General features: G+C 33.2%; 3 protein-coding genes across 5 annotated transcripts in view; all 3 read left to right on the top strand.

Annotated features, from left to right (window-relative positions):
• LOC123542780 (cytochrome P450 3A25-like) overlaps positions 1-7,098 on the top strand; it is a 10,472-nt gene extending 3,374 nt beyond the window's left edge. The window contains exons 3-13 of one of the 2 annotated variants that reach the window (XM_045328777.2): positions 460-512; positions 768-864; positions 1,188-1,310; positions 1,711-1,802; positions 2,428-2,579; positions 2,863-2,978; positions 3,251-3,511; positions 3,854-3,945; positions 4,273-4,410; positions 4,941-5,103; positions 5,331-7,098. In XM_045328777.2, the coding sequence (XP_045184712.2) occupies positions 460-512; positions 768-864; positions 1,188-1,310; positions 1,711-1,802; positions 2,428-2,579; positions 2,863-2,978; positions 3,251-3,511; positions 3,854-3,945; positions 4,273-4,410; positions 4,941-5,103; positions 5,331-5,408 (1,365 nt within the window). In that variant the 3' untranslated portion in view covers positions 5,409-7,098. The remainder of the gene's footprint in view (positions 1-459; positions 513-767; positions 865-1,187; positions 1,311-1,710; positions 1,803-2,427; positions 2,580-2,862; positions 2,979-3,250; positions 3,512-3,853; positions 3,946-4,272; positions 4,411-4,940; positions 5,104-5,330) is intronic. The other variant, XM_045328778.2, reaches the window with a different exon arrangement.
• Positions 7,099-11,408: 4,310 nt separating this feature from the next.
• LOC123542298 (cytochrome P450 3A43-like) lies at positions 11,409-25,858 on the top strand. The gene is made up of 14 exons (XM_053530867.1): positions 11,409-11,754; positions 15,311-15,667; positions 16,744-16,840; positions 17,458-17,510; positions 17,720-17,816; positions 18,058-18,180; positions 18,871-18,962; positions 19,380-19,531; positions 20,868-20,983; positions 22,407-22,667; positions 22,840-22,931; positions 23,765-23,902; positions 24,222-24,384; positions 24,688-25,858. The coding sequence occupies exons 2-14, from the start codon at positions 15,594-15,596 to the stop codon at positions 24,763-24,765; spliced, it is 1,536 nt and encodes a 511-aa protein (XP_053386842.1). The 5' UTR covers positions 11,409-11,754; positions 15,311-15,593; the 3' UTR covers positions 24,766-25,858.
• Positions 25,859-34,300: 8,442 nt separating this feature from the next.
• On the top strand, positions 34,301-66,829 carry LOC123542611 (cytochrome P450 3A18-like). 2 transcript variants are annotated; one of them, XM_045328537.2, is made up of 14 exons: positions 34,301-34,762; positions 51,491-51,647; positions 53,111-53,207; positions 59,286-59,338; positions 60,225-60,321; positions 60,726-60,848; positions 61,779-61,870; positions 62,329-62,480; positions 63,081-63,196; positions 63,752-64,012; positions 64,234-64,325; positions 64,899-65,036; positions 65,294-65,459; positions 65,784-66,828. In XM_045328537.2, the coding sequence occupies exons 2-14, from the start codon at positions 51,574-51,576 to the stop codon at positions 65,859-65,861; spliced, it is 1,539 nt and encodes a 512-aa protein (XP_045184472.2). In that variant the 5' UTR covers positions 34,301-34,762; positions 51,491-51,573; the 3' UTR covers positions 65,862-66,828. The 2 variants fall into 2 exon arrangements, with proteins under 2 accessions (XP_045184472.2, XP_045184473.2); XM_045328538.2 differs by lacking the exon at positions 34,301-34,762 and adding an exon at positions 49,955-50,073 and having other exon boundaries at positions 65,784-66,829.
• The last annotated feature ends 1,441 nt before the right edge of the window (positions 66,830-68,270 follow it).

The following is a 68,270-nucleotide window of genomic DNA, read 5'->3' as shown; positions in this document are numbered from 1 at the left end:
TTAAAGAAAGTACATTTTTTTATGTTTCGACAGGAAAAGCTGGCATGTAATAAAAAGAATATTACGTTTGTGATTTTCCACATTGAATGAATTAAAGTCGTTGAATAAATTGATAAAATGCTCGGCAGAGCAACGCATTTATTATTTTATTCAACTTGTTTAATAAATTCAGTATGAAAAGACACTCATGTAATATCCTTTATTTAAGTCTGGCTCTTACCAAGCCTCTAATAACAAGTTAAGTTTCTAGACAAGGGGCTTTTAAGTTAAGTACTGACTGTTCAGGTGACATGTGGTTAAACACATCAAAATATAATAACTTCCACCCTCTTTTTACATAATTTAATCCTTGCTTTCATGAAGTAGCATGCATTGTCGATTATATCATTATAATGGAGCAGAACGAAGTAAGTTCTTATCCACGAAAAGAAAACAACAACAATTGTTTTGACATTTCAGAATGTATTACAAGTGTTTGATGATTGGAAAAAGAAATTCGGAAGCGTATATGGGTAAGAAAAATTGATTAAAGGGGAGTGAATATAGGAGAATTCACTTTTTAGTATAACTTATCCAATAGAAAGTGAAACAAAATTGGTAGTGTATATTTATTTGAAGAGTACCTACGATAGTTTTAATAAAGAAACATATACATGTTAATTCGCTTACATCTGAAGAGAAAATCAATGTAAATTTTGTCAATGTTCCTTTTTGTAATTTTATTTACGTTTACTAATATCTCCATGAGCTATGTCTTTCATTTATAGATTTTACGAAGGCTTTCGACCAGGTATTGTTGTGAATGATGTTGATTTTGCAAAGGATGTTCTCAGCAGACATTTTGAACTATTTAATGTCCGCACTGTAAGTTGACATTGCATCTTGTCAGTTGAATCTGCACAATAAATTGGAATATCCTGGTTTGATTGAACATATGTCTACAAGCTTGATTGACTACATGTGGTTTATGAACCTTACTGATGACGTTTACAACAAAAGGAAAACACGTTCGCACCGTAATCTGAGATATTATTTTAATACTTATATAATGATAAAATGGTGATACACTTAAACTGCTCAAACATTCTGCGAAAACTCCTTGCTTATCAAGAAAATAACACAGTGGATACGTCGACAGAACAAATAAATTTAGCAATTCTGATTCAACTTTTATTTCCAATTTTTAGAGTTATCGCCCCTTCGTGTATTACCCAGATAACATTCGCCTTATCGAAATAGACGGAGAACATTGGAAAAACCAACGTACTGTTATAAATAAAATGTTGAATTGTACAGGTACTTTACAACGGGTAAGCTAATAATGTATTTGAATGCATCTGAACTTGCTCAGACATATTTTCTTATATATGTCTGCAAATCGGATAACATGTTCATTTGTTGTCCGTTTGAGAACGGTAACGCCATTGTCCTGTTATTTTATCACATTTAATGTACCGATTTGATTAATCTACATACAATATACATGTTATTGTTAATGGAAAAATGCCGAAACTGATAGAAGGAAATTGTCTCCAGCCTTGCAAATGTCTATGGTTTAATATTTAAACGCTTGTATCTTTCTACCCAGTGGACAACAAGTATTTGTAACAATTCTCACCCGAACGCCTCCATAAATAGGTTTTTTTTTTAAAATGTCAATTGAGTTTTCGATGAACTTCAAGTAAAATATTCGTTACAATTTTTACACAGGCTTTTGAAAAAACGAGAATTGCTTCAAGCAGAATGCTACATCAACTATCTGATGACCTGAAAATAGCGACAGAAGGAATGAACATTTCAAAGTAAATATTACATCTCACTTTAACCGTTTTGTGAGAAATGGCAATATCTTTTAAATTTAGAATTAAATTTCAAATTTACGTTAAACATCTAAATTGTAACATGACTGTTTTAGTTTTACTTTTCTTCCGTATAAGACAGCTGCAAGTCCATTTAGACCTTAAAATGGGAATGGTTGTATCAGCAATCATAATATTACGTAGCTTGACGTCTATATCAAACTAACCTATCAGATAGTGGACAATTATGACAATCGGGAAATTACTTTTTCTCCGTCTACCATTTTGGTAAATTTTAGTTTTCGCGCCTTAGAGCTATATTAAGAATACCGAATCAATCAACAAGAAGACATTGCGGGGTTTCGTAACAGCTCCCCTACCTTAGTCTGTTTCATATGCTCTGTATTTTGATCAAGAACTCTTTTTACAAATATTACAACTGCTGCCGTTCTGTAGCCACCTAAATGGTAACAAGGAACATTGTTTATTACGAAAATGTTACTGAAAAGATTATTAGTTTTTACAGGTAATAATTACATGTCAACGTACAATTTTTTATGACATAACTAATGACGTTGACAACTATTCTTGTTTTATTATTTGATACATGGTTATTTTCCTGATCTAGGGTAATAGATAGTTACGTGTCAGAAGGTGTCATGCGTATTGTATTGGACATGGATGACGAAAAGCTTGCAAAATATAACGATTCTATATATGACTACGAGATAGCCAGTAATTGGTCAGCATCAGCGGAAAATGAAGCTGCTGGGTTAGCTCGTATGTATTATTGTATTATCAATTATGTTTATACTGCCGGCAAATTAGTCTTATATGAAATAATGGACTGAAAAATACTTAACAATATAACGAAGTTCAAACACATTTTAGCGTATTTAAGTAGTTGAAGCTTTACTTCAGTTGTTTAAGGACTTGAAGTCATTATCTGTACAGGATTTAATCTATAATTTTACATTTAAATGCTAGACAATGAATGTAAACTGAATTTATCCCAAGAGACAAGGTAAAGGGATACCCTAATTGATCAGTAATATCACTTCAGGTTTATTTCCAAGTCTGACACCTCTCCTTAAACTCGCCGACAGGAAGCATAAAACATCGCATAATACAGTAGTAGATATTCTCAGAGAACACATTGATACAACTTTAACTGGTCAGGTATGCAAATACTTTAAAATCTCTTAATATATCGCTTTAAATTATGCAGATTAAAGAGTACAGGGTTTTCAACGTAAGCCAGTGGCATATGTCAGTGTCCGGTACTGATTCAGTTTGATTTTAACATCTGTTTTCCGTCTTGCCAGATTCTTCTGTTTTAGTGGCCAAAGATTTGCAGTGTTTATGATTAAAAACAACATTATATACATCTATTTACTCCAGGTAAGTTACATGAATGAAAAACTTAAGGTTTCATTAACTTTTATTTACAGAACAACAACAAAAAGGTAGACGATGATAATGTCAGCTTTCTATCATTCCTCCTGTCCTCCAAGGTGCTCTGTCGGGAACTAGACGGCAGTCTTACCCGTCGGGGCTTGACGTCGGATGAGACAATCGCTCATATATTGTCATTATTGAGCGAGATGTATTCAACGACTACGGCAATGATACAGTTCATTCTGTATGAGCTTGCGTGTAACCAAAATTGCCAGACTAAACTATACGACGAAATGTGCCGCATTTGTGGAAAGGTAAACATTCTTGTTGCGCAGTAATTAAAATCAACATGCAAGTTTTCTTGCAATTTCTGATAGAAAATCGAGCGTAATAAAAAGGTTGCAAACTTAAAATTCTTTTTAACACTGTGGATGTATTTTGTTCCTCCTGTTGTTACATACCATGCATTTATCTGGAGGTTTTACATTTATTATTTAAAATTACTATTATTGTTTTATTATCCTTTTTATAATAATTACTTTTTACCATTTTTTATTACTTCCTATATTGATTTTATCTTGCCAGACGTTTGCTGACGGTTTTACATTTATTTCATAATCTATTTCATGTTATTGATATTTACTTTATTTTTGAAGGATGGCGAAATCTCATTAGCGGAGTTACAAACATTGGAATACTTGGACATGCTCTTCAACGAGACATACCGTCATCATCCTATAGCACCTGGGTAAGTCACGTAACTGACAAATGACGCGGGAGTCACGTTACGTTTTCCGTATAATGTGTACATGATAAATTATACAAATAGCCAACAAATCCATGGTTTTAACAAGAAAGTGACGACAGAACGTTCAGTTTATATTCTATTAATGTGCTCAAGTGATGAGTAGTGTATTGAATTATCTACGTCTGTCATATTACAGGCTGATTCTATTTTCAGCTTGTGGTTCAGCTGACGTTCGCTTCTTGCTACCAGAGATTTCAATTACTTTTTATTTCTCACGTAAATTTATTTGTAAACCATGTATTACATACAGTATCAATTTCCTTTCAGTATCTCACGTGTTTGTACTGAAACCTGTAAAATTAGAGGTGTGACATTTAAGAAAGGAATGGTTGTCCGGGTCATGACAAGTCCTTTGTATAAGGACGCAAATTTATTTTATAATCCGGAAAGGTTCATGCCGGAAAGGTATGTGATTCATTATGTATATTTATTTCAACCAGTACTTTCGTAACTAAAATTCATTCAATATCATTCTTAACAATACAATGTAACCTCCTTAACATTTTAATTTACTGAACATTAATTTTATTATGATTCATTGTCAGCATTACAGCTTAAATATAAGTGGTCTGTAACATGTAGCTCGAAATATTGCCAAACATATTGCCGCGCTAAGGATCTTCCACTGCATTAACTTAAGTAGGTTGATGGTCTACCAAATGCAAGAAAAACAGCGACTTCCGACGTTATCTTTTGTGTGTGTGTGTGCGCGTGTGTGTGTGTGTGTGTGTGTGTGTGTGTGTGTGTGTGTACGTGCGTTCTTACGGGGGTCCGTGCGTGCGTGCGTCTGTGTGTGTGCGTGCGTGCGTCCTTGCGGGGGTCCGTCCGTGTGTGCGTGCGTCCGTGTGTGCGTTTTGCAGAATGATACGTTTTCTGTATGATATTCAAGTTTCTGAGTTAATATAATAATATGTAAACTTACGTATTTTTTGCAGGTTTTCAAAACGTAAGAGACTAGAAAGTCACCAATACAGTTTTCTTCCATTTGGACGAGGTCCAAGAATGTGTCCAGGACAAAAACTTGCAATGATACAAGTGAAAATGGCAATTATAGACATTATAAGGAACTACATGTTAACAACGTGCAAACATACTGAGGTAATATTTTTTAAAACTCAGTTGATAGTTAGTATTGTGTCCTGTTCTTAAACCTTTCATTTTACCTTGTATTTCTCGTTTTGTAAATTTTATGATAAGTACTTTATTTAAAGCTACATCTTAATCAGATGCTTGGGTAAAATCTGATGTAAAGTTTAATAACATATTAAACAACATGTGCTTATATTCTCTGAAATACTTGATTTCAACCGCTTCTTTATTTGCAGATTCCACTAAAAGAAGGGTTACGCCCATCTCTTACACCTGCAAATGGAGTTTGCATTTCAATGTGTAGACGATTTTGAGGACAGTTTGCCTTGCATTCCAATTGTTAGCCACATACATGTGTCTGACTCGCATACTGGATATGAACGCAGTTAGTTATATTGGCATGTGTCGACTCAGTGCTCTTTTTCCGCAAATAGTGAACACTGCAACAAAGCTGTGAATAGTATATTTCAATATAATTGATATGTTATATCTCGCTTGTGCAATATTTGAAATAAACGAATCAGTGTGTTTGCGATGAAAATTGGAAGAGAGATAATAGTTACCTGTATGATTATGTTGAATACTGTATGAAAACTGATCATAACTAAAATAAATGATGACATTTTTGCAAAGAGGTGCCTTGATTGCAAAATCGTTGACAAATCTTAAACTTATCGCAAATATGTTATTCTGAACCCAGTTGTTCGAAATATTAACAGGTGATTAAGAAAACAGTCGATTAACTTTCAGAGTTATCTTAACATTTTAGAAATTTTTTAACATTTTATTACTCGAAAGCATTATCTAAATAAAATAAAAGGGCATTTATCATACATTTTATAAATGTTAGTTTTTATTTTTGATCTGAATACCCGCTCTTAATATTTACACACAAAGAAAAAACTAAACTAAACAAAATAGCCCTAGTTTAAGCCTAGCAAGAGGATTTGGATGAAACTTTTAATAAATTTTTCCATAAAATTAATATCGTTACAAGAGCTTTCAGAGATATACAAAGTATAATAAATAGCCATCATATCTGCCCCTTTCAACGAAATAAATGTGACTCATGAATGAAATAATCGTTATTGATTTGTTAAAAGAAATAAAACAGATCAATATCGATTCCATTGTCTAAATCTAATTGGACCCTCTTATAACTTACGTTCAGGATTACTGGGGTCCACGTGGACCACACAGTAGTTTAACATGATGTTTTGAACACAGATTATGGCTGGAGTAGTAACTTGACTTTTAATGATACAGAGGATGAGGATAATCTTATTCAACTTCATACATAGAAACGGGTTAATAGTATTCTTGGTTGCCATGGTGACTGGCCGGAACGGTATATAAAAATTGTCACATTTGACAATATCGATGTTCAATACTTACTTCATTATATTATTTTTATGTTTTTGATGACACAGGATGGAATAAGCACGTGGGATCGAAGAATACAGATTTCATTACAATAAATTATCATGTCTAATTTGGAGCTATATAAATAAAATTTATGCATTTTCATGTAAACCACTTGTTCTCTACTAACAGTGTTTCTAAAAGAGAATTGACCAATTTCTACTATCATGCTAGAACTACAATAATTTTATCTGTGGTGTGTTTGTTACCTTATCAGGCCAAGGTACATTGTTTTTAACATTTTATTACTCGAAAGCATTATCTAAATAAAATTAAAGGGCATTTATCATACATTTTATAAATGTTAGTTTTTATTTTTGATCTGAATACCCGCTTTTTATATTTACACACAAAGAAAAAACTAAACTAAACAAAATAGCCCTAGTTTAAGCCTAGCAAGAGGTTTTGGATGAAACTTTTAATAAATTTTTCCATAAAATTAATGTCGTTACAAGAGCTTTCAGAGTATAACTAATAGCCATTATATTTGCCCCTTTCAACTAAAAGTGACTTATGAATGACATAATCGTTATTGATTTGTTAAAAAAAGAAAACAGATCAATAACGATTCCATTTTATAACTCTAATTGGACCTTAAAACTTACGTTTAGGATCACTTGGGTCCACATGATGTTTTAAACACATATTACGGCTGGAGTTAGTTTTTTTTTCTTTCTTTTCTTTTTGTTGGATTTAACGTCGCACCGACACATGATAGGTCATATGGCGACTTTCCAGCTTTAATGTGGAGGAAGACCCCAGGTGCCCCTTCGTGCATTATCTCATCACGAGCGTAAGCCAGCTGGATGGATTCCTCACATGAAGAATTCAACGCCCTGAGTGAGGCTCGAACCCACATCGATGAGGGGCAAGTGATTTGAAGTCAGCGACCTTAACCACTCAGCCACGGAGGCCCCCGGCTGGAGTTAGTAATTAGACTTTTAATGATATAGAGGACGAGGATAATCTTATTCAACTTCATACAAAGAAACGCGTTCTTGGTTGCCATAGTGACTGGCCGGAACTGTATATAAAAATTGTCACATTTGACAATATTCAATATCGATGATCAATCATTTTTGTATTTTAGAAATTCATTATGGAAAAAATAAAAAAAACAACACTGTGTTTCCATTATATGATTATATCATTAAAACATATCTGACATAATATAGAAATGGGAAACTCGGTCTGGTCCCCTCCGCCCAACACCCCTCCCACCCCATTGAACGAAATACTGGAATACTCACCGTCATACAATTGAAGCGGCGCTATACGTACTTTGAATGGAATCTGTTATTCTGAAAATGATTCATGAACAAATCTTATTGTATCGGCTACTTTTACTTTTATTAAAGTCTGTATGTTTGGTATCTTGTCTTTCATTTAGATTTTATTAATAAGACGAAATTTTCTGTTAGTATCTATGTTTAAACAAAGCTGTAACAGTTTTATCGTACATTTTATATTGGCTATTTCTACTTTTATTTTTGACTCCCCTTTAAAGTCTGTATGGTTGGTATCTTGTCTGTGATTTAACTTTTATGAACAAGACTAAACTACTAACTTTTCTGTTAGTAGCTATGTTTAAAGAAAACTGTAACAGTTTTAATAACGTGTGGGAAATGTCCATGTCCGAAAGTAGTTCAATTTAGTATTATATTAGTCAATGTACTAACCATGTGTGCCTATGCATTTAAATAATGTAAAACGAGTTAAAGGCTGATAAATACCACATAGAACTTAAACTGCAATATATGCAGACGTAAAAATATCGCCCGTTGGATATCTTATACTAAAACAGTTTAAAACAAGAGCAATTACTAGATGCTTTTGCTGGTGTAAACGATAATGATAATAATCACAACTAATTATAGAGTATATTGCATTGTATGGAAAATCAAAACTGTATATAAACTATTTGAATAATTACACAGTTTTGACTGAGTCTGTTTGCGGAAAGTAATGGAAAGTGCAATATCCCCTAGCACCGCCTTGAAGGAAATTTATCACAAATATATTGAATGTATTAAACCACGTTCATAGAAAAAAAAAATAAAAACATACCAACTGAGATATCATTATCTTATGCAAAGCAATATATATTTTCAATGCCAGAAGAACAAAAGGAGAGTTTAATCTATCAATGGTTTGATTTACAACGATTATTGTTTTAGACTTGGATATCCCCTCAGCTAAAATAAATTATTCTAGCTTTCTGTTCGAAAGAACAAAATGTACTGTAATCGTAATGTAACTAGGCCTAAAGTTATTAATATCTGCAGCTTATAAAGTACACAAAAAACATGCTCGATTTATGTCGGAACAGAAAAGTAGGCAAACGTAGATTAATATGTTTTAGCATTAGCTTTGCTATTTTCGTAAAGTACTTTTTATTGAACAGTACAGCGTTTAAATTAGAGAGAAGCCTTGTTTCGTATTTGTTAATTATAAAGTCGCTTCTTCAAATTTTATAAATCTCCTACATGATTCTCTTGTCAGAACGTAGTTATTACTGACTTTTCCAGCTTGTTAATGAGATACATAAAACATGACAGGCCCTATCATAAATGTCTCTAATATTCTTATCTTAACAGATTCTACAGTGCAACCTCTGTAGAACAACACCCTTTGGGAGATACACATATTCACTGTTATGCAGAGGTTGTTGTTCTGGAGAGGTAAATTTGATGGTTTATTTCAGCTAAGGGAACTTTTGATGATGTTGTTATAAAGAGGTTTTTGCTTAAAAAATGGGCCGCTCAGAAGAGGTTGTACTGTACTTTCCAATTTTGATTCCGATCTAAAAATGAAATAAGCTTTTAATCCCGCCTTATCAAAAAGTAGGTCGTTACATTTCGATTTAAATGCATTACCACTCACTATACCTCCAAGCAAAAATACTGATCCTATGTTTTTTGTGAATGTGTCTTTTCCTGTTGTATCTCCAAGCAAAAATGCTGATCCTATGTTTTTTGTGAATGTGTCTTTTCCTGTTGTATATGTATCTGTATTTTCTATTTTCTTCATAAAAAACTCATAAAATGGGTGTTTTGGTTTGTTGTGTATTAACCTCCTATTTAGACTACATAAAATCAATGATTTTAAGCTATAAATTTAATGATTCGCAAAAGTATAGTTAAAATCAGGAGAGATATGAATGAGTTGTTTAACCTAGTTGTTCTTAAAGTACTTCTTGAAATGTGTCACTTATGAACGAGATACGGCTCTAAAATTAGCGTGGTGATTTATAACTACCTACATCTTGTTTTGATAAATGTTGGCGACTATAAAAGTGCACTTCTGAAAAATTAGCCGTGTCACCTTTAGCATGTTCAGATTTTTCTACTTCCTGTTTACTAGGCATTACAAATTACTTGTTTGACATTGGAAAACTGTCCGCTTTTTTATGGTAAGTCAATGACCGCCGTGCAATTGCAAAATGTTCGCCAAAATCAGGACAAGTGTCCGGTTTCATGAAAACTTTACCTTGCTGATACATGAACTGAAAAATGTTGTCTGAATAAGTCGCATATTGTTGCTTTTGTAACAATAAATGCAAAGACTACATGTGTGAAAGATTTTAGATTATGTCTCATTCATTTGAAAAAAGCTTCGCACTCTGTCAAACTTTAATTTTGAGGTAGTGTTACCACTTTAATACAATACTTGCTTCTAATTAAATACATTGTACTGACTGATGAGCTTAAAATAATATACATGAAGATCATTATTACAATAAATTTGTTTTTATCGTGTTATATTTTTTCCATTTTGCAGTTTCATGCAATTTACTCATAAAATTGGAACTTATTTTAAATACTAACCACACTACAGATAAATGGTAGATCTTTCTTTTTTACGATTCTCATAACCGGGCAGTTTAGTCTATAACATAAAAAAGACATTTACTTTTCAAAGGGTTTGTAAAAGTCAAGTCATGGTCATATATTTGTAACACACAACTAATTAGAGGTAGCCGCTACGGGTAGTTTTGGATTTTTCTAAGCATTCTGGGAGGGGCCTCATGGCAGAACGGTTACGGTCACTGACTTTAAATCACTTGCCACTCACAGATGTGGGGGTCGAGCCGCGCTTAGGGTGTAAAAATTTCGTGTGAGGAAGACATAAAGATGGCTTACTGAAAGTCGGTGGTTCTACATAGATTCCCCGAAGTGAAAGAATTAAGGAAGAAATTAATGAGACATGTTTTTAAAGGTTAATGGATATTGTAGATAGATACATGCCATACATTCCATAAAGGCGTTTGTATACTGACGAATTTTTGTAGTAAACATTCCCATTTTCATAAAATATCATCAAATACCTTAATAACATTCAAAATAAAAGAAGTATTCTGAATATACTTGCTTGATACTTTTAAATATGCAATCGTCTTGGTGATCCAGATTAAAGACAACTTATGCAGAAAATGACTTTTAGGGGAGAATAATTAACATGCCCCGGGAACATAGACTTGCTATTGCTCCTGTTTTCACAAACTCAACACCCTTTATGTAACATTTGATGTAACAGTACATTGCATTTAGCAACTTACATTGATAACAGAGTAAGAAAACCCTGATTGTCTGACCCCTTATATAAATCGCTGGTCGACAGGTCTATATTCAACCTAATTGCTAATAAGTCTATATTCAACCTAATTGCTAATAAGTCTATATTCAACCCAATAAGTCAAGAATTAAAATAAAACTGGAAAAATTAATTTCTGACGTCAAAACATTTATTGAATGACTTAACCGTTGCAATATAACAACAGATTGTCCCTACGTGTAGATTTCAGTAAATAACAATACATAAATGACACAGATACGTTTGCAAAAGTATTTTGGTAATTTAATATGATCATATCATGTCGTAACCTACATATTTTGAATAAAACACCGGCAATGGTAACTGCTTTTGCATAAAATATATAATGTAGTGATCTATCATTTAGCTTAAATGGATTTGTATGTCATATTTTAATGTATTCTTCCAATGTGACGGAATGTGCACGTTTATTTCTGCATTTGAACTGGTAGAATTTAAATCGCGGCTAATTGTACGAGTTGTAATGGAGGTATATTACAGCAAAGTGTAACTTCATGGTGCTTTTTATTTAAATAAAGTATAGTGAATTGAATTAATAAACGAATATTTGCAACGAACAGAAATTTGCGTCCCATAGATGTTGTAAGAACGAGACATTTCTGTATGGAGTAACACGCTTTTAAGGTAAATATTTTTATTAATAACCGACTTGACTTAATTATATTACCAATTGTAAACTGCAGACACCAGTAGTTGTCTTGAAAAGTTTTCATTTTTTGTTGTTTTTTATCCGCAATACTCGCCAACTTTTCAAAGTCCGTGCCCCTTTGCGATTTGACCCAAAGTCGTGCTCCTTTGCGATTTGACCCGAAGTCGTGCCACTCTGCGATTTGACCCAAAGTCGAACATTTTCCAAAACATGGTAATGCGCCATTTCAGACGCGACGAAATGCAGTCAATCAATTGTAATTTGTCACGAGGACAGACTGAAGCGTGTTTCAATGACTATACAGATGATTTGCGGTGCATTGCGGGACATCACGCGAAAGATGAAGAGAACGGCGGGTTTTCTGCTCTAAATTATATGAACAACTGTGGAATTTAAGTATTTTAGCATTTTATCTTATTTAAAATAATGAATGATGATGTAAGTTCATTCGTTTAGAGATTTAATAATAACTACCGTTTTATAAGATATGGGGTTATAAGAAATATGTGTACTTTTATCCATTTGAAATTATATTGGTATTTGTAATATATTGTTTGGTGCCAGGATGTGTGCATGCGGAACCAGCTTTCTGCAATATGCTTTATGCAGCTGCCTCTGTGGGTGGATTCTCCATGCCGTGTAACTAATTGATATAAACACCATAATGTCTCAAGATGTAACACTGTATCTATGAAGCTTTTTCTCGGTAAACATATTCAATCTATGAAAATGAAGAATGCATCGGCAGTATAAAATATCGTTTCCAGGTGCAAAATTAGTTTGCAACACGAGTTGCCAAACCAATTGTTATTAAATGTAAATAGAGATGACAATCAATCAACGTTGATATTTCAGTAGTTTACAATAATGAAATAATTATAATTCTTATAATCAAGACCTTCAGGTTGTATTATTGACTCATCCCACCAAGGGCTTACAGTTGAAGGTTTGTTTCATTTATGAACATCAAAAACCAAATATTTTTGACTGGCTTTATTATCATATTATCTTCAGATTTTATTTTGACAGCGATAATAAACGGCTTTGAATAAAGTTTCATTTACAAATAATTCATTTACGTCACTAACTTTGTCTCGTTGTGACGTCACCACTCTCAGAAAAAGCTCGTTGTGTATTACCTATGTCATGTTCACGCAGCTGTAACTATTTATCTTGGGATTTCATTTTTTGTACTGGTCAATTTCCTGCTCCATTTTAAGCTACTCGCCCACTTGTTCATTTTCACCAAGTTTTGCATAGAATGTACATATGGCACTGAAAAAAAAGATAAAGTGAGTGAAAATATAAATTAGATATTGGTAAAAATGCAAGAAGAATGTAAATTTTCTGCATTATTTAAAAAACGTTGTAACGGTTTACTACCGTCTACGCAATCTTTTTGGTTACTCATAAAAATATATCTTGGAAAAATCTTATGTCAATAAGTTTGTAAAACTAGTCACTTTCAGAGTACTCACTTTTTATGGAATTTTGAGAGAATGCTATTTCGCCTAAAATGTGTGGGTAAGTCTCTTTAACAACAAATCCCAATTGACTGTATAAACCAGTTTAAGTTGCGGTAATTATATATATGAATCTTATGCCCATATGTCATATAGCCTCTCTGGTTACATTTGTCTTCCTGCCTAAAAACAACTTCAAGGTCAATATGTTTATGTGTGCTCAGGAACATGCATTAGACTAACGCTTGGTGTCCTTAGGATGCTTTAATTTCAAAATGATGGGGTCCATTACAACTTCTATAGGTTTACATTACAGATTAACAAGCGGTTGCTGTAATATTACCACATAATCACATAATGTTGCATGTTTTAATGCTCGTTTGAAACTTTCACCCAAGAAGCAGCACCGACTTAACAAACTGTAACTATATTTTTATTTTTTTCAAGTTTTTCCAAAAAATAAAACATTTCAAAAATATAATCCAGTATTTGATATTAATTAAGTGCTATGAAATCAAAAAGTATAAACAGATCCTTTGGAAGCATCACGCGAAACTCGTGCGAAATAATATGAGACTGGATTTGATAAGTCTCTTCGTGAGAGGTAATGAAATGAGCAGCGCCCTGCAAAACCTTAATATCGGCTTATGCAAAACACTATTATGAAGAAGTCATTGAATGGAAATAATGATCCATAAATGAAAGTTATGATGAATTTTCTGCAAACATTTTGGACAGTGGCCATCACTTTGAAATTTGTCTCTACTTGATCTTGAGGAAATACCATAAATTATACAAAATTTATATAAAAAGGGCATGGTAAAAGTTGTTTACAAATTGCAACACAGTGTAAAACACAGTCAATTTTAAGAATATACCAAGCAAATGCCATTTTTTAAACATTACCATTTGGGGTCTACTAGTAATTCCTAAAATAAGTACTGGAGTTATGAATGTAAATACGAGCTCACTTTGAAATCGTTAATACGTTTTTGATTCATGCCTCATAAAATTCACTAATGTTTCACCTTCGTTTGTTGCTTTGTCTGATAATATAAAAAGATGTGAAACATTTATAAGAATATCGTTTTGAAGAATAGAACCAAAACAAGCAAACTTATACCAGACTCGGTGATACTGAGTCTGTTTGTGGGGGGCAAAAACCATCGCAGATATAACGACAGATGTGAGACAATTTAAAACTGAACGTACTCTCTTATCTAAATTATTTCACTGGGCACATTGAGTAACATACTAAATGACTCAACAATCAAGAAAAAGATCAAGAATACATTTCCATGTCTTCGATATGATGCAAACAAGTAAACACAGAGCTAAAAGTGTAGCACAGGCTTTTAGTTTTATTCATGCCTAGTTTTATTAATTCTGTCAGCTTCGGTTTATATAGGTTAAACATCATAAAATCTTGCAAATACGATGTTATTAGTATTTGAGCTTGAAAATATATACTACTGCACAGCAGTTACAGTTGTTAACCTTCAATGTTACTGGTTGTATTCATTACAGTATTTACGCCAAGCCTGTGATCAGGTTTATATTTAATCCCATCGGTTTTCTGCAGTATATAAATGCTGCAAGATAAAATACATCTTTTTTTCTGTTTTTCCTTACATAACCGTACCGTTTCAATGTATTGATATTACTGTGGGTCTCAGTGGCCGAGTGGTTAAAGTCTCTGACTTAGAATTACTTGCCCCTCGCCGATGTGGGTTCGAGCCTCACTCGAGGCGTTGAATACTTCATGTGAGGAAGCCATTCAGCTGGCTTGCGGAAGGCCGGTGGTTCTAATAAGGTTCCCGCTTGTGATGAAATATTGCTTGGAGGAGCTCCATCAAAGTTGTAAAGTGGCCATATGACCTATAATTCTGTCGATGCGACGTTAAAGCCCAAACAAACAAACAAACTATTATTACTGACTTACGCTCTTTCTGTTACAAGCATCATTATGTGTATTGTACTTCCTTGTGAAACAGGTTCGTTTTCTATTGCGTGTTATTAAAATTAGAATTTATTTGAAATATCTCTTTTTTTACCGATCATTTCACAGAAAGGCATTGCAAAGCTGTTCTAGGGCACTCTGGCATGGGCGGTGATTGTTGCAGAGTTATGAAGAATAGTTTTCCGAAGTAAATGCAGTATTGTCTAGAAGGAGCTCAGGGCGTCAAAAACTTTCAATCAATACACATTTTACTGACTCAGTGTACTTTTTAAGCATTGACTGGCATTGTTTATTCAACAATATCTTTGCGAGTGAATGTCAATCATCAGACCGTCTACGCTTCAAAACAAGGGATTGCGTGTTCTCTCATTAAAATTACCAGGACACAGGAATGATGTTCATAATGGAAGTAAATCCCTATTTGATCCTAGGTTTGCTGGGAATGTTCGTTATCTTTATATACAGGTAAGTCATTTTTATTTTTATACATTTGTCAGTTGCACATTAAATGGTCTTTTTGTCAAATATTTAAAGTATTGTGCTCTTTTTTCGTCGAAGCCGTATAAAGCTCGTTTTCATGACCCAAAATTACCTATGTCACGTGACTAAGAGGCAAATCAGATTTCATGATACCGTTTTAATGGTGCATTAACTTAATTGAAATATATATGCAAACAGTCTTGCTAACTAGATGAAAGTATTCAGTTTTTTTCACTCTGTACCTTGTGCAATGCTGAATGATATGACAAATTGGTCATCCTGAATGACATAGTTACACTACGGGGTTTGAGTTACATTAAAAGTGTGAAGAAAGTGTATTCCTGTTAAGGAAACAGTTTTATTATTTTAGTGTGACGAAAGGTCTAGGTTATTGACTGAAAGACTATATATGATCAAAAAGGTATAGAAGAGGCTCTGTGACTGAATGGCTAAGGTCACTGACTTCCAGTCACTTGTCCATCATCATTGCTGCGGACTTAGAAACCTCGTTCGGGGACTAGTGTTCTTTCATTTTAGGAAGCCAGTCAGCTGGCGTGTAGAAGACCGATGCTTCCTGCAGTTTTCCTTCACCGTTAAAAGCTGGAAAACGTATTACTTTAGTTTGTGTTTTATAACAGGATAAATTCAGGTCCGCATAAAATGTTGGTGTTATAACTACTAAAAGGACTAATATCTCTTTGTTTAGTATTATCATTATTATTTTCGTCGAAAATGTTGAATAATAAGACTATTCTTCCACTTGTATCGGTGCATTATATGACCCCTTTTTTAAGAACAGAATATAACCTTTCTTGACATATCTTTTTATTTGCAAACTCAGATAGGCAGAAAATGTGTTAAATGAACCGAATCGATAATGGCCTCCGATGACGGTTGGTCCTAACCACAAACTATCTGAAGACGAATAAACAAGAAAGATCTACCTACATCTGTCTCCAAGAGTCGTCAATAAGAGCATATACATCCGTCTTGCAGGTTCGTCCAGAAAGGCATATATAAATTCTGAAATATCTAAATTCTGTTTTATTTCAAATTTACAGATACATGGTAGAGACATACTCTACGCTTGAGAAGCTTGGTATACCAGGTCCTAAACCTGTCTGGATATTTGGCAATGTTCTGGAGTTCAAAGGAAAGGTAAACATACAAAGCAATTGTGTACACTCAATCAGTGCAAGGATGTTTGTTGGAGGTGTCTCTTCCTTTGATTACTTCTATATATATCCGCTTTTTTACACTTACTACCTGGACACCCCACATCCGCCCACAACACCTTTTTACCTACCCATATCCCCGTCCCTGCGCTGTAATCCCATGTCCATTTTATATCTTTGATATAATTAAAATGCTCTTGTCGATGTGTATTTGAAGCGGCCCGTCTTCATTTCCAATACTATTTCTTTTTGTGGTTGGCACGATGTGCGACTCCTAGAGAGCTGTTTTGTTTTATATTAATGTTTGATATAATAGTTCCTTCATTCATGTTTAAATACTTTTGTAAATTACTGAACCCAACAAAGGTAAAAATAAAGTGAGCCCCTTTAAAGGATGCATTCCCTCTATTTGTCTGACTACCTACAAAGTTATGTCTAAGTAATTGTCTGTTTAACAGAATGTTCTAGAGTTAGTGCATGTTAAAAGTGTCTTAAATGCTTAAACATTGTAGAAAACATACTTTTGGTGCACTTCCTCCGAAGAGCTAACTTCAGTTCGTATACATGTAAAATGAATACATCTCTATTTTGATATTTCAGAATGTTTTAAATGTGTTTAATGAATGGAAACAGAAATTCGGAAGTGTATATGGGTAAGCGAATGTTTCCTCAAAGCTTGAAATTGTCACAGTCTTAATCTGTGTTATTGAAGTTTTATGTTAGGAGTATTAATAAAATGTTTCTCTTTGTTTAAGAAAAATAATCTTACAACATGTAATCTGCTTGTCGTACGAATATCCTAGCAAGAGTGTTTACGATAATTCACGTAAATTTACTTATAATATATAACCTCTTTTCATAGATTCTACGAAGGCTTGCGTCCATGTATCGTTGTGAATGACGTCGACTTTGCCAGGGACGTTCTTAGCAAACACTTCGAAAAGTTTCATATGCGTACTGTGAGTTTAGAAAGCGTTTCTCATTGAATGCATTTATAAAATATTTGAATAAATATCAGCTGAAAATATCTTATTGTAAATAAATATGCTTTGCAGCGTAAATTCAGAAAACACAAATACGTACATTAATTTTTAGAGATAGTTTGCGTTATGGGAAATAGTTTAATTCAGAACAGTTTTCCTTTCCGAACTTAATTGTAAATAATTCACATTTTATATACAGCATTGTTTTGTGTTTTAGAGTTTTCGCCCCTTCGTATACTATCCGGAAAACCTCCGACTTATTGAAATAGACGGAGAACATTGGAAAAAACAACGTGCTGTCTTAAACAAAATGCTGAACTCTTCGGATACTATAAAACGAGTAAGCTCTTCTTCACCGTCATTATTCATGCTTCAACTTAAATTTTTGCAACACAGATAAGAAAGTGCTCGACATTTACATAAAGTTAAAATAATTTGTGCAAAAATGATTTTATAGGCCATAGAAGAAAGTATAGGAATATATACGAAACAGAGTGTATATTTTGTTGACGTAACATTTTTCTTATACTGTTATTAAATTGGATCAGTGTAGATCTAAATTGGGTTTCTTCTTGTGTTAGTTTATGTGAAAAATTTCGAATAAAAGCACAAAATAAATGAAGCTAAAAAATAAACTGCAGAAAAGTAGTTCAATCCTTATAAGTCCAAATATAATATCAAATTGAAACCAATGTCAGTGGGATGGAAATGTGGTCTAACTAAGTAAATGAGTGCTCACTTACTAGTATATGCTTCATTCAGAAATAAAAAAAGTTATTGCTATGTTTCGGATTTTTCAGCTATCCGACTCGGCCATTGGAGTTTGAAGTTACATAAACTGTGTACCTGAAAAATATTTGAATTATTTCAAAACCTACAATTTAATAAAGTAAGAATAGTTTCAATAGAGTATAATGATAACTAAATGCTGCCGTAATGATCTAATTAATTTGCTCTTGCGACTGTCTATAATAAAAGAGAATTGTTTTTGTTACCGCCTTGTCAAGATTTTCGTTATATTTAAACTCAGGTTGTTGACAAAATGCGAATAGCCTCAGACAGAATGCTGCAACAGTTGTCGGAACAACTGAAAAATTCAGCGGAAGAAATCAACATTGCCAAGTAAATATACCTAGGTTTGTCCTGAATTCGAGAAAATAAAATTGTTCTTGTCTTATATTTATGTATGTTATACAAACGTTTATTTGACTTTGATAGTATTAATTATCTCATGTTCAGATTTCTTAGATGTGTTAGAACTTAAAATCAGACTGATTGTGTGAACAGATCCGTTTGATCGTTTTCGAATATGCACTGTATTTCGGCCCCACGGAGATATAAATATTGTCAATGTAAACATGATATTGTAAAGCAACTCTCATTATCATAATGGTATTATATTAACAGAACATGTTTTAAATAACCATGTTTGAAACGATTTTATATATATATTACTTTGTATTATTTTTTTACAATCCTTTCTTTCAAAACTTCTTGTTTTGTATTAATGGTTGATACATGACTATATTCTTATTAAAGGGTAATAGACAGATACGTGTCTGAAGGTGTCTTGCGTGTTGTATTGGACATGGATGACGAACAGCTGGCAGTATATCAGGACTCTATCAATAACTACGAAGCACTCAGTAATTGGTCATCATCGGCGGAAAATGAAGTTGCGGGTTTAGCTCGTATGTTTATTTGTAATTTATGTATACATGTAGTGTTGTAGCCGCATTTCTGAGTTACGTAAGTAAAATTAAAGACTGGTCATGGATAAGTTTCAAAACTAGCCCGCTTGGCTCAATAGGAGAAACGCAGATCTACACATCGCGGGGTCGTGAGTTCGATCCTAGGCCATCTAGGGCGGGGTGCATGTTCTCCATAAATACATTGTGTCTGATATCATTCGTCCTCTGGTTCATGTTTGGAAGTTGGCAGTTACTTGCGGAAAAAAGGTTTTTACTGTTACAGAATCCAGAAAAACTGGTTAGTGTAACTGACTGCCATTAAATAACTGAAATACTGTTGAAAATGGCGTTAAACCTAAAAACAAACAAACAGTTACTGTATCTTTAAACCTAGGAAAAATTAAATAGCCTCGTCCATTGAATTTCTGAATATCTTTTGAACGACGTCATTTATGAACGAATAATGAGAAGAAGCGCAACTTCTCATTATTCGTTCATAAATGACGTCGTTCAAAAGATATTCAGAAATTCAATGGACGAGGCTATTTGATTTTTCCTAGGTTTAAAGATACAGTAACTGTATTTTTATTGAAAGGCGAATTACAATTGAACAAGAGCGATTTGTTTGGTTTTTTTCCGTTTTTTCTGATACTGACATAAAGCAAACGACTTATTGTTGTTGGCTGTAAAAAGTTAATATAGGGAATGCTACTCTTTGAGCATTAAGATGGATATAAACTTTATTGGGACTTCCTAAATCCATGAATCGCCCTAGCAATTCTTGAATAAATAATACACGTCTAAAAGGCAAAAGGTGGAATACTGCATTTAACTGTAGCAATCTTAATGTTCGTAAGGCAATTTTGTGCCTGGTATATAGCAATTTTGTGCCTGGTATATAGATATATCTGCATTTAACTGTAGCAATCTTAATGTTCGTAGGGCAATTTTGTGCCTGGTATATAGCAATTTTGTGCCTGGTATATAGATATATCTGAATGCCTTTGTGATAATTTTGGTTAATTATTTAAAAGTAAACATAATCTTATCCATATCAAAGCCGAATTATAGCAATAAATGGTGGACCGTTTCCTTCTAAATATGATTTTCTTTCAAAGACTTTGCGCTAAGAATATGCTTATTTTATGAACATCAGTTGTGTAAAAATATATTTTACCAAATATATCGTGGAAATGTTTACAAGATCAAAATCACTTGGTAAGATCCTACATTTTACTATCTTGTGCTGGGAATATGTTATGATATCAACGTTAACAGTGTAAAATCCTACTTACTAGAAAACTGTTCTTTCTCTTGGAATTTTTATAACTTTCAGGACTATTTCCGATTATTACACCACTTCTTAAACTTTCCGACAAGAAACACAAGGATGCGCATGAAGAAGTTGTAAATATTCTCAGAGAATTTCTTAGAAATACTCTCACTGGTCAGGTATGTATCAACCAATGAGGTTGTTCAAAGGCATCTTTCCACATCAACTATTTATTATCGGCATATCGAAAAGAAAGAACATTTAAACCCTGAGTAGCAGAAAAGACCGTTCATTTAAGTTTCATTAAGTAATGGTTAAAGGTTTATTTCGGAGGCAAGGTCAATTAAAATTGAAAGCATATAGAATTAAATTATTTTCTGGTATCCATATACTAGTATATGTAAACTGCGCATTTTAATGCACGCATTTAACTTTAAAGAATACCAGAAACAGTAATTCAAGCCTAATATTTCATATAAACATTTTCAGCACCGATCTTTCAATTCTTATTGATTTTAGTCTCCGCACCAAACTTTTGAAAAACATAACAACACTTTTATCCAATTTTGAATCAAAACATGATATTCGGTTAGGTAATTATAACTACGAAAATAGACGCCCACATGTATGTTTCATTCAGAAATATGAAAATTAATGACCACTTTTCAGGTATTACTGTTGATGCAATGCTGGAATAGGCGGATGATACGAAAATGATTAATAAGGGGGTTTATAAAAATGTATAAGCTCCTCTGCTAAACCAATTAAATTGCTTCACTTAGCATACATTTAATGATTGTAACCGGGACAAAAATAGGCTTGTTTTGTTATATATTTAGTAAGAGAAAGTAAGATTACCACTAACATTAGAAGGATTTAGTTTACTGTAAAAGCACTTATTTTCGCTGGGTCAAAATATGGTATCGTACTTTAATTTGAATTATACTTACGGCGAATATTTACGCGGGGATTAATTTTTGCGAGATGTAGGGCCTCGTGAATATAGCAAACATTAAGCCCTTGCGAAAATTTCTGCTTTTACTTTACAATGTACAGAACATTTAAAGGAGGCTGCATTAAACGCAAATAGTATGTCTCGGTATCTGATCAAGTAATTGGAAAAATATAGAGAAACAGAAAAACAAAGATTCTGTGTAAAATGACGATTGCAAATTGAGCTTTTAAGAGAAACTGGCTTGATTCGTAAGTGTAATTTAAACCGATAAATACTGTTTGTATTTGTAATAAGCGACATTTGTGCTTAAAAGGAGAAGTAATACGCTTGCTTTAAAGCGATATCCCGTAGTAAATATCACATTTTATGCAACACATAATACATTAATGAAATCAGAAGCATGAAAATGCGGAGACAAAAACTAGTTATTCTTATCACGGTTTAATGTTCTTTTTAACTCTCATGTTGAAAGCTAGTGTATTAACGGGTATGCATAAAGTAATTATTACAGGAAATATATCAAAGTTGCCGAATATACTGGTCCGCCTCTTAAACATAACAAAGTAGAGAAGATGCATGGCTCGTTTTAGGCAATACAGGCATATTTGAAATACTCTATTTGAGAAAGTTACGCTTTATATTTACAGAACAACAATAAATTGAAAGACGATGACCATGCTAGCTTATCATCATTTCTTCTCTCCTCCATGGTGCCATGTCGGGATATAGATGGCAAACTAACACGTCGGGGCTTGACAGTGGACGAAACAATCGCTCATATTCTATCTCTTTTAAGCGAAATGTATTCAGCTACATCGGCGATTATTCAGTTTATTCTTTATGAACTTGCGTGCAACAAAAACTGCCAAGATAAACTTCATGACGAAATATACAGCTTGTGTGGAAAGGTGAATATCTTAATTTCTTTCAAGATGTTTTGATTTTTCAGATGCAAGTTTTGTATGCTATCATAAGAAGTTGTCCAGAGGTCACAAAGTTCTTATATCCTTAACAATGCGACCTATTTATATAACTAATAATCAATCACTTCCCTAATGGATATTTTTAACTTTATTTTAGGACGCAGATATCTCATTGGCTAAGTTACAAAACACTGAATATTTGGACATGATTTTCAATGAAACATACCGCCATCATCCCATCGCACCTGGGTAAGTGTAGTGACTGACAAATTACTTAACCACATAACCCAAAAATAAAATATACAGTAAATTTATGAATACCCTCGAAAATACTTGCAGAGCCCGCATTCTTCCTCCTATTTGCACAAAGTTATCGAGAATTGCAAAGAGCAATCTTACCAATTGTTTTTACATTAAGCAAACACGTCCCTAGCTCCTTCATCAAGATCATGATAATTGACACATCTTTTTAAGGCAGTTCTACATGTTCATATCAAATCCTTTCTATCATGTAACATTCAATTAAACTTTTTTGCATAACAGCAAGATATACTAGGAACATTCGGTCAATGGAAAAGAAAGAGTCGTGTGCATGTTTGCAAGACGTACATGAAAAGTGTTACATTCCAGATTTTATTTACCTCAGTCCCGTTTATAGGACAATGACAATTGTGGTCACATTTTTTGCGTTCAAAATTGTTTTATACGTATTTTTCTATGAAACCTTTCACAGTTATAAAATTACTTATCTCTATTTGATTGGCAAAATATATGGGTCTTTGTTCTTTTTGAGAAGGATTTGCTTCTGATGAAAGTGATCCTCCTATTTCATGGTAATTTAATGACCAATTTTAGATTTTTTAACATGTCAACATTTTTGTTCACATATCTAATCTTTCGACAGATACAAACGTTGCCGGTTTTATAGTTAGTACAAAGGTTGTCATTTATTCTTGATATTTTTACGCTTCCGTATGCCTGATCCGGACTTGTGTTACGGATAAATGACTTTACGCTATAAATTACGTTTTTTAACGTGCATAACTACCTTAAAACAATATGTATTGTTAATGTATTTCCAGTATCTCGCGTGTTTGTACTGAAAGCTGTACAATTAGGAATGTGCCGTTCAAGAAAGGCATGGTTGTCCGGGTAATGACGAGTCCTATGTACAGAGACGAAAGTTTGTTTCATCAGCCGGACAAATTCATTCCGGAAAGGTACATAAATTATTACAATCTGTATTGTAACCTTCTACCGAATATACGGTTGCTATTCTAACTGACAACATATTTTTTTCTGTTTCATTAGCTAAAATTTTCAATATGTCTCATTTACTTAGAAGATATTGATCAGTTCCGCGTGAAAAAAAAAGTATGTCACACAACTAGAACGTAATTCACGTGTAATATTTACGACACATTTGTAGGGTTCATAAATGTTATTCCAAATTATGAGTGACAAGCTGCCTTAAGATAAGTTAATACTTAAAGATATTTTAGTGTTTTGACGTAATTGAAATATTATATACGCTTTCAGGTTTTCCAAGCAGAATAGATTAGAAAGTCATCAATACAGATTTCTTCCGTTTGGCCAAGGTCCAAGAATGTGCCCGGGACCAAAACTGGCAATGATACAAGTGAAAACAGCGATAGTACACATTATAAGGAACTACACGTTAACTACGTGCAAACATACTGAGGTAATTTTTATTTTCATCTCTCCTTTTATATGTGTTTAAAGTTTTAATAATCAATGACAAATATTTTTCCCACTATATATTTTGGTTATTTGTTTCTTTGTTTCAAATATGATTAACTTGCATACTATTTGTATAATATGATTTTACATATACAAAAATAACTTATTTAACATAATTCAATTTAATTTATGTATTTTACAGCTTTGTAAAGTGTGTATTAAATAATTTTTCTATGAAAAAAACAAAACAAAATAACATTTACTTTAACAAAAATAAATAATTCATCTTAATAACACTTTGCAGATTCCACTAACGGAAGCGTTACGTCCGTCACTAACGCCTGCAAACGGAGTTTGCATTAAAATGAGTAGGCGGATTTGAGACATATTTGCTGTTTTCGGCGTCTTGAAGAGCTGGATATATCCGTGTAATCTATGTCTAGACATGAACTACTTTGTTCCTCAACTTTTTATGAGCTTTGACTGAGTCCGTAATATTGTAAAACTATAAGATATGTAACTTCCTCTTGTGTGAAACATGGCAAAGATGTTGCTTTTGGAACCTTTGAAGAAAATGCTCAAACATCAAATCTGGTGTTCAGATCTCATAAAGGTGAACCATAAGAAAACATGGTACATGTACATACATTAAAGCCACTTAAAATGTAATGGACAGATGTGTTCACTTTATTTTATTATACACAAGATATTTGGTTTAAACATATTTTATTTATAAGTTATTACATGAATAATATACAGCAATTGAGATAAGGGAATTGGACAGAAAGCTAATTAGCTTACGGTTGTCCTTTCACAAGATATTTCCTATGTAGTGTTTTTGTATATATATTATGTATACCCAGATGTCTTCATATACATTTGATCAATTTTCATGTGAATATTTATAGTATGTCTATGTCATAACAATTTGTATTTCTGTGTATTTCTACTAGTATTGCAAACTAAATGGCATGTTGAGGTAAAATGGCTTATAAATTTATTATTGTTTACAATTCAATAATACACTGTACATATTGCACTGTAAGATTCACTCTTTCTCAAATTGTGTTTTCAGTGATTGCTGTTACAAATTTGAGCCGTACCATGAGAAAACCAACAAAGTGCATTTGCGACCAGCATGATCCAGACCAGCCTGCGCATCCGCGCAGTCTGGTCAGGATCCATGCTGTTCGCTAACGGTTTCGTTTCTCTAATTGTAATAGGCTTTTAAAGCGAACAGCATGGATGTGCAGGCTGGTCTAGATCCATGCTGGTCGCAAATGCACTATGTTGGTTTTCTCATGGTGCGGCTCATTTGTTGTTGATCATATTTGGACGACGTGCTTTATTATAAGACTTTGTACTTGTTTATCTATCTATTGTATATAACATTAGCAAAAAGAATTTTTTTTTAAATAAGATATAAATAACAGTTCCAGATAATATATTGGCAAATAAAGCATTTTAACAACTTTTAGGGTTTTTTTTTTTTGTAAAATTCGAAACGTACTATGAATATTTCTTGTGCAGTTCTTGCAATCTTTTATGCGTAGTTAGAAGCTGGTTATTTAATATTATTTCAAAGTCAAATTACAGACTTATATTTACATTTGCAAGTATACAGGTGATAATTTTGTATTTGTAAATAAAATCTGAAAAGTAAAGGCGGCTGTATAATGTCTCCCCTTATTTGGATTCATTAAAAGAGTTCCACTTAAGGTATTGGGCCCCTAACAGTAATGTTTAAAAAATGGCATTTGCTTGGTATATTCTTGAAGTTGACCCTGTTTTGCACTGTGTTGCAAATTTTAAACAACTTTTACCGTGCCCATTTTTGTAAATTTTGTATAATTTATGGTATATCCTCAAGCTTAAGTAGAGACAAATTTCAATGTGATGGCCACTATCTTAAACGTTTGGTGAGAATTCATTACAGCATTAATTTTGATAAAAGAAGCATCAAACTATTGTCAAACAATTACAAAACACAAAATAAAACTGTCAATATCATTTTTTTTTCTAGGGTGCCTCAAGTAAACAGATTTAATGAGACGGAATTCTAACTCCAATATTGAAAAATTAAGGTCGAATCCTGTCGGTCTGTTTTGAATTTTGCTCACTTCATTCAAAAATAACTTTGGGGCAAAAGTAAAACCTACCTGTATTTCTTCCACAATATGTAGTCTAAAGAATGATGGCAAAATAGAAAACTTTTACCGCATGTAACTCATTATTTTTAAAGATGTCTAACTCTGCCCCTCCTGGTTCAGAGGTAAATTCACTTTGAACAGCAAGAAATCGCTTATAAAATGAAAATTTTCCACTTTTGTACAATACATCCATAATAAGTCTTGAAAGAGGTAAAACATTTTGGTCCCAGTGGGGCTTGAACCTACGCCCCCCCCCCCCCCCCCCCTCTATTCCATATAAATATACATGGTTATCCTAACCACCCTTTATTTCTATAATGAAATAATCGATATGAATAATCAGCCGAAGGTCAACCATCGCGGTCAACTTGCGACTACTATACCTCTCATGAACAGACTCAGTCAAACCGAGTGTGCTATTATTTTGCTTCATTGCATTCTATGTTACCAAAGAATCTTCCTCTAGATTTTATTGATAAACTTTTGGTTTATTTCATAGGGTATTATCATTTTATCTCGTGCTTTAATGCCCCTCAAGTCCTTTCCATTTGCTAAAACGTTCCAGTGGGAGGTGACATGTCAAGAAATTTAACTTTTTAATCTGGTTTTCACAATTTACCCCATATATTTATTTTTCATTTAAAGGTGTTTTTTTTACCCTGAAGCACTATTTCACAGTATTAGAAATTTACTCAGTTGACAAATTATTTATCTATCAATGACAATTTCACAGATGACACAGCATTTTTCACAATATTTCATTCCAGGCAATGCATATATGTTCCAATTCGTGTTGCATTACTATAGAAATATCCATTAGCTTTATATAGAAAGCTAAACTGGTCTAAATTCAAGGCCTGCAAAAAAACCTTGAAAGAATTTCCTACACAAAACTAAGTCATTTTATTAAAAAGATCAACCTAATCTAAAGATCTAGTTTTGCCCCATTAATATAATATTTATCTAAATGTTTAGAATTATTTTACCAAATTCGACTTTTGTTTTTGATAAGCTGTCTTGACTGTGATAATGATTTAAATCTCCTTGGGGCAAAATTGACAGAAATGAAGTAACACTCGGACCGCAAATTTATATCATTAGAGAGTTTGAGATTTCAAACTTCGCCTTCCCCTTCACCGTCTCTCATATATATTTTGGGTAAAACGTCACCGATATGCGTGTATTTTATTTATATCACACGTTGCTACTAAAGTTTTCCATGTAATATCACGTAAGCCTAAGACTTCTCTTTATTACTATGCGAAATAAAAAGCTTAGTTTCAGGATTTCTGCTTATTAAGTTATTTGATTATCCATATATATAATTAGACTAAATTTGATACGAAACACTATCAATAGGTATAAGAATAATGAAGTTTTGTATCGCTAATGATTTTAACTAAAATACATTGAATTGAACCTGGAAGTATGAAGTTATCAACTGATTTTGAGAAACTTTGAGATTTTGTTCAAACTTTAACTTCTATGGCATATTTGTAGAGATGGTACCTACCCAAATAAATCATAGGGGGACAACTCTGAATTGATCAATAAACTGAAGCCAACATTAAACATTGATCAAAAGTGAAAGAAAAATCAGATAGGTCCTTATTCAAACAACTTATCAGGCAGACAAAATATGACCTACATTTGTTTAAATCCCTTTGTATTCAATATACAATATGCATGCTTTTCTCATGACTTACACTGACAGTTATTTTGTAAGTTGTAGTGAGGTCCTGATAGAAAGTTTAGTAATGCATGAAGATGATTGGTTTACACAACATTTATGTATCAAAATGTAAAATGTATATATCTAACAATGAGAAATAACAAAAAAAGTTAAACTGGTGACACAAAAATTCATTGTCATCAAATATAATTACAATGTTTTGTGGTAGTGGTTGTAATTACTACATGTTAAGGTAGCTGATTGGTAATGACTATATGTAATGTATGTTAAGCAATTCTCAATTCAAACATTCTCTGGAGGGAACTAGCACGATCATTTGCTTTTTTTGAAAAACGAATAAATGCTGAAAAATCATATGGAGATTACTCTATTTGATGATTTTCGTTACAGGTCAACTACCCTAAACAAACTATAAGGTGTCTTATTTATTGTTGAATAACTTCAGCTATCAACATTAATTTAAAACTTAAACTGTTTACACAACTTGAAAAAAGGTTTTTGTTGGGGCCTCTCATTTACAGATATATCAACAATTATCACCTGAATTGAGTGCATTCATGAATGGAAAATATTGATGGTAAAATGGCGAAGGGGTTTGTTTACAATATAAAATCTTTAATAACTTCTTTAAGGTACATTTTTGGTATGTTTTTGGTAAGCTTATAATAAAGAGCATGTCATTCTCTTTCACTCAGAATTTTTTCAAGCGTTTTAGACTCTTGGCTAGTCTTGGAATTTGACTTTATTAAAAGACAAAAGGAATTTCAGTATAGGCTCTTTCAAAATGTTGAAAGAAGAGTAAACTTACATTATACCCTATAGAATTTATTTAGCTGTGGGAGCTTTTGATATAGACAATAATTGGGAAAGTCCTAAAATCTTTGAAAAACGGTCAATACAAGAGTTGTCCATTTTGCTCCAGATATTTTGAGAAAGTCATTTTTTAGATATCAAATATTTCTATTTTTGACATGGAGAAGAGGAAAACCATAAATATATTTAGAAAATTGGTGCCTTTAGCTATCATTTCACTCTGAAAAAAAACCTGTAAAGATGAATTTGAATTTTTTAGGTACCATCTCTAATATTTGTGTCCCCAGGCGGTATCGATTATACCAGATGGGCCTTTTTGTCGTATGAAGTGAAGTTTTGAACGTCCGAAGATGTGATATCACGAAAGTAGAAACTTCGTGCTTTTTACATCTACTCTGTCCACATACTCGGCGTCAAAGACTGAAATCTGGATGGAGGCTCATGGCATGACAGTCATTTTACTTGAAAAATAAATAATTACGCGCGATTATCATTTGGTGGAACATTTTATTTTCACATCCAAATAAAATCAATCTGTTTCTGTCGGACACTTAATACGACAATTGCGTTTTAATTATAAACATAAAATGGTACTAGTAAGACGGAAAATTCTTCTGAAGTATCAGACAATTTCAGATCTATGATATCATGATGAGAGACGTTTCCTGTTAGCCATATTGGATAACTCTATTCTTTAAATGCACGGAACCAGAGCCTGGCAGAGGGACATTGTGGGTGAATTCCCCCTTTGATTCTTACATTTTACAAAGAAAGTCGGTCTTGAAACTCGGTGCGACCCTACCCTAACACTACCCCCCTCCCCCCACCCCCTCTTTAATGTTGGTGTCCCTCTAACCATAATTCCTGGATCCGCAAATGCTTTTCTTATAAAATGGTATATTAAAATCATATTGTGCTGTCTGAGAGTTTGGCATTATACAGAGTCATACAGAGTGACATTATCACGTTGATATGATCATTATAGGTTATTAGAGTTCTGCAGCGGTAATACTGCACGACTTTAGGAGCGCTATATTGTCCGCGAAAGAACGAGTGCATATATCCACATACAAAGTTGATAACCTTTTTATTACATATCCACTATCAAATGATTAATTTATGTCTAAATTATCGTTCTGTCACGAAAGACAGGAAAAAATACGGGAAAAAATTCTCCGAAAACGCAATAAACAAATCAAACTGACGCGCATTAATATTTTCCGCGAAAATGACGTCAGCTTGTTGTCGCAACGTGCGCGTGGACGCCATGGACGTCACGCGATTCTTTCCATTACAACTTTAAGAAAACATTCCACGTCCTATATTAGTCCAACTCATGACGTAATTTTAACTTTCAATTCATTTCAGTCTGATAAATTACTACGTGCCAGTATCTAATAGGTCAGATTAATCAAAGTGTAAAAGTAAACAAAATGTTGCATAAATTACAAATTAAACAAACACACAATAGCAACAAAAAATCTAAAGAAATGAGATCCGCAATGGACAGACCGTCAGGGGATGTAACTAGAGTCACGGATTGGGACTAGTCCGATATGAAAGCGTTCAACGTCATATTGCACGATCGCGGTCCATTGAAACCCAATGGAAAATAATTTTAGGTATGTAATAATCATTTCTATTTCCTCTCATGTATGATTTACAACCGTGCATTGTATACTGACATAATTTTATTTAAAACCTAAATTTTTAGAGCAACACTAACGAGTTTTTACATTGTTCACATTGTTTTATCTTTTTATTTATTTATTTTTTTTTTTTGAATATACATGCGATGATTATATTAATTGAAATGTTTTTTTTTATTTAATTTTCACTTTTTCATTTTTAAAACCTCTTGTAAAATTCCTGCCCTTTCGGACAATTGGTATCAAAATGCACGAAAAAAACGATCATAATTACGGATAAACTGAATGGGCGGATTAAAAGAAGTAAGGTTCATTCTAATGTTTGAAATCTCAAGGAATTTTAATCGAACTTCAACTTCGTACGTTAACTTCGCAAGAGACGTTGAAGGGGAAGGCGAAGGTTGAAATCTCAAACTCTCTATTGTTTAATGCTAACTTCCATGATTATATATACTGAAACATAAACTTCGTGGTTTCAACTAAAACGGTTATTGTAAGAGATACGGTATCACGTATTTTTGTTTATTTCGTTGGGATTTAATTTCAGGGTTTACTGCAATCTCTAAATTAAAGAAAAAGACTCCTTCCCCTGAATGACAATCATTTAACACCTTATGATGGTATGGATCAAAACAACTTGTGTTCTCTTATTTTCAATTCACTTAAATAAACAACATAGACAAAGAAAAGTTCATAGACTCAATAGTCTTGGTAGAAGTTCCAGTACTAGTTTCTACAAACTTGTCTGCTGTCACAATAATAAAGCAAAAATTCTGAAAATACTTATTATCTATCATTTAAAGCTCGATTTAATGGATATAATAGAAATAAAATGAAAATGGCTTAAGACATAATATAATAGTTTATTTTTGGAACTCTTGCACCAGGTAGGTATTTATGAGGCTCTTATAAGCATGGGTATTTATTTTTTTGATCCCTTGTACTGATATAAAGGAAATAAAATGAAAATGGCTGTCGACATATTTTGGAACCCCTTCCCCAGGTAGGTATTAATACGGCTCTTACAAGCATAGATATCTTTTCCTTTAGTTCCCTTGCATTGATATAATGGAGAAAAAATGAAAACGGCTTTAGACATAACATAATAGATTATTTTTGGAACTCTTGCTCCAGGTAGGTATTTATAAGACTCTTACCGGTACAAGTATAGATGTCTATTTCTTTAGTTCCCCTGCACTGACAAAGTAGAATAAAATGAAATTGGTTTTTGACATAATATAGTAGTATGTTTTAGAACTCTTGCACCAGGTAGGTATTTGTATGGCTCTTACAACATAGACGTCTATTTCTTTAATTCCCTTGCACTGATATAACGAAGAATAAAATGAGAAAGGCTTTAGACATAATATAATAGTCTATTTTGGAACTCTTGTACAAGGTATGTTACAAACATATGCATCGATTTCTTTAGTTCCCTTGCACTGATATAACAGAATAAAATGAAAACTGCTTCATAATTATATAATGATTTATCTTCTCTTAAGTAAACTCATGCATATGGATAAGACTAAACGCTGACACAGTTTAATTTTAAACATGCATTCATTAAGCTATATATAGTTATAACTAGCCTTGGCCTTATTCTGGATCTGCAAGGATGTAAGCACCTAATATAGGTCTACTGTAATTAATGCGCATTTGACGAAGTATGTCGTGCATTCGTACTGTATATAGTGCATACGTACTGAATATACTGTAATGTTACGCTTATATTATATTAGAATAATTCACTCGGGTTACAGCAAAGTATTTATATTTGTCCTTTTTATACAGCCTACACATTAAGCTTTGGAATATATTAAAACGGCTTTCTCAAAACATCTTAACGTTCATTTTGTTAGGTGGCCTCAGTTTAAGACATATATATTTTTATTATGATCGGAATCCATATTCTTCCATTTATGCCACGAGTAAAAATGTAAAATTTGGTGTTTATAAGTGGAAGACATTTTGTTTTTACCTGGAAAACATTCAAATTATTTCATGTTTTGGCTGACTTTGAAAAATATAGTTTTCACTGTGAAAATACTAGATATATTTCGTTCAAGTATTTCGATAATTCACTGAAAAACATGTAACAAATAGTAAATTTATATATTTTCATAGAAAGTTACCAAGAGGTAAATAGCAGATATACGAACCAGTTAACTAGAATTTCACAAATTCAAATAATTCATACTGTTTTGAACATTAAAGTCATAACTTTCATAAACATTTTGAAACAAATGCCAACCTTGTTGTGAAACCATTTCCTACGCAGTTACTGTAGTCTACCCTTAAGGTAAAGATATATCTGCTATCAAAAACATTGCATCAAGATTTTGATTTATATTTCTATACATCATTTGTTATAACAATTTGATTATTGAAATTGTTTTGAGCAATCTTAAGAGATTTCAGACTAATATGAATCATAAAATGAAAACATGAAATTGTAAACCAAACAAAATGTTTAAATTTTTCTTTCCAACAGCTATGTGATTTTCATGGTCACGTTGTATTTGTGACGAGAGTGACGAGAGGGTAATCACTGCGTGACTGCAAAATTCGATGCGTATTAGAAAATTCCATGTTCGTATTACGTATAATTTTTGTACAGTTTTCTGTTTTGTATCTCACACTTGCCTGTGGTAGGTTGTGTATAAATAGAACTATACCACTGGCAGTTACCTTTACAAAAGTAATTCAGATGGGCAAGTATAAAATAGAAAATTAAGAACACCTTCACATGTGAAGATTACATATGTAACAAGAGTAGATTTCTATATGAAAAGGAGTTTTATCAGTAAATATAATTTAACTATATTACGAGACAATTATGTCTATTCTTAGCCAATTTTATGTCAGAAATGACCCTAAATATGCAGCCAAGGGGGGTAATCCGGGTAATCTGTGCTCAACATTAGTCATGTGTGGATCTAGCTGTTTAATACTGAAGACCTAAATGACCCTTCGGGCATTATTTCAGGGAGGTAAAACTACCGTTCGCTGTATATGTTGGTCAGAGGGAAGCGATCTGAAGACCGCGACATTAACCTTTCGACCACTTAGGCCATTGAACTGCGGACACTTTGCAGAATTTCTTTGAAAGTTTTATAAGCCATCATAGAGAAAACGATACTGCAAGCTTTAATTATATCAATATACGAGGAACGGATGTGCAAACATTGAGATTTTCTATCATGTTGTTTCTTCAAAGAAAAGCCGTGAGGTTAACACATTTCAAAAGCATTATCGAGCCTTGTATTATCACCGTGAAAGGAAAGAACGTTGCAGTCCAGTATTCCGGAAATACACTTTAATATGAAAAGCTGGATTGTCACGTGATATGTACTCCATATAAGTAAACGGTTTTAATAAATGATTCAAACATCTATGTATACAATTTTTGTTTTTTAAATCAGTTATTCATTCAGTCATTTCGTTGTATTAATTGAAAAAAAACCTGATTAAATGCATAAAAAGTATAATTATATGGTACGTTTAACCGCGGATTGCTAACACAATTTCTTCCGCGTTGCAGTACATTTTTAAACTAACACCAAAGAATTGAAACAAAGTAGTACCTGGCAGCAGGTTGGCAGGTGTTCATATTGTTTTATAAAATGTCATGTCATGAAGAAGTATTTTTGTCAATGAAATACCGGATATAAAGTAAATGCCACATAAATTCATTAAGATGAAAATATATGTAAATGTGTCAGTCAAACGTCTCCGCAGCCTTGTCCTTTTACAATGTACAGTCAAGGTAATACAAGATGCACTCGTGTTTATTTTTACATTTGAATTATTTTATTCCCAGTCTTTAAACTGAATACAATGTTAGGGAGATCTTTATATGGCTAAGTTTAGCTTTATGAATAAAGCGCCATTTAAAATGTGTATTTCATTAATTCAAAACAAAACATATACAAATATCGCAAGACCAGGAAACGTTATTTGAAAAAAAAACAACAACATACAAACGAAAATATTTTAATGGTGAAAATTCACTGTACCAGCTTGTTGTTCTCATGTCAACCATGAACATGAATGGATTAGAAAACTCCTGAGGTAAAACGCATTTTCTTCTGTATAATTTCAACGTGTATTTATGTTTAAATCGCTTTTCTTATGATGCAACGTTTGACTGAAATCGACTGGAGTTTTTAAGACGTGTTTATTTTCTAACGCCTCTCTCGATATATTTGGCAATATCTTTTGAAATCTAATAGTACATTTATTAAATTTCTCCCAAATTTTTGATATGTACAGTAAAATTTCATTCAGTTAAACCATCTCTACCAACTTATAAAAGACACAATTTGACAAAAATATACACAAAAGTAGTGTTTTCATAACATGATCAAATAGTGTTTACATGGAAACAATGATATAGGTATTACATTTTTTGCGCATTAACGAAATTTACTTGCTTCAAGTTCTAAATATAATGAACGCCAAGAAGATGTTCTAAATATTTATGTTAGGTTTTGTAGCATTAGAGGCCGTAAAATAAATAAAACGGTAGCATAGCATCAGTCGATTTGTTATAATGTTAATTTGTCATTTTAAAACATAATTTTCTAGATATACAGGATAATACGAAGGTGTACTTGTAGTGATATGAACGTTATTTCCAAATATATCAAGGTGCGTTACATGTTTCGTTAAAAGTGTATTTTTAGGAAGGCACACTCCAGTGTAAGCTTTGTGTCATATCGTACCTCGCTTAATAATTGCAATACAAGCATTGCAATAATACTACAGTAATATCTAAATAATACCTTTTTTTTTTTGTTTCTTTTTTTAATATTTTACATTTATACGAGTTGACATACGTACATATACATTTGTAAATATCGGTTGTTCACGTCAGTGGAATTTCTACACAAGCAACTTTATGATTTTAAAGACAAAATGATAATGGTCATATGAAATCGCGAGGTTTTTTGGCACTGTAGTTGCATTTCAGAGGATCTTTGTCTGGTAATTAGGCATTGATGGAAAAAAAAGAAAATATGCTAACAGCAACGGTTATAAGAGGACGCGACTGCACTCAATGTTGTCATACATGTTCCTGTCAAATAATATTATATAATGTAAAATGAATAAACACTGATTTTCTTTTAAACTAAACAGAAAGGGCTCTGTGCTTCATCCTAGTTTTGCAAGACCTATTAGAAAATTTATACCCGAATTTTTTTTTACGTTGGGAATTATGGGAAACATCACAGCAGATGATATCTTTGTGTATAGAAAAAGTTCTTTGAGGAAGATTTTATTGTTACTTCTAACAGTCATTAACTTGTCTCTCCTCTTAAAGGAATATGTCCATATGCTTCTTTTTGAAATAAACAGACCGACGTACAGACATACATACAGGCATAGAGTCATACAGACAAACGGACGGAGAAATAATATTTAATGTCGTTGGTGGAGGGCGAACTTATTTAATGTAATGTCATACTGTAAAAGGACATATTTTCACTGGGTCAAAATTTATTTTTTGGGTATGTTTGCGAGGTTTGATATTCTCAAAATTTTTAAAATGGTATCCTACTTGAACTAATGGTGAATATTTACGCGAGGATTAATATTCGTGAGATGTAGTGCCTCTCGAATACAGCAAACATTTAACCCTCGCGAAAATTTCTGCTTTTACAGTATAAAGTTATATCGCAAACAAATCGTAAAGAATACGTTATAAAAGTATACAGTATACAGTAGTATTGTACACATTGTTGTACAATTAAAATCAATCAAGTTATATTTTTGAAGGTATTAAATACGCACTTTGTTATTAATTGCGTTTATACATATATTATACTAAAATATGTAAAATAACATTAATTATACTGCCATTTGGTCATTACCAAATGACACGACTGTATATTTTAATAGCACTATAGAAATAATGAAAGTAAGATGCTACAGAATCAAAAAGCAAGAATGTTTGGGATTATTATTTCTGAAACGTTGAATTTTACGCGGCGCCATTCCGTTCCATACAAATTAAAACCCCATCTAACCGTGACAAAAATACCATTGTTTGATAATTTTAAGCCTTGAAATAAAAACAATTTTGATATAATTTTTTATCGATTAGAGTTTGAAATTATTTTAAAATTCGGATAAGTGAGTATATTTTTCTCTATCTGTTAAGTCATTATACTATTCAGTGATAAGTACTGCATGTTTTAGACAGTGTGTGTTTATCCAACTCAATATCGAAATACTAAAATTAATTTTCACAGAAAAAAAAGTCCTAAAAGAAAAGAGAGTGAACCTCATAGAAACTATAAAAACACGGAACGCAATATTTTGTATTTATATACACAGTGTCATTACACAATTTTAAGGGACCTCCGTTGACGAGTAGTTGAGATCGCTGTTTTTAAATCACTCACTTGCCCTCACAACTGTCAGAGGCTGGTTCGAAACCTCTCTTAGAGTATAGAATTGTTGTAAAGAAGCCATCTAGCTAGCTCACGGAAGGCCAGTTGTTTCTAAACAGGTGCCATCCCATGCCTGAATAAAAAGCTCGGACGGACATATACATGAAAACCCAATTTTGTTCAATGCTTCCTTTACGTATACATGTATATTTAATTCAAGTGCATGGAAACAAAAGTATCAAAGCACCTGTTCTGTTGAGAAAATAGTAAAACTTTAAGAAAGAAAGTATGCAAGACACTGGCTCTTCAGTGTCTTCTACCTAACTAAGAGACCAGTACTGGTTCTCAGGAAGGACAGCTTCATGTGTATCGATGCTACATAGCAGGTGCGCTAAAGAACCAGACTGTCTATTCGCAAAGAACCGGACAGGTTGTACCTAATGCATCTCTCTATCCTCGTCAGATCGCTCTGTGTCTGTACTAGTAGGTAATGAATAGCGCATTGTGTTGCTGCCGTTGTGGGTAAAGTGTCCTTGAACGTACTTATCATAAAAAGTGCGTTATATAAATCTTATATAATAATATAATAAATCATCGTTGATGCCGATCACGTTTCCTTGTCTTAAAGTTTGCTTGCATAACAATCACTCGAGCTGCAAAATACAGCGTTCAAAAAGGCATAAATTTTCTCTGATATATATTGAACAGCGGTGTGCCATTATGCCTTGACTTTTCCACTTAGGAATTAAGTGAAGAAAACTGAAATGTCAAACGGAAAAATAACAGGTTTTGATATCGTGCTTTCAACAACCAAGCAATTATAAAAATGATTTGATACTCACCCAGCTGAGATGCGCTTGTTAGATAAGGAGACATTAATACGGTTGACATTTAAATTTTCCTTAAGATATCTGCACGTAAGTAATGCCAGCTTAATTTTAAAATGCTTATACAGTTAGTACATTACAGATAGGCCAAATAATTCTTGTTCTATAAAGAATACACTGAATCTAAAAGAAATGGATCACATTAACTCTTTTAAATGTATCTGTTATATAACTACTAACATTATTAACAGTTTTCTAGAGGAGTCATCCATATGGGTAACCGGTGGCGACTATAAATAAACTTACATACACACACACGCAGTTTACCTCCGGTACCCCTTACAAACGTTTCGCAATGTTGAAGGGAAAAAATAAGAAAAACAACTAATCCCCATGTGTTTCTATAAGCTTTCTTATTAGAATAGTAATCACATAATTATCGAAAACTGGAATCCCAAGTTAAATACAGATTCTTTTTAAACTTCTACTTTCACTTTCAAAATGTTGAAAGCAAGGCTTTGATTGGTCTACGTGAATCTCAATAACCTGTCTTCAGATAAAAAAAATACAGGTAATATACAGCTTTCATATACAAGTTTTCAGGTGGACAATTTAGGTCCTTCCTGAATAAATGTTTTCACAACTTCGTCTGCAAACTTATTCAGTCAATCTCTTTTCAGCATAGTTTTAAGAATATATATGAATAACTATCTTACACAGTAGAAACAAAACGTGATTGAAATTTAACTAAATACACTGATTTATGTATATATTGCTATGTTGTACAATAATTAAATAAAATGTTAAGATATTAAATACATTGTCTTGGCCTAATTTATGTCACTATCAATTTGACACTAAATTCTTGTATATATCATATTTTTCATGCAAATCATGTATAATTACCATCATGGAAATACAAAAGAATAGTTATTTTGTGGAGCGTCTTTAAATATAAATCATTATAATCGAGGCAGTTTACTTAGAGCGGAGGCAGTGGTCCAATGGTAACACTGTTTGACTACGAGCTCGAGCTCCCGCTCCTCCAACTAAAAGTTAGTAACATTGGGATAAGAGTCCCGTGTATGGTGCTTTGCACCTGGCACTGTAAAGAAGAACCAATGATGCTTCTTGAATTGGAGCGTTTTCTGTATCTTGTACTATCCTCCCACTGACAGTACTTACAGTCTTCTGGAGGTGTCGCACATATGGTTAACCGGTGGCGGCTATAAATAATTTTTGTGTATAAAGTTGTGTAGGTGCGACGTTAAGCCCAACAAAAACAAAAACAAATATTTCAGTTTGTGACTGTTTCATTTACTTATCATTTCAACATAACCTTCTGCTTACTATCTGACATTGAATTAATTGATTTGCTCTGACACGTGCTAAATGTTTATACCTAAAGTAACAGTTGACCACTTACAACCAGCGCTGATATGAAACTGTACGTAAGGACAATACGTTGCATAGATGCAAGAGGTTTTGTAAATTCACACCAAATGCAATTCATTTTCTAGATAAAACATGGACAGTACAAGCCAGTCTCATAAACGTCAATAACATGCATAACAAACTTGTTACTTAACATAATGCTATTTATTAGGAACGTGGGATTCTATCAACTCGAGATAATTTTAAAATCCAAAGAAAAATCTCCAAATAGCTCGCGTTGCAACAGCCTTATGTTGTACTTCTATGCTAGAACATAATTATAGATTGATTCATGTACGACTTTGCTGTATAAGGCAACATTTACGTCATTTCAAAGTCTTCTTTCATAATATTTGATATGTTTTTCACTACTAATAACTTCTCCCGCGCCATAACTTTTGTAATAAATATGTTCTACTACATAATGTCATATTCCGAGAAGTAGTATCTGTCGGTGACATGTGGATGTACTTAGGGGATTTATGAATGTATAAAGAATCTGAAACCATTGGCGTGCCGAAAATATTCTATTTCGCGTGGGAGAGCGTTTCTCAGAATAATGTAGTGTCTTAACAGCCTGACAACTACAAAAGTTAAAGATACTTCAGTTAGTGTTTGCTTTAGCTGTTGACAGAGCAGAAAATGGAAACTGACATCCAAAAGTAAAGAGGTATTTTTGATAACTCTAAAGTCCTAAGATTTTCTCGCAGCTGGGTTGCGTTTGTCGTAATGAGAAGATTATAAGGTTGGCATTTACAATTACTTTAAGATGTCTGTAGATCGGATATGAACATCGTAGGATGAACTGCCGGCCGGAGTTAGATTAATCCGCGTTAAGTACTTCGACATTTCTATACCTGTCATTAACTATAGCATTTTAGACGAACTGTTGCGACCTGTTTGAGCTATTTCTTTTAAATTAATGTTCGATATTCCAGATTTTTCAATATACCTATTGCATTATCTGAATAAATGTCAAATACGCCCGTTGCTACCTTACCTTCTTTATTTCATAGCCTGTACTTACCGTGGCACAAAGGTAAAATCATGTTTGTCACAAATTAAGAGTACACCGATATATAAGTACTTTTAATAAAGTGCAGCCACATAGGATGTATATGATATATAAAGATTGCATTTCTGTCTTGTCATTTAAACACATACATTAAATAAAGTACATATATCAGTCAACACAGAATCTATTTTAAAACCAATTAATTTATTAGGTATAAAACTTTTCAGTCATACTCAAAACTGTTATTACAGGGTATAAATTTATGGATGTCCACTTATACAGATAACTAGGAGATTTGCTACTTTGCTGGGATTTAATTTGGTAGATTTGGCACGAAATCCACGGTAGTTAATCCCCCATGAATATAGTTAATCCCCAACGAATATAAATAATTTCACAGTATTTGACAACCTTTGAGTTACGATAAGTGGATGACAAATAATGATAACTTATTTTTTTCAAGCTATATCCTAGATATGAAAAGTCGGTGACAAATATAACTTAATTTTTCAAGATATGACGTAGATATGGTAAGTCAGTGATAAATATGGTTACTTTATTTTTCAAGATAAACCTAGATATGAAAAGTCGGTGACATATACAATTTTATTTTTCGAGATACAACCAAGATAGGAAAAGTCGTTGAGACAAATATGATAACTCCATTTTTCATAATATGACAGAGATAAGAAAAGTGAGTGACAAATATAACTTTATTTTTCAATATATTACGGTGTTCCTTTAGGGCCAGTGCTTGCTCCCTGTGAACGCGAAGCTTGAAGGTACGACGGTACATTGGAGAAGCACAACAGTACGATGGTAAAGCGCGACAGTACGATGGTGAAGCGCTACAAGTACGATTGTGAAGCACAGTACGATGGTGAAGCGCGACAGTACGACGGACTGTCACCATCTTACTGTCGCGCTTCGCCATCGTACTGTCGCGCTTCGCCATAGCACGGTCGTTTTGTCACCATCGTACTGTGGCGCTTCGCTATCGCACCGTCGTATCTTCGCGCTCCGCGTTCACAGGGAGCAGACGCTGGCCCTAACGGAACACCGTAAAATATACCCTAAGTTAATTACGTCGGTGCTTAAATGATGACATGACATTGTTTGTAAACATATACCTAATTAGCAACCGAATGCAATAAAAAGGCGCAATTTGTTTTATGCATTAATGTTAAGGTGTGCGTCCACTTCACTGACAATGTCTTGATAATTTTGAATTGCTCAAACGGTTGATGTAGCGTTCTTGTAAAATATATTCCTGATGAGTAACGGGGAAAAAAGGAACTTGTCTTAACACTCAGACAGAGGTGATGAACATACGTTAAATATTCTAATGTTTAACATGTTACCGATGACATCTATGCATGTCGTTGTATCATCTTAACACTTTTTGGAATATTGACAACGAAGTAAGATAACCAAGGAATATTCAGTAAGTACAAAAAGGTTGTTTATCAACAGTAAACATAAATATATTTCAGTACGTAAATACATTTCAAAACATGCAGGATACATTTTAGACTGATAAAGTTTCGAATTCGGTTATCAGCTTAAATCAGCATTATACAATAAGCTTGAAATTCATATGTAATGTTTTAAAGACAAAATGTCTTTAACTTCATTGATAAGCCATTTTGTAACATTTGAATAAGATTTGTACACTTAACAAAAGACCCAAATGGGCATAAGTCACTCACCCGAAGAGGACCTTGGCCATCTGAAATTGTTTCTAACCACGTTTGGTGAAATCATTTCATAAAAGCAGTTCATTAAGAAAAGCTATTAAAGGGTTATTTTCTATAGTTTGCTGTTAAATGCAAAATGCAGATCAAAAATGCATAACCATTGGAGCATGATTCTTCATGATACGTTTCTAATTTTTGTTCTGATGTCCCCTTAAAGAGACCAAGCAGAACCATTACAATCACTTTCTGAGCATTGACTTTTTATGGATTTTATAGAAGTTTTTCGCCTAGTGCCTTTAAACCGAAAATATTTCGATAGAAATATACATCTGAATACGGTTGTAAATCATTTCGAAAAATTAGCATAATGCAGTCCAACAGGTTGGCAAGTGCTCTTAAACAGTGTAATATTCTGAAAACTGTAAAATGAAAATGTTATTTCATAAGAAAGAATTTTCTTAATGAAATAATTTTCTTAATGAAATACCAGAGCGCTTAATTTATGATAATTAAGTCATACTTGAAGTGTTTTTGTCAGTTTAACTACAATGTAAAGTACAACCAAGGTGACATGAAGTACACACGTGTAAACTAGTTTACTGAAGTATATAGGTCATGCAGTGACATGCAGTTGATTGTTAAAGCAGCCAGTATTCTAGCAGTAGTACACATTTTATACTGTGTACTATTTTAAACTTACTGCATAGTATTGTTAATACACAATGAATTCTTTAGGTTTATGTTTACATTGCTATATGATGTAATTGCTCAAGTTTTGTTAAATTAGGATCTAACATTCATTTGAGCCGTGCCATGAGAAAACCAACATAGTGGCTTTGCGACCAGCATGGATCCAGACCAGCCTGCGCATCCGCGCAGTCTGGTCAGGATCCATGCTGTTCGCTTTCAAAGTCTATTGCAATTAAAGAAACTGTTAGCGAACAGCATGGATCCTGACCAGACTGCGCGGATGCGCAGGCTGGTCTGGATCCATGCTGGTCGCAAAGCCACTATGTTGGTTTTCTCATGGCGCGGCTCATATATGCATTCTATGTGTCTGTATGTCATAAGATAAATTAAATGAGATTAAATAGATTAATTATTTCACTTATGCTTGGTAGGCTTATCTATCTTGATATAATGAACTGTACTGTATATTTTTATTTTGTCTTAGTTTGCTATTTCGATTTGCAGATTATAATACAATTGCAGATTAATAATTTTGAAAACGAATGGAGATAATTAAAGAAAAGGGTACTTATTGTTCTTTCTCGCCTGATACGGCTGGCGTATATTATATACTATATACTCAGAATGATATGATTTGTAAACATGTATTATTTATTTATTTTATTCGTTGTATAAGTATGTGATGGATTGTTCTTTATATTTTTTGTAACAGTTGATGAATTTTACGTGTAATACATGAGCAAGATTCAACTTAGTAGATTTTTTTTTTAAACTAAAACTAAAAAATATAAAAACTACCATTTAGTATTAATTTAAGGTTTAAAAGTAATGATAAGTGTACGAAATATCCAAATAGTAAAAAGATAATTTATTTCCAGTTGATGATATTTCAATCCTTTTTCCTCTCATTTCGGGTTAATGTTTGTCTTCTCTTATTTCTTTCTAATTCAATAGTTAATATTGCAATGAACTGTGTAACAAGCGTTCTTGAATCGTGCTGTCCCTCATGTACTCCTGCTGCATCTATGTGTCCCCGCGTCCTGGTCTGTCTCGGTTGTTTTCTGTTAACCATCTTATGCATCCGTTCATCATTCTTCGACCTCACTACCCTGACATTGTATCCTCATAGGTAACGAATTAGGAGCCTGGAGAATGACGATCGGATTTCATTACTTTAGGGGGCGTGCTTGTATAAAAGCTGCATTTTTAGTTACAATTTATGTTCGTTTTTTTGCGAAATACCTGCATTTTCTCTATCGAGACATCATTATCAAGTTACACCTTGTAACCCAACTTGTATGTAACTCGAGTTTGAAATTTTCATATATTGCTTTCATTTTCATGTACGTGTCTTTGATTGACACTTCTGCTCGTTCAAATATTGATGATTTTGTTGATTCAAAAATGTACCCCCTATACTTGATCTTAGACAATATTCATTATGCAATGATTACGCGATTAATTATTTTTCTTTGTCTGGTGATGTCCATCCCAATCCTGGGCCTAGTCTAGAATCCAATGGTTGTTTTTCTGTACTACATCAGAATATAAGGAGTATTCGCAACAAGTTAGATTATATCAAAGACAATTTTCTTAACTTCGATGTTATCTGTTTTACCGAAACTCACTTATCGCAAAATATTTCAGACTTGCAGATGAAACTTGAAGGATTAGAAAATATGTTTCGGAAAGATGTTTCATCACACTCAGGTGGTATCCTAGTATATTGTAATTCAGGATTACAGCCAAAACGATTAAATGACCTTGAAACTATTTTACCGGAATCTCTGTGTATTAAAATAAAAGATCATAATAAAAACTTTATTATTGCTACAGTCTATAGGCCACCAAACTCTGCTATCGACTTCTGGCAAAGATGTGATGTTCTTGTTGACCAGGCCGTAGAAATATCAGATAATATTATTTTAGTTGGTGATATAAACGAAGATCAGTTAAATGTAACAAATCGTAAATTTAGAGACATACTTATTCTTAACAATATGACAAATGTAATCAATACACCATCTCGAATAACACACAGTACAAGCACCTTAATTGATGTAATTGCATTAACAAATACTGTAATACCGCTGGATTCTGGAGTTTTTGAAACGCCGTCAAATATAAGCGATCACTTTGCTACTTATGTTTATGAAAAAAGCAGTTTCCAGGCCAGGACATGTTACACCCGCCGAGTGTGGAACTACCACCAAGCCGATTTTGAAAAGTTAAATAACTCGATAAACGCCACTGATTGGTCAGCTCTTAACTCAGACTCTCTAGACGTAGCCACATCTTTTTTTGAAAAAAACATTTTTAGATCTAGCTAAAACATGCATTCCTACTAAAATTGTACAAATCCGCCCCAACGACAGACCTTGGTATAATTCATTTATTCGTACTAAATCTAGGAAACGTGATCGTTTAAAGCGAATTGCTATCCAGTCTGGGAAACCATCAGATTGGCAATGTTACAAGAAAATAAGAAATCGTGTCAATGATATGAAAAAACACCTACGCGAACAATTTTATAATACTCTTGAATTTTCCATGAATGATTTAAGTTCTAAAATCCTAAACAGTATTGAAAACAGTAAAAATGCTAGTCAAAGAAAATTCTAAAGCCGAAGAAGAAATTCCTCCCCTTGAAAACGAAAATCATGGCACTGCTATTTCTGACGTAGATAAAGCTACATTTTTGAACGATTACTTCGTATCAGTATCAACTCTCGACGATTCCAATTCTGTTCTACCTGAGTGTGTTGCAAAGTCTAATACAACTCTTTCCCACTTTACTATCTCTGAGCAAGACGTAATTGACGTTTTAGATAACTTAGTTGTCAACAAAGCCTGTGGGCCTGATGGTATTAGTCATAAAATGTTAAAGGGATGTTCGAAAACTAAAGCTAAGCCACTTTGTACTTTATTCAATAGATCTCTCATCGTAAATAGATACCCGTCTTCATGGAAAATTGCTAATGTAATGCCGCTTTATAAGAAAGGAGAAAAATCTTTACCATCTAACTATAGACCAATTTCTTTGATCAGTTGCGTAGGTAAAGTAATGGTACGAGTGATTTTTAAGTATTTGTACAATCATCTAAACACCAATAATCTTATATATAAAAATCAGTCAGGATTTCTTCCTGGACACTCCACTGTATACCAACTTGTAGATATATATAACCAGATCTGTACATCTTTAGACGAGAAGAAAGCAACCTGTATGGTTTTCTGTGATATATCAAAAGCTTTCGACCGAGTTTGGCATAAAGGCCTTATATTTAAACTGAAGCAGTATGGTATTTCAGGAAACTTGGTCAATTGGATAACAGATTACCTGGAAAACAGATCGCAAAAAGTATTTATAGGGCAATCGTTTTCAAATAGTAGGTTATTAACTGCAGGCGTACCTCAATGATCGGTCTTGGGCCCTCTTTTATTTCTTGTATACGTAAATGATGTTGCTGATTCTGTTACCGCTAGACTATTCGCTGATGATAGCTCACTTGCTATATCTTCACCAGACTCTGTTTATATAGAAACTGTTTTAAATTCAGATCTAGAAAAAATTTCCAGTTGGGCAAATCAATGGCTTGTAAAAATCAATCCTTCTAAAACTGAAGTCATGTTTTTCTCCTTTAGAGATATAGGTCAACCTTCGTTAACCATTGCTAATACCCCTCTAAACTTCGTTGACGATCACAAACATCTAGGTCTTACAATAAGTCATGATGGCTCTTGGCACACCCATATAAACAATATCACTTCCTCAGCTTCAAACGTACTCGGCTCGATGGAATGTTAAAATTCAAAGTTAAAAGGTCTACTCTTAACAACATTTATTTATCGTATCTAAGACCCCTACTCGAGTATGCTTCAGTTGTATGGGATAGCTGTACTCAATATGAAAAGGATACTATAGAAAAACTTCAATATGAAGCAGTTAGCATTGTTACTGGTTTGACTCGTTCCGTTTCCATTCAAAATTTATTAACTGAAGTTGGCTGGGTTTCTCTTGCAGGCCGTAGAATTATGCAGAAATTAATATTAGCTTATAAAGGAAATAACGGACTGCTTCCAGATTACCTTATAGACATTTTTCCTCCAACAGTTCACAATTCTAACAACTATGAATTTAGAAACAACACTAATTTTGTAACATTGCCTAGACGTCTCGAAATTTATTCAAAATCAGTTATACCCGATTCAGTAAAACTATGGAATAACCTTGACCTCCCGACACGCAATGCTAACACACTTACATCTTTTAAGAGCAAATTGAAGAGTAAATTTAAATCTCCAATTGTTCCGTCTTTTTATCTAATAGGAGAACGATTCTATTATGTAGTTCAAACTCGTATTAGAAACCGATGCAGTAACTTAAAGGTCCAATACTAAGGAAAGTGAACATTTTAATTTCTTTTAAAAAGCACAGAAACTATTTCATTTTATTGGAAAATGAAAGTTGGTATGTAGAAATTCGAAATAAATCGCAGTATATGTACAATTATTTTTCTATGAAGTATGAAGAAAGTTAAAAAGACCTGGGGGGTCATTCTGTCGATTCATTGAAATTTCAACATAATACACATACATTTCTTTGAGTTCCAAAGACCTTCTGTAAATTTTGACCCACCAATCTTCATTATTAAGTGTCTTGCAGAAGTCTATGCACTGGCTATGAAAAAAATTGCCAACTCACTTTCCCTTAGTAATGGACCTTTAAACAATGATTTATTTTATAACCATTTACGAGACTATCCCGATTGCTCTTGTGGACATGGTATTGAAGATGCGGAACATTTCTTTTTTTAAATGTAGCCATTATGCCGATGCTCGTCGATTGTTATTTATCAATACTTGAAGATTTCATCCTCTTAGTACTCACAAATTACTTCACGGAATTGATTCACTTACTATTGAGGAGAACAAATCTTTGTTTTTAGAAGTACAAACTTATATAAAAAATTCACATCGTTTCTCTAGCACTGCCTGATCTTTTGACTATATATCTGTTTTGAAGGCTCTGGGTTGGGCTGGGTGTGGGAATTCTGCAGCGGATGCGAGGAGGTGCACTGACTGATTTTACGCTTGTCTGTGTTAGTTTTATTGTTGTTGTTTTTTTTTTCTTTCGATTGTTTTTCCTTGCTTTTCTTCTATTTAATTTACTGTCTTAACTCTTCTTCTATATAAGTAAGTTTATATCTTAAAATTATATTTTGTTAAGCATATATATTTTTTCCATTATAGACCAAACAAAAATCCGCCATTTAGTTTAATCTAACATTAATTTGACAGCCAGGGACGGATCGATTTCTAATGTTGGCAAAACTTGTGGTCCAACCCTTTTGTATTATCGCACATTCGCAAAGTTACTGAATACTTCCTAATGTACAGTAGTAATATAAATGTCTTGTATAATGATAGTTTGCTGTTGTATATATATTTACATATGTATCTGTATAATATTGTCTTGATGTACATTACCATAATGTCTTGTGTGATGATTACAATAAAATATGATTAAACTAAACTAATTATTTCACTTTCAAGTCCAAAATGATTGACACTATTCGCACTGTTCCAACAAAAATCGTAATTTATGAGAAAGAAAACTGAATTATACGGACCAACCTATCCTTACCATTAGAAATATTAATGGTACTGTACCGGGGATAACGGTATACAATGACGAAAAAAGTTGTCGTGTAGAAGAAAGCAAGACTTAGTGGAAATAGGACAATAATCCGGTAACGATTAAATGTGCGCTTTCTCACTTGGCTATGGTGTATGCCCCTTTATTATAATTCCGCGCATTTTCATTGACTTGAACCTTGGAAATTACGTTTGAAATGTATGTCCGTCTAGTTCTAAGTAAAAAATTCATATTGTTTTGACTTACAGAACCAATAATATAAGGCTGCTTCCCAGAAAAGTATCAATTTTGCCCTAAATAAGCAAATGGAGAAAATGGTATACCAGTTTTGTCTTAAAATGATGTTAATTTTCGTATTCTGGAAATACCATTTTTACTTGGGTTGAAGCAGTGTTCACGGATCATATGCTAGACGATACAAAATATCTCTGATGTACAATATCTTTGTATCAGAATTTCAAGCCATTCACGTCTTGCTAGACTACCTTTGTCTTAAAAACAAACAAAAATACCAAACGATATAGGGTTGACCATAATACTTCCCCTTTCAGGTTACTCAGCAAACTTGACACAAACTTGGAAGCATATGATGTGGCCTAAAATCAAACGCAGACATTTCTCTTTACTATTAAGCATCAATATACAAATGTGGTCTTTACTATACGGGAAAATGGCACCATGAAAATTAAACTAATGTGGATAACATTCCACTACACCACGATGGCACATCCGACTCTAAAGTGGTTCTAAAGTGTACGTCTTGATGTAACATTTAGCTTGACGGTTTTGCTTTTCGATGAAAATCGAAAAATTCGATTCGGTTTATTTAAATGCAAAATTGATAAATAATTCTGTTTAAAAGTCCTCAAATTTTTGTCATACTCATATTCGATCTATGTGAGTAATTATCACTATAACTTTTCTATTCAAGAAATGATATATAGCAGAACCATGTTTCAGTGTATTTCTACACGACCAATAGGTTATAAGCTGGCGGAATAATTTTGGTTTAAACATATTTTATTAGCGAAATGGTTTACAAAATACATATACAATCAACAAAATTCTCAAAAACGCTTAGGATAGGATCGAAAGCCTAAGGCTTATATAGATCTTTTCCTAATAATTTTAAGAGGACATAGTCTGAGTGAGTTAAGCAATTCGAATTGTTTAAATATATCAAAACATGGCCATGATATATTCTATTTCGATTCCAGTATGTTATTAATGTAAACAAGTGGAAGCACTACTTCAAGAGGCATGTATGGCGGCAAAAATGATAGGTGGACATAAAGTCAATGGAACCATTCCATGGCGGTGGCCGTATTTTTCAAAATGTTTTTATCCGTTTCGCTTTATATATTACGAAAATTGTCTTGTATGCTGGTGCTCGTTTTTTTGTGCTTAGCCATCCCCATTTATGCCCCGGCTATTTTTACTTACCCATTTTCCTTTTTACGCCCCACCCAGCTCCTCCTTTCCTCCAAAACCCCTACCTTTTATAAATGTCATATAATCAATACGTACCTGTATTTGAAGCAACCTGTTTTCTATATTTTTCTGCTAAAGTTTCTGTTTTTGGATGGTCTACACAGTGATGTGTGACTTTGGTTGATTGCGCTCAATGCTTGCAGGGAGGGGAGACTAATTTTAAAATCACGTGAGGTAATATGTCCCGTGGAACAATTTGCGAAGTAAATTTATTTTGAGCGCTTAAAAATCGATTCAGAGTGTGGAAGTGTAACGTCGTGTTCTATCATTTCTATTCTGAGACGTATTATAATTATGTTTATTTTTTCCCGTAATAACCTTACTACGTAATTATGCCAGTACAGATGAACTACCGCCCCCCCCCCCCCCCCCCCACCACCACCTCCTACCCCCGCCCCGGAAAATTTTGAAATTCAGCGCTTCATTGGGCAAGTGATATCAGGCTAGCACTTTGCAGTTTGCATAGCAGTTGCATGATAAATTACTTTATAATTTAACGTATATCGCATGTGCAAAGAGCTGCGCGGACAAATCGTTTACCTGCCAATCTCGGTGTTGATTGTTCGAGTACTGCATTTACTATTTTTTATTTTTCAAATTTCATCTACAACACCGTCAAGCCATCTATTGATATCCAGCGTATATCTTCACTTTAAACGAGAGTGCTACTTATCTGTTTGTTTGTTTTTTAATCAAACACGACACAATACTGTGCGATACCTATAGATACTTATCCGCTCTATTATTAGAAGCAAAATAAACGCGTACACAGTGTATGGTTTGCTGCCCACGTGATGTAAGTGTCATAAAATACTGTCGCGTCTCATTCTATATATATATCAATGCCAATATTTACAAAATAAAGCGTTGTAACGGTTTTTAAATATGCTTGAAAACTGCGAAAACTCGAATGTTCCCGTAAATCTGGAAACTAGAAACTTATCAACCATTTAGTTTCATGTATATATATGAAATAGTGGCGTCATTTTGACTTTCGGTAATACTTTTGTTAAAATTACAATTCACAATATGTGGGTTAGTCGCTTTAAAAGAAAAATGAACCTGACGAAAAGGCGATACCTCGATCATCATACATATTTATTCATTTATAATTAAAGATGAAAATTTTATTAATCACATTTGTGAATACATGTATATTCAAACAAGCATTATACTTCCAGTGTTTCATAATTTATTTATCATTTATAATAAAATTAATTATTTTCGCGAACGAAGCTTGATATTTTTTCACAATATAATTTTTAAAGGGACAACATATTCTACGAAGTTACTTTGAAGCACCTAGCAATTTAAACAAATTATTGCAATAGTGCGCAACGTGTTGTGATATAGATATTCCCATGTGAATGCAGAATCATTATCAACAAAGTGACAGCGTCATGACTCTGTTAACCAATAGAAATGTTTCTCACTCAAAGAGTACTTTTAACACACTGAGACATTGGCTAGCATTGTTCATTCAACAATTATATATATCACAGAGTGTTTGTCGATGCGCTTACTAGAGTGAATGACAAATACCAGATAGTCTGGTTATTTTAAACTAGTAACTTAATGTCTTTGATTGAAGGGCTACAACTGGAACAAGAACTAACTGTTTCCGTTACCTGCAAAGAGGCAAAGAATTAATCAACACCGTTAAAAGCTACAAAAATGGCCTTCTCACTGGAAGTTAATTCATACTTGGTCCTGGTTTTTCTTGGAATGTGCGTTACCTTTATATACAGGTAAGTAATATCTTACAAACTATTTCTTGCAAAAATTACCTGTATGCAAAATTGTACCGAAATGTCGGAAAAGTTGAAATCTTTGTAAAAGATGATAATCATTCCTACATGTCTGATTATTTAATGTGTATGCGTGTTTATTATCTAGTCTTTGAACGACAAAATGTAGCATATAAATAAATTTTGAGATCAAAGCGAAACGACAATTGTTTTCCTTAACGCGCAACATTACATTTGTTTTGCTTTGGTACATATTTTTGGAAATATATTGGTAAAATATTGACAAAGCTTTGGTCTTATACCACATTTTTGCGAAGTATTTTTATTTACATTTTAACCGCATCTTATGATAACAGATTTTATGTAATATAAACTTAATAAAGACATATATAGACTTTTATCTTTAATGAATTATATTTACCATTGCTCTAATTTAATGTCTTCATAGTTTGACAACCGACGTAAATTTATCATTTTTTTTAGATAAAACATTCTTTTCAGCCAAACAGCCAAAAATACCCGCTCACGTTCAATTGTAATCTGACATTCGATGACAATACTGTATACATGGTTTTTATTTAAAATAATCGTTAAGTCCAGTGAAAACCCAGTCTGTCGTGTCAAATCAGTTTTTATCTTTACCATTAGAAGAATTAGTATAAACTACAATAAATGTTCTTTTTGAAATTTTGGCGTCAAATTTTGAAAGAATGTTTTGAACAACGCCATTTTATTAAGATTTTTGTGAATGACTTGAAGTTTCGCGTGCAATCGCAAGGAAAGGACTTCTTTGATATTCTGACACGAATGGTATTTATATGAAAATTAACGTTTTTTCTTTCCATATAAATGCATGGTGAATGTAAATATTTATTGTTAAATAACACACTGTTCGTGATATTCTATAGAAGTTGCAAGCTGTTAATTTGCAAGAAATGACATTTTGTCTTTCTGGGATAAAAGGATTTATTAGTTTAAGAAAAGAACAACAACATGTTTTGTATGAGATGCTGTAATGAATTCTCTTTTGATGTACTATCGTGTGCATTTGTTGCATTCTCAGGGAGGCAATAAACAGTATTCACAACTTTACAGACTTGACATTCAAAACAAAAAAAGTCCTGAAAATATTGCAATATCAACATGACTACATGTGTCTCATTACAAACCATCACTAATACATGTAGTTATCAGTTTACAAAGGCTCGATTGTGGTTTCATCCGTTAGCTAAATCTGATCACGAAAAAATGCTCAATTTACAAATTTTAAGATCGCTGTGAAAATGCCACCAATTTTTATACAGTTTCTTACTCTAATAAATTCTGAATATTAATAAATTAAGCTCAAAAATATATGTCATCCGTATCATTTTTTTTCAATATTTTATTAACCTGCTCAAAACCTGTTACTGGAACACAGACATTTATATTCTGAAATGCTCTGATACATATTGCTGTTACAGGTATATGGTAGATACATACTCGACTCTCGAAAGGCTTGGAATACCTGGGCCTAAACCTGTCTGGATATTTGGCAATGTTCTGGAGTTTAAAGGAAAGGTAATAGCATCGTTTTTGAACATAAAAGAACTGATATTGTTCACACATTTCTAGTTTTCAGATACAGCAAAGGACGTTCATACGAGGGTCCTGCTAAAAGTTTTATCATTGGGTTCGGATTTCTTAAGTGCTACGTTTTAACAATTTGTTTTTATTACAAACCTTCAAAGTATTCCCCCTTCACCGAAACACATTTTGTAACCTTTTAACCCAATCGCGAAAAGCAGATAAATAGTCTTCTTTTTGGTATCTGTTTGAGACACTGATAACTGGGGCTACCGAGAGAACTTCTGGACTGATATTTCTTTCCAGAAAGCATCTTCTTAAGCCTTAGAAATAAAAAAAATGTCACAGGCACTGAGGTCAGGTGAATAAGGCGGATGGTTTACAGCTTCCACCTTTTCAGAGGCCAAAAAAGACTGATCTTCAGATTTGGCTAAAAAAATAACCTTTCTTTCAGATTGGTTTGGTCAATTTATGAACATTAGAATATGAATTTTTGATTCTAAAATATTTTGAAAATTCCAAATCAAGAAAAAAAGATGACCGCGTCGGAAATCCAACCCCGGACCGCCCCGGCAATAAAAACATTTTGCTGTCGTCGTTACCACTATAATAGCTGAAGTAGTGAATATAGATATTTATAATCGAGACCGATTACCTGGTCCATGAGTAAAAGCGTGGCAAACGCTTTTCGATTTTTATCGTAAAAAGTAGTAAAAACAGAATATTCTCATGTGTTTCCGTAACATATAGTTTGTCAGTAAGTAAGTTTTAAAGCCTTCGTAAGAAATATAGCATTATTTTTTTTTTTTTTGCTGTCGAATGATCTGGAGGCAGGTCGCTTTAACAACCTTGTAAGAGGAGGCGTTGTGTTGTATAAGATGGACTCCCGACTATCCTTTGCTTGGACGTTTCCTATTGTAAAACTTTTTCACTTTCTTCAGAACATAGTTCTTGTAGTGTCGTCCAGTGACTGTATGACTAGATGGACAAGGTACTTGAACGACTGGCCCACTAGAATTGAAGATAATTGCGTACAACATCTTTTTCGAACTTACGGTTCTCTTGGCAATACAGGGGCTTTTTTTTATCTTTTCACTTCCATTGCTTATTATCATCCCTTCTCTGTGGCTCAGACATGTGCACCCAGGTTTCATCATCTGTTATCAAGTTAGAAATAACACGACAGCCTTTGTATGTTTTCAAAAGTTCCCGGGCACATTTAAGCCGTTGTTGCCCGGAAATGAGGTACCCACCTAGCTCAAACCTTTATCAGGTCCAAACACCTTTTCAGATTTGTTTGCACACTGTCTTATGATATGCCAGTACAATTGGCTATATCTTTCACCGACAATCGCGCATCGTGATTGGCCACAGATGTTTGCCTATTTAAGGTGATGTCACGTTTTGAATATCCGGTGAAAAAAACAACAAAGAATATTCAGTTCTTTCTAAAAACCGTTATGTTATGATTCAACCAAATAGTTTCCTTTGTCTACTAGAAAGGAACAATTCTTATATCTTGATATTGAAATTTGGTACCTTTATAACAGACAATAAACTAAAACAATAGAAATTCAAACGTGACTTCGGTGAGCTCAACAAAGCAATTTCAAGCACAAATATTAATGTGGAATGTAAAGTAAGTTACACACTACAATATCCGACCAAGATACTTACAAAAACAATGCATTTGCAGAATAGCGAGATAAAAATAGTTCTGACAGCTCGTGAAAACTAATGACAAATTTTGACAGGTATATGATGACTCATGATCTAATTAATTTTTTTCTGTTATTTCTAACTTCCAGTTTGATTTTCATAAAAATGGTATTCTATACTGTAGCTTACAACTCATAAATTAAAACAATAAAAGAATATATTGTTACCTTACTGTCGTTTTCTCTATCCAAGTCACGTATGAATTCCTATTGTTTCAGTCATTTGTCACTAATTAGCGCAACTTACAGTGTTGCACTTATACAAGACACATCCCTTATTTTCACATAGATATTGAGGATTATCTAAAGAACACATGTATTGGAAACACAATTTTAATACCGATTGTGTATTGCAATAATGCAAATCTATGTCAGCCGTGACGTGTCCTTAATACAGCTACGAATTTTAATCCTTTCATACATTTTACAATGTGACAAGTAAATTGGTCAGTGTATATGACTGCATGTATTTTAATTTAAAATAACTCGGTCATTTGAAAAGCAATTTGCACGAAATAAACGGATATCGTTAGCTATTGGACACACTATTCAAGTGCAATGAAGCGTTTTAAAAAAGCTACGGAATCCCATTAGTGACATAACTTTTTGCAGGACCCTCCAATAGACATTAAATTGAAAAGAAACACGGCTAATACTCGTGTGGCGGCTGTAAAAAGTCTCCACGTATTGGATTCAGTGTTGTATTAGTTTCTGGTCCTTTGGGATCATGAAGTCCATTCAAAACATCTGTGATAGAGTTCCGCTTAAGCAGGTGTAATGAAGTATTTCGACCCCCATAGAATAATGACCCCCGGTCATTATTCTATAGAAAAAGTGACTCCCCGGTCATAGTATTATGGCCTCCAGATCATAGCACTATGACTCCCCCACGTGAAGTAAACTGAACCTCACGAAGAAAATTGACTCCCATAAAAAAACCGACTCCCGGTCATTTGGTCAAATTTAGTGATAACTCATGTATCTAAGGCATAATTGCTGCATTTTATGCCCCCACTCGGGGGAGGGGGGCATATAGATTTGCCCTTGTCCGTCCGTCCTTCCGCCCTTCCGTTTGAACATTAGCCCCAGATACCATCACTTGACACAGAAATCAGAGCATTCCGCAACGGGAAAAGGGATTCTATTTCTAGACGCTGTATCTTGGTGTATACATTTTTTTTCTGGAAAATAACAATTCACAATACGTTCACAAAACACACCAGTGTAAATAATCCCTGCAAACTTTGGTATGAAGTAATTCTACAGAAGAAAACTGCACAAGAAACTGCTAGCATAGAACATAGTATAAATAGAAGGTGCAATAGCAGTGGCAGTAAAGTACGGTAGCGGCAACAATGGAAAGTAGTAGTAGTAGTAGTAGTAGTAGTAATAATAGTGGCAGAGGTAGTGGCAGTGGCAGTGGCAGTAGCAGCAGATGTACAAGACGTATTAGTGGAAGCAGGTATAGTAGTTTCAGTAGTAGCAGTTGTAGTAGTAGTAGTAGAAGTAGTAGTAGTAGTAGGAGAAGAAGAAGAAGAAGAAGAAGAAGTACATGTAGTAATAGCAATAGAAGTAGCGGCACCAGTAGTAGTAGTACAATCAAAATGTTAACAATTGGCAATGGAGGGAATTAGAGTTGTAGATCTAGTAAAATTGTCCTTAGGTTTGGTGGGGATCACTTTTTAATAGATATTATCGTCGAAAGTCTTTTTAGGAGCCGGTGTTTTACACGGAAAGAGTAACTTTTTAAATAGAATAATGTCCGGGAATCGATATTGTATGAGAGTTCGAATGTAGTAATTTCGGCAGTGAGTATTTTACATGGAAGGAGTCACTTTTTCTATAGAATAATAACCGGGGTCGTTATTCTATGAGATTCGATAGGAGTCATCTTTAGGGAGTCACTATTTTACTTGGAGGGGCCAGTTTTTCTATAGAATAATGACCGAGGGTCGTTAGTCTATAGAGTTTTCAAAGGGAGTCAGTTTTTTATAAGGGGAGTCAATATTTTACAGGAAAGGAGTCACATTTTCTATAGAATAATGACCGGGGGGTCGTTATTCTATGGGGGTCGAAATACTTCATTACACCGGCGCTAGTGGGGCGTGAGACGTGCTGCACTTTCCATTACCTCTCATTAACAGACTCAGTCAAACCGAGTCTGTTATTATTTTGCTTGGTTGCATTCTATGCTTACAGATTTTAAGAAATAGTAAGAAATAATAAAACCTTTTCCTTGAACTTTGAGTTCCTGCAGGTAATTCTTTACATCCGTTCCAGTTATCGAATACAAAATGGAGCAATAGCCTTTAAATAATATACCCGAAAGATTAAGTCAAAATACTGCAAACTTGACATTGAACAAATAGCTTTTTAATAATGATGGTAATATTAATTATGATTGTAGTAGATCTGTTGTACTGAGTATATATGGTAATAGTCACGTGGTATATCTAGCGGGAACCTTGTATATAATATGTATGTATGTATTATGTTGAGTTGTTGTGCGCGGATGCTGCTGTGTATTATATGTATTAAACTATAAGGTGTTGTTACAATAACACTACAATGATGATGATGATGACAAACAGTGCATAAGTGCACCATTGAATTCATGGAACTATCGATATTCTTCTGACAAAGTATATAAACGTTCTGTATTTATGCACTGTTACGGTAACTCATTTTTTTATAACAAAAGCTCTATATTTAATGTCAAGGTCGCAGTATTTTGACTTACCGTTGCAGTATATCATATCATATTAGATACTAGTATTATATTTTCTCATGTTTTCTGTATAGCATATTAAGATATTCACTACTTGATCGAATCAAATATCACGGTACTCATTTTGAAAGCTTAGTGTATTTTTGGTGATAAATGGTATCGCAAAAATGTTTTTTTTTTATTTGGTTAAACTGTTTTTGTAGCTTTACACTGACGTATTTAATCAAGAGTGCTTTGTTTAACTTCTTCTGTACTGACTGGCTTATCCCCGAGGTTGTGTATTAAAGATAGACCCTAAAATTTAAGCGATAGAAATACATTAAATAAAGTCTAGAAAATGATTTCTAAATCTTTGAAATAAGCAAAAATAATTTTACTAATGTTAAATTTATAACAGTTTTGTTATTATCAATAAGAGAAGTTTTAATATTTGTGATCCGCGAAGAATAACAAATTTTGCCTTAGGTCAGTACTTATAAGCAGAGAATATCTATTGGTAGTACTTATAAGCAGAGAATATCTATTAGTAGTACTTATAAGCAGAGAATATCTATTGGTAGTACTTATAAGCAGAGAATATCTATTGGTAGTACTTATAAGCAGGGAATATCTATTAGTAGTACTTATAAGCAGAAAATATCTATTGGTAGTACTTATAAGCAGAGAATATCTATTAATAGTACTTATAAGCAGAGAATAGCTATTACTTTACTTCCCTTGCAATTACACAATTGAGTGGGAAATGAAAACGGTTTAAGACATAATATCATGCCTTTTTGCACAAAACAATATTTAGGATTTATTCATATGTGTTTGATTTACCCTTTTAAACCTGTTTCATATGATTTGTTAGCTTATTTATGGTAAACAAAATAATATTTAACAAGCCAATATTAAAATGAAAGGCCAGTAAGTACTTTATAGTGCAGAAAATACAGTTCTGCTTGTATCAAAAAGTCACAATAAAGCCATTTTGTAATACATTACAGGTAGGATTAGTAAAGGTGCAATTATATTGATGTCTATATCCTATGCCTACATGTATCAGCAAAACACGACAGGCACTGAAAGTTCCATAAAGTTTTTAATTTCATGTTAATAAATTCTGAAAAGAGATCCTTTGGAAGCATGAATGCAACTAAGCAAAATAATAGAAGACTCGGTTTGACTGAGTCTGTCCATAAGAGGTAATGTAAAATTCAAACAACACAAACCTCCTAGCACCGGCTTAAGCGGAATTCTATTATAGTAAAATGAATGTCCTACATGATCCCAAAGGACTAGAAAAGCTCTACTTTAAATTTTGTTCTTTTGTACATGTACTTGAACAGTCAAAGCAATAAAGAGAAGTTATGAAAAATAACGGACTCAAAGATAAATTCTACTTATATTCAGTCCTATGACAAATATAACGTTATAGATTATTGGAATTAACAAGAAATTAATGTATTCGATGTTCGTAACAGCAAAATGGCCGCTACATTAAAAACAGCGCCATTATGGTTCTTTCAACAAGTTTATGCTCAGGATATGTAATGGGGTTTCAAGCTTTCTTTACTTTTCAGCTCAATTAAATATGCGTCCTTTTAAAAGACAAGGAATAAAATATTCATTTTGAAATTTCAGAATGTTTTACATGTGTTTGACGAGTGGAAACAAACATTTGGAAAAGTTTATGGGTACGTAGAACAAAATGAAAGTTTTGCAAAATCAACAGAGCTAACACTTGAATAATGTCCTTTCCCTACCTCTAAAAACTTTATTTTCATGAGAAGCGATTCTTTTATTTTCTCGAAATGATAAAACACACGTGGCTGCATCTATGATTAAATGGTTTAGGTCGCTGACTCCGAATCACTTGCCTCACACCGCTGTGGGGTTTTACATGCCAGTAAGAAATACAGATGACTTACGAAAGGTCAGTGGTTCTACCAAAGTTCCCGCGACCATACCAAATATAATGCCTAGACAGGCATCCGGGGTCTTCCCCTACCATAATAATTGGGATACATAGTGTCAAAGCGACATTAAACCCGACAAAACAATAAATAATGTAGCTGCAGGGATAAAGAATCGACATTTTCAATGGGTAATTTACAAAAACAAAGAAGAATAAAATGCATGTTAGAAAACTGATGCAAAACCTGATGACAAAAGAAAACAGGCATTGGACCGGTAATATCTGAAAGTTCATCACTGACTATGTTGACTCCTGGTAGTATGTAAGATCACAAAATAGGAAGGTTCGCTATTTACCTTTTTCTGGTTTAGCAAAATATTCTTCATTTTCGAAAATAATAATAACGCTAAATAAATTGTCCGCCCTGAATGATGCTAAAACATACCAAAATTTGTAAAAATTAATTAAGAATGTCGATCAACGATATTGATAATGTCCCAGTTGTAAACAAGCTCGAAATGTTCTGTATAAAAATAGTAAGCTTTAAAGCTATATCATACCATATTTTCGATATTGTACTTTTATATAGATAACATGGGCATTGTTATTATATTTGATTACTTTTTATATGCTATTTCTGAATAGTCTGTTTATTGTATTGATAGATTTTACGAAGGCTTTCGACCAGGTATTGTTGTGAATGACGTCGATTTTGCAAGGGATGTCCTCAACAGACATTTTGAAAAGTTTCACATTCGCACTGTAAGTTTTGAAATTCAGCATGTATGTGATTGTATGTAGGTTTGGTCTAACATGGCTGAAATTACACCAACACGATATAAGCCATATTGCGACTATCAAACCGACCTTCCATAAGTCAGTTGTATGGCTTCCTAGCATGAAAGAAGTCAAACCCACAGCGGTGAGGGGCAAGAGATTAAAAGTAAGCGTCCTTACCCAGCCGGCCACGGAGGCTCCTCGGCAAATACGTAAGCCAATACAACAAGTATGTGACATGTGTATGTATACATGCATATCTTATATTGAATGATATTAAATTTTTGATTGAAATATTGAACACTTATAAAGTTCTTGTATTCCATCTAGAACCCAGTGTTTCAAAGTGAAAGCTTTCGAAATTTCATCATTTATGTTTCATTTTCCAGAGTTATCGCCCCTTCGTGTATTATCCAGATAACCTTCGCCTTATCGAACTAGACGGAGAACATTGGAAAAATCAACGTGCTGTTATAAATAAAATGGTGAATTCAACAGGTATTTTAAAACGGGTAAGCTCTTGTAGATCAAACCCTGCGCTGTAGGTATAAAGGGAATATCTCTTCAACAGTATTAACATCTAATACAGTCAACCTCATAAAACGATCAATTTTTCTTTTCAAAGGATAGATAAACGCATACAATTGAAGGGTGATACAGTCATTCTAAAATGTTCACCATAATTTAAACCAATGGAAGCAGTTTAAGCACGACAGTATAATCTTTATTTTGTTATATTATGATAATAAATTGATTTCATGAAACTTCCCTGTATATAGAAAAGAAATAAAATCAAATTCAAATACGCAATAGCCTGCCTTAAATACTACATTTATATCTATTAAAGGGACTAACCCACACATTTTAGGGGGTAAATAATTTCCCTCAAATTCCATAGAAAGTGAGTATTACGAAAGTGACTAGTGGTGCAAACTTATTGACATTAGATTTCCGCAAGATATTCTTATAAATAAAAAAACCTATTGTGCAATTGGTAGTAAACCGTTACAACGCTTTTGAAATAATGCAAAAAATTTGCATTCTTCTTGCATTTTTACCAATATCTAACTTAGTTTTACCAACTTCATCATTTTTCAGTATCATAATATTATATACATTCTACGCGAAATTTGGTGGAAAAGAACATGTTGAAATATTTCACCCAAAGTGTGGACTAGTACCTTTAAGTATCACTCATCCTCAAATGTTATTGTCAGCACAAAGACTGATGAGTGGAAAAAAGATAACGTTTGACTTTCGTTTCAATAAACATGTAACATATAAACGATTGCGGAATTTCTTATTATTCATTCCAATATCAGTTACTATGTACAGTCTTTTCTGTACATCAAAAAAAAAACCCGTATCTAACCATTCCAAAATACGTTATACAAAATAATCAAATATACATACATTGAATGTGGCTGTATTTATTATGACAGGTCATTGAAAAAATTCAAGTTACGTCAAACAAAATGCTGCAGCAGTTTGCAGATGAAGTGGAAAGTGCGACTGAAGGATTCAACATTTCAAAGTAAATATAACGGCTATACTTGAAACTGAGAGAATATCGAAATGATTTTCAAATACTATATGCTGAATTTTATACTGCAATCCTCTTGAATGTACTGCCAATTGTAGTCTGAAAAAATGTTCCTGATGTTCAAAGACAATGAAAACCAGTACTGTTCATTTAGGATAATATAACAATTATTCGGATCGATATAGACACATTTTATGGTTGATATGAGTGGAAATATTAACATATATCAAAATATCATTGTCAAAGCGATAGCCATTTATAAAGGTCTGCTCGAATGGTACAATACCCAAATGATAAACTAGTTTTAATCAATCAAAGTAACATATTTGAAACATTACAATGTATGCTGACATTCATACACAACACTCATACAGTAATAACTATTTTTTGTGAGACCGATGTTTTGTTTTACCCTTGATATTTGATATCGCCGTTTGTATTTCATTTAGTGTAATAGACACTTACGTGTCTGAAGGTGTGATGCGAGTAGTTTTAAACTCGAATGAAGAACAGATGTCAAAACACCAAGAATCCATACATAATTACGAAGTTCTTAGTAATTGGTCGGCGTCGGCGGAAAATGAAGCTGCGGGTTTAGCTCGTATGTACACACATTTTTGTGATATATCTAAACAAAAAGTCTACTCTTGCTAAAACATTATTGACTTGTAAATGGAAATCAATTTCGAAGGAGCAATCGGGCCTGTGTCTGCAGTCATGCGTCAACGAACCATTCTCCAAATTCTAGTTCTTTGTAATACTGCTTTCCATATCAACATACTACTAACTTTGCAGTACTCTTAGTTAAGAATGGTTGAAGGCTGTCCTAGGAATTTCTTTCAAGAAAAAAATGCATAATCTAACTTGACATTTCGTTATAATTAAGACAGTGGACCCGAAAGACAGTTGGTTATTTCCGCTCGTTTATATTTTCTTCGTATGTATTTTCAGTATTTCTCCGCTTGTTAAGGAAACCATTACTCGTAATATGTAATATCCTCTATTTACAGCCTGAAGTTTTATGACATCCCGTGTAAAGTTTGATTACAATTAAGATACATATCTCTTGTTCTTTCATTTATAGACTGAACAAAGATTAACCTTTGAACACCTTAGCGTTGAATATTGTATGTATTCATTAATATGCAATAAAAGCATTCTAAGAAAAATCCCATTTATGTTGTAATTCCTAAACTTTCAGGATTATTTCCATGTCTGACACCACTTCTTAAACTTGCCGACAAGAAGCACAGAGAATCACATGAAGTAGTTGTAAATATTCTCAGAGAATATCTAAGAAATGCTCTAACTGGTCAGGTATGCATTGAAAATATTGTACTTTCAAAGTTTGTAGCAAGTTTACCTAAATTATACAGTGAATTTACCTTTATTTAGTTTTGATAAAAAAGAAAATATTTTCTGTTTGTTTTGAAAAATCAGACCAATATCTACAGATTTTCAGGTCTGAAAAGCATTTGCTTTGGAGTTCCGAAAAAGCTGACAAGGTTGCAAATTAATCAATTTAATGAAATCATTTGTCATGCTACTTAGATATTAGTTCTACCTTTGCCAGAAATGATATATATGCATACCGCTCCTATATAATTATTCTGATAAAAGCATTATGAACTGGTACAGTATGTGTTAAGTTTTGTTGACCTAGGAATTGTCCGTCCGTTATATAAATGAATTTTGAATGAATATTTCATCTGGGACCTTTGTTTGACTTAATATTGAATTTGTATATGTTTTGTATGTAGCAACATATTTTATATGGCGTCCTCAGACGTACGCCTTTCAGTTATAGTCGGCGGTGGACTGCTAGCAGACATTAGGTAAAAATGTATCTACTCATATTATGTTGTGTTACAGAACAACAACAAAAATGTAGACGATGACAATGTCAGCTTCCTACCATTTCTCCTGTCCTCCAAGGTGCTTTGTCGGGAACTTGACGGCAGTCTTGCCCGTCGGGGCTTGACGTCGGATGAGACAATCGCTCATATATTGTCATTATTGAGCGAGATGTATTCAACGACAACTGCGGTCATACAGTTTATTTTATATGAACTTGCCTGCAACAAAAACTGTCAAGATCAACTTTACGACGAAATCCTGCGCATCTGCGGACAGGTGAATATCTTAAGTTTGTTTAGAAGGTGTCTTCATTTTTTAATTGTTATATTCCATATATATTTAAAACGAGTCATATAAGTCCAACAATTGAGTTGACGCCCCTGCAAGTTTGCAGTTCAAAGATTGTTCTATTACTCATAATGCAGCTTTATTATATATAATTATATTATAACTAAATACCTAAAACAAATTACAATTCTACTTTAATCATTGTTCAGAACGAAGATATCTCGATGGCTGAGTTACAAAACATGGAATACTTCGACATGTTTTTCAATGAAACATATCGTCATCATCCTATTGCACCGGGGTAAGTCATTGAATTACAGAACAAATTACCTAAATTATTTAATATGTGATTAATATAAGAATGTCAAATATAGCATTTATAAGAAACCAGTCAGTACAAACCAATAGAGTTATAAAAGTAAAGTATATAAGAAGTTTGATTTGATTCAAACTGACACAGTTAAGGTCATATGTCGACACTCACTAGCTTTTGATGGGAGGAAGACCTCAAACGCAGGGGCAAGTAATTCGCATGCAACTTAACAACTTAGTCACGGATGCCCTATTATAAGAAACCCAGATCTTTTAGAATTTAACCAAGCAAAATAAACCAGGCTCTGTTTGAGTCTATTCATGAGAGCTAATGAAATGTGTAAAGCCCGCTTAACTTACATGTACGGATACTGCCTAGATTCAATGATCAAATTGTCACAACACTAACTATTAATCCTTAAAGAAACTATTTACAGAATTCAAAGTCTGCTTCCAGTTTGCAGTAGTACAATGAACAACATTCTTACCAATCAGTGGCTTTCCGGATTAGTTTAACTTAATCTTAAGCTTGAAGTGCTTAAGCAGATTCTTTATATTCCAGAATATCACGTGTTTGTACCGAAAGCTGTACAATTAGGGGCGTGACGTTTAAAAAAGGCATGGTTGTCCGGGTAATGACGAGTCCTATGTACAAGGACGATACCTTATTTCATCAGCCGGAAAAATTCATACCGGACAGGTAAATTGTTTAGCCTTTCCTTTCCTAGTAGTAAGTTTATAAACTCTACTATATACTCTCTATGTACTCCTGTCAAAACATTAGTTTCATTACACTGATAGCAATCATAATTTTGTATCAATGAAATCTTATCAAAGAACGTATTGGTAAAAAAATGTAGATAGTATTTGATTTTGATATTTGTTGAAATTAACTGTATTAACTATTATTTACATTCAGTAAAAATATAATCTAAGTCCTTCCTTGTTTGTTTTTAGATTTTCAAAAGTGAACAGACAAAATCAGTCACACCAGTACAGCTTTCTTCCATTTGGACAAGGTCCAAGAAAGTGTCCAGGCCAGAAACTAGCTATGATTCAAGTGAAACTAGCCATAATTAACATTGTAAGGAACTACACGTTGGATACGGGTAGACATACTAAGGTATTATCACTTTATTATATTCCTAACAAAATAAATTTCAATTGAAATACAAAATAACGTAGGTCATACATTATTTTATTATGTCTACCCTATTCTTAACATCAGAGATGTACCCGAGATTGATATTATGTTTATCTCATATTTGCATTGTTGATTCGCGACTGATATATTGGCGGTTGCGTTCTTTGAATTGGTTTTTGCTATTGCACTTTTGTCCTTGTTTTTATTTTATTCTTCATTAAATTTGAACAAATTACGTAATTTTTCCTCCAGTTTAAACGATCATTGTACTTCTTAACTAATTTTCTATAATCACCCTTGCAGATCCCAGTACAAGAAGCGTTACGCCCGTCTTTGACGCCTGCACATGGAGTTCACATTAAAATGAGTAAAAGATTTTGAAACAAAAACGTCTTTCTGGCCAGCTGAAGGACTACTGGACGTTATCTAGAGAACTAGATATCTTGGACTGTGTCCGTGAAATATAATTCTAATGTCATGCAAATTACAAACTTGACAGAGAGGTTCCATATCGGTGATTTCACGTTTTGTTCTTAATTTAATAATTTATTACACTTCTACAAGAGACATTTCATGTGATGACCTGTGTTAGTTGAAATAAGTGATAAGTATGCAAGATATGCACGATTTCAGATAAAAAATTCCGGAAGAGCATGAGCAAACTATGTTTAATTTATAGATTATAACTCATTTCAGATTTCTGTTGACACTATTAAAAACATTTAACAAAATATTGCTTGTTGTAAGTTACACATATTCACAGCGTGTCGATATAAAAAGACAAGTATATCGTATATACCTTTTGACTGAGGTCGAAATTCAAATCCTATATTCATTTTTTATATCAGTAAACAAACCCAACACATTAAAATCTGTCCCACCAATTTGGTGAACATCAGTTTTGAAATTATGATATGCGTAATGATGCTCTAAAATGTTTTTATATAAAATATGTTTTTTATATCTCTGGGCACTTTTTATTATTTTTCTTTTCAAGTTGATATGTTCAATTTTACAAATTTTATGTCTGCTCTAATATTTTCTTCTCCTACATTCGTGATTAAACGAACACGTTATAACTGTGTGATAAACTTACCTAATGCGGATTACTATTACATGTTTATTTTTATTCGAGGGTGAATACATTTGAATCTTCTATCAGATAGTAGTCATTAAAGCATCACGGAACTATAAAACGTTTCGTTTCTCTTTGCCCTTTTCTCGAATGTATTATTAGAAAGTGGCTTTACTTCATATAAAACTATTACTTATTCCTTCCTAGAAAACGTTCTTTGACTGATTGGCCTTCTGCTGGACTGTGTGTGCTAAACACGGACGATTGTTGGTTAATATATACTATATCAACACACTGAAGGTTGGTGCGCCATGCTTATTGCCAACTGCTATGTAAAAGACCTAGATTCACTACTATATAAGTGCCCCCCCCCCCCCCCCCAAATCCAATATACAACTTCCATCTTATCTGCTGCTTATCAGCGATTATGTAACAGTAACTGATTAAAGGGCAATTAGCACAGCAGGGACCCCAACTAGACCATGAAGATGTGTGCAGTGGAGTTGAAAGACATTAATTTTTCTTCAGTGAATGTGGAATGATAATAATAATTATTATTATTTTGATATCATATAGATTATAATAACTATTACTTTAATGTTATAATAATCATAATAACAATAATAATAATTATTATTATTATTATATTACATATAGGATGATAAAAGATACAGTAATAATACTGAAAATATTAATGATAATAAAACACAAGTATAGTGAAAACTTCATGAGTTCTTTGTGCTGACAAAAAATTAATATAAAATTATTGTGTTCCATCTATACTCAATTTTCATTTTCAGTTTGTTGCCAAAAGTGACTTTTTTCATGCTTTGCTTTGTAACTTTGAAATGCACATACTGTTTTCAATTTTAGACAAATGATATCTACAGTATTCTGCCAGCTTTAGATGAGTGAAAGTCACATTTTTCTGAAAAAATCACAATTCTCCAGACAGAATTTGAAAAAAATAAAAACTTGCATATTTCTTTAAGAAAGTTTCTCATTATTTTATAATTGTGAAAATAAGTTTCTGATTATTTTATTAGTGTGTTTGATCAACAATATTTTTCTTTACATAGAAATGCCCCAAAAAAACCCTAGTATAACATTAAATGTTATTAATTATTCATTAATTTAAAATAAATTACTTTGTTTCCCCTTCTCACTTGAAAGGTAGACTGACCCTCCAATAAACAATGACCCTTGTTTATTGGAACCATACTGTGATGGTCATTAGCCCCCAACTGTGCTGGTGAAGACAGAAATCCCTTGGCCCACTGCCAAAATCTAGGCCTTTAAAGGCCTAGATTCACTACTATATAAGTGTCCCCCCCCCCAAATCCAATATACAACTCCCATCTTATCTGCTGCTTATCAGCGATTATGTAATAGTAACTGATTAGAGGGCAATTAGCACAGCAGGGACCCCAAGTAGACCATGAAGATGTGTGCAGTGGAGTTAAAAGAAATTATTTTTCTTCAGTGACTGTGGAATGATAAAAATAATAATTATTATTTTGATATTATATAGATTATGATTACTATTACTTTAATGTTATAGTAATAATACTTATAAAAATAATATCATAATCATTATCATTATTATTATTATATTACATATAGGATGATAAAAGATACAGTAATAATACTGAAAATAATAATGATAATAAAACACAAGTATAGTGAAAACTTCATGAGTTGTTTGTGCTGACAAA

This window comes from Mercenaria mercenaria, chromosome 19 (genome assembly GCF_021730395.1).
Source record: "Mercenaria mercenaria strain notata chromosome 19, MADL_Memer_1, whole genome shotgun sequence".
Classification (NCBI taxonomy): domain Eukaryota; kingdom Metazoa; phylum Mollusca; class Bivalvia; order Venerida; family Veneridae; genus Mercenaria; species Mercenaria mercenaria.
This window is presented reverse-complemented; position numbering and strand designations above follow the sequence as displayed.

Bases quoted from the DNA above. Each gene is read 5' to 3' on its own strand.
- LOC123542298 (XM_053530867.1), top strand. From the start codon at position 15,594: ATGATGTTCATAATGGAAGTAAATCCCTATTTGATCCTAGGTTTGCTG. The intron at 18,963-19,379 runs GTAAATATACCT...TTCTTATTAAAG, and splicing joins GAAGAAATCAACATTGCCAA to GGTAATAGACAGATACGTGT. The intron at 23,903-24,221 runs GTACATAAATTA...ATACGCTTTCAG, and splicing joins GACAAATTCATTCCGGAAAG to GTTTTCCAAGCAGAATAGAT.
- LOC123542611 (XM_045328538.2), top strand. From the start codon at position 51,574: ATGGCCTTCTCACTGGAAGTTAATTCATACTTGGTCCTGGTTTTTCTT. The intron at 59,339-60,224 runs GTACGTAGAACA...TTGTATTGATAG, and splicing joins ACATTTGGAAAAGTTTATGG to ATTTTACGAAGGCTTTCGAC. The intron at 60,322-60,725 runs GTAAGTTTTGAA...TTCATTTTCCAG, and splicing joins AAAAGTTTCACATTCGCACT to AGTTATCGCCCCTTCGTGTA.